Source organism: Lactuca sativa, chromosome 8 (assembly GCF_002870075.4).
Source record: "Lactuca sativa cultivar Salinas chromosome 8, Lsat_Salinas_v11, whole genome shotgun sequence".
NCBI lineage: Eukaryota > Viridiplantae > Streptophyta > Magnoliopsida > Asterales > Asteraceae > Lactuca > Lactuca sativa.
The window spans coordinates 77,676,487-77,736,182 of record NC_056630.2 but is presented as its reverse complement, the minus strand read 5'-3'; the positions used below and the strand labels follow the sequence as shown (position 1 = coordinate 77,736,182).

The window sequence follows — 59,696 nt, the reverse complement described above, 5'->3', positions numbered from 1 at the left end:
TTATCACTAAACCAACCGCCATATGATTGATATGTAGATGAAAGTTTGACAGATGGGAAGAAATTAGAATGACGAAGCTACATGTCAACACTTTCTAGCCAAATAAAAAAGGCAAATAACAAACTAACCGATTATAATGGGTTTGTTACATAAATTAGCGGTAAAACACAAGTTGGTTCCCTTCATATGCAAAATATATAAATAAATAAATAATAAGATGACAAACTTTTTAAAATAAAACGATAAATTGGTTGGGCTAAAGTGACAATGAAACAAACAAGTTGGGAGCACGTTGAAACTTATCCAAAGTGTAATCTAATACTTACAATCTCTTGAAATGATACACGAAATTGTAAATTTAAATACCGATATTATGATTTCGATATATCTAAGTCGGGAATGAGATACACGAACTTGTGGATTTGTTAATAGGAAAAGGGAAAATGTCATCTTATCCTAACGAACTTGTCAAGTTTGTTTTAAAAGGTCACCCAATTAATCTTTTTTGTACATTAAGGGAACGACATATACATTGACCAATTGAAATGGTCCCTTGACCTGTAATAAAAAGTTTCTATGACAAATCAGTAAAAAAAAAACGGTGAGGTGGCTGCCTAGTCACAGCTGATGTGGCAATTGACTCTGGTCCACGGTCAACCCTTGTTCCCCAAGATTGGACACCCCCTTATATAAATAAAGCGATGTCCTAATGAGTTTATCACGCCCACTTTATTACCCTTATCGGTCTCTTCGTTTGTTCTTCCTTTCGTTTCCCACTTTGTGAGTCCATCGAACCACCACTTCGAGATCAGCAAGCATTAAAGAAAACAACCCATAAACGTTTATTAGAATAATTGCTACAATGCACGTGATGAAACTTAATTGTAAAAAAACATATATGAACGGAACAAGAATGGTTTGACTTTGACTGTAGATAGCAACTAAATTACAACATAACCTATATATGGTGTGTATCTAATACCGACTAACAAAGTATGCAAGTACAACGAGGGACACCCTTTATACCAGAAATGTAACTTCTAGCAACCTTAAAACAGATGTGAGATGAAATATAAGTCATAAGATGAAAGATACATAACCTAAAACAATTTCATTAAAACAGAGGGAGTATATAATATTTCTCTTTAAGACTAAACACACTAAGTTGAATCAATGCATGATTTTGGGTCAATTATAAAATTAACGACCATAGCTAAACATGGTGTAGAATATCACCAATCAATGCATGATTTTGGGTCAATTTTTGATTATTTCATCAATAATTGCAAATTATTGAGCATATTATGGTTTACACATGATATATATAGTAACATCAACCTAAAAATCCATTACCCATAAACACCAGAATGGCTGTTTATGTATAATCTAAGTAAAAGATCGAAAGAACATAAAAACTCACAAGGACCTTGAAGTAGATGTAATCATGGGCGTTGAAGCACCTTCATAAAGATGAATATAGTACCAATTATTGATTGAAAAATGGAAATTTTCAAACTTCATGGTTGGATTCACAAAACAACCACCATGCTTTTCTTACAAGAATTAGTATACAATACTTACCTAGTTCTTCATGATGTTGGGTCATAAGGGCCTTGTAATGACCAATTGCTTCTTGTAAAACAACACCCATTTGCTAATTTGTTAGTTATTCCAAAATCAAATGATTTTCGTGAAGAAAAATCACGAATTTATTTCAGAAAGGGAAGAACATAATATTATCCATAATTGAATTTATTACCCACCCAAGTTCAAAGTAAGCTTTTGGACGTTGTACATTGAAATCAAGATCCCATCTTTGCAAAGAGATCAAGGAATTCTCCCAGTGAAGTTGTTTTTGTTGAACCTCAAAACTACCAAATATGTAAGTTTTTTCCCGATACATTTGGGAATATTTCCACCGAGTTTATTGTCACCCAAATCTATGACTTCCAAAACTTGTAGATTCCCTAATTCCCGATGAAGTTTACCGATAAAGCTATTGTTGTTCATAATTTAAGTAATATAATAATGAATTACGAGCAATTGAACATGGAATGCTACTAGAGAGCTGATTTGAGCTTAATCTCATGCAGATTCCAAACACAATTGGTAATTTTCACCTGATACAATAGACAAATTTAATAATTTATTGTTCCATTAAAAATATAAACAAAATTGCCAACAAATTTAATTAAAAGAATGCTCAAAGGCATTTTAATATATATGAACTTACAATATTTTTAGATAAAGGGTAAGATGGTAACTTTACTTGGAACATGACCAAAATTGCTATAAAACATCAAAATAACCACCAAAATTGCAACAAATTCTTTTATTGTTTTGGAACAAAAATGCTTTTTTGAGGATAACTAGTCAAATCTATTCATAAGAAGTCTAATTACTTTCACGGTAGACCTCACATATGAATTTGAAGTCGATAAAGTAGCCCCCAAAGTTCACATATTTGTTCTATTATTATTTTTTCACACTGTATTAAACCTTAAATGTTGGGCTACTTTAACTGAGATTAACCCTAATCTAATCTCATAACTTGCAGACTCATAAGAATATAATCAAACAATCAACCAAGATCACTGCCATTGCAGATTCATACTAGACCATAGTCCTCTCTAAATACGAAATCCAACAAAAAAAACTCCACCTTTCACCCAAACATCCTCTTTCTATACATGAAAAAACTAGAAATTTTACAAATGAAGAAATAAAGAACGAGTCAATTACATGTTTCTTACTTACTTGGACCAATGTAGATGAAAACCGGGGGATACAACAGCATGTTGGGAGTGAGAGCAGCAGCAGAAGGTCGAGAATTAAAAAGAAAAAAAAAATCTACAACTCAAATACATAGTAATCTAAATCTACAACTTGATCATGTATAAATACCAAATCCAAAAGAACTTTTGTAAATTAGCACCTCTAAACAACACTGATATGACAAAGGTCATACAAATACAAAATCCAAATAGTAATACATTAGAATAAGCATATCTCAAAAGCAAAACCATCACTGATAACATGCATTCAAGAACTACTTGCATTCCACATGATCTATGCAGCTATTCTCTTCCTCTCTTGAACTTGGCAACTCTTACCACAACTGCAACGTATATCTTATCCATGGTTTCCTCAGCAAACATGAAAAGTTTGTGTCTCCACTGCTTCTTGAACATCAGAACTCCAATAACACCCCAAAACCCTGTTCCAAAACCACTCATTATATCCACATAAAACAACCATACCTCCATCTTCTCATCAGCTGCTTTGTGTTTCTTCTTGCTTGTTGTTGTTGGATCTTGATGATTTGAGCAACTATTTGGCAGTGGAGGTCCACATAGACCTTTGTTCCCAGCATAAATTGATGGATCATCAATAAGCGTCTGCAGTTGATTTCCTGTTGGAATTTGACCCGACAAATTGTTGTGTGACAGATTCAAATGGCTCAAAAAGTTCAGAGCTGCCATGCTTGAAGGGATCCTTCCGCTCAACTCGTTTTTTGAGAAATCAAGAGAAAATAACTCTCTCATGTTTCCAATGCTCTCTGGAATACCCCCACTCAGATGATTATTAGACAGATTCAGACCCACCAACATGGAAAGTGCAGTTAGCTCGACCGGTATTTCTCCCACAAGTTTATTGCTTGAAAGGTCCATGTTATAAACTATAACCCAAGTTGTTGTATATTCAAGATCAACACCTTTCATGACCTGAATCACATTCATATCATGGTCGATAACTGTATAATCTACATTCATCAAGTGACCCACAACCATGCCATTTAAGTTTCCTACACACGGAGGAATGGTTCCGGTTAAGTTGTTGTATGCAAGATCCAAAATTTGAAGATTTGAACTTTTGCAAAGAGATGGAGGAATTCTACCAGTGAAGTTGTTTTTGTGTAAACTCAAAACTACCAAAGATGTAAGTTTTTTCCCTATCCAATTGGGTATATTTCCATATAATTTATTGTCACCCAAATCTAAGACTCCCAAACCTTGTAGATTCCCTAATTCTGGAGGAACTTCACCAGTAAAGTTATTTTTGTTCAAATTTAACCAAAATAATGATGAAATAAGAGCAATTGAGCTAGGAATGGCACCAGAGAGCTGATTTGAGCTTATACTCATGATAACCAAACCCTGCAGATTCCCCATACAGTTGGGAATTTTCCCACTTAACATGTTTCTTGAAAGATCAAGTCCTTGCAAATCCGTCCTTGTGCACAATGACCTTGGAATCGACCCATTGAAAAGGTTATATTCCAGAAGTAATAGATGTAAAGGCCCATATACATGATCATTTTTCACATTAGAAAGGTTTTTCAAAGATCCGCTGAGTTTGTTGTGAGAGAGATCTAAGAAAATGATGGGCATCTTCCGCAGCCATGTGGGCAGCGGCCCCGAAAGTGTAGCATTGGACAACTCTAACCTTTTAAGTTTCCTCTGATGTCGAAGCCACTGCGGAAATCCATTCCCGATATTGCAAGAGCTGAGACTAAGAGATATCAACTGGAAAGGTATCCACCCACGTGAAACATTGAATGTCAGCTTAGTGTTAGAAGAAGCATACAAGACCTTCAACACTGAAAGATTAGCAAAATGGGCTTCGGTAACCGCTCCTTCTAAAGAATTGTTAGAGATAGAGAGAGTACGGAGTTTGGCAAGTTGCCCAATCGAAACTGGAATAGTCCCGTCTAATAAATTAGAATGTAGATACAATTTTGTTAAAGCTGCTAATTTTCCAAGGGATTCTGGAATTGAACCATTCAATTGGTTATAAGAAAGGATGAGTTGGGTAAGATTCCCAAGGAATTCTGGAATGGGACCAGTCAACTGGTTTTCAGATAGATATAGTACTTGTAAAAATCTTAATCTTCCTAGAGATTCAGGGATTGAACCAGTCAGTCCATTCTGCGATAGATCAAGGTGTCTTAAATTCACCAGTCTTCCAAGTGTTTCTGGAATTCTACCATTTAAACTCCGACTTAATTCCAGAAACTCCAAAGCATATATGGAGCACTCTGATGCATTTTTTGGTGTGTCAATCATTTCCATAGCAAACTCATTATCTGTTACACTTAATTGTTTCAGGTGGCACTGTCTCCAGATTCCAACATCCTCAATCTGCTTAAACTTGTTACCAGAAAGATGAAGCTCTAGAAGTTTAGGCATAATAGGAAGAGATGAATTCAACATGGTATATGAAAGGTCAAGGACTTCTAGGGAGCTCATGTTTGTCAAAAAAGATGGAAATATGCCTCCAAGTGGATTATTGCTAAGATCGAGGTGCTGGATGTTAGAAAGTGTACTGTAATTAAGATGTGGAGAAGATAGATGCGTCTTATCCAGCCCACAACCTGACAAATGAAGCTCTGACAAAGAAGGGATCATGCTTAGTAGGTTTGGAAAGTTCCATGCCAAACTAAGATTAAATCCCGAAAGACGGAGGAATGTTAGGGATGTCATGTTTTGAAGAAGGAAGGGGAGTGGACCTTTGAAAGAATTGTAGCCAAGATCGAGGTGTTTTATATTAGGAAGTATTCTACTGGAATTAAGAAAAGGACCAAGATTAACATTGGAAAGTCTACATCCCCTCAAACTTAACTCTTTTAAGGAGGGAATCATGTGAAGCATCATGTCCCAGTTTTGTGCTCCACTAAGATCCACATAACTCAAGTTGAGAAGCTCGAGTGACGAAAGGCCAAAAGCCCATGCCATATCATCTGCCTTGAGTTCATTATAATTTGAACTAAGATCAAGAACCCTTAAATTAGAAAGATTTCCAATGTGAGGAGGAATAATACCATCAAAATTAGCATCAGAGAGATTCAGGTAACTCAGGTGTTTCAAGGATCCAATAAACTCAGGGATCCGACTTCCTAGGAAATTATTCCCACTCAAGTCGAGGTATTGGAGATGCCTCAACTCTGCCAAAGAAGAACTCACCTTATTAGCAGCTAAGTAATTGTAGGGGTAGGGCAAATCTCCTTTGAGATGAAGGCGTTGAACATTTCCAGTGACACCGTCACACTGGATTCCTTCCCACAGGCAACACTCATTTCCAACCCATGATGACATCATTCCTGAGTCATCTTCGACAATACTGTGTTTGAAGTTGAGAAGAGCAAGTCGCTCTTGCTCAGAGCAAAGGACACTAACATTTCCAACCCCCAAACAGGTATATGTGGCTGCAAACAAAAACACACATATGAAAATGAGATGGATCCCCATTATCAACCTTAACTCAGTTTTAGTTTAGAAGAAAGTTGAAGTAGAAAAGATGGGTTGTGATGAAGAAGTGATGGGTTATTATGATGAAGCAACGAGTACATTTATAAAGCCATAAATGAATATTGGAAGACTTGGAAGTCAAAGGAGAATTTGTATCCACAACCTTATATTCTTATGCTTTTTTTTTTTTATCTGTCAATCAAAAAAAGTGGTTTGTGGGACAAGACTATTCCACACAGCACATGGAATTCTATTTTGCCACAAATTTTTAACGAAATATGAATTGAATAAAACACAGTATTTGACAAACAAGCATCTCCATTTTGATAAATCATAGATACATTATAAATATTTTTAAGTGATGGTTACAATTATAAACTGGGAATTTAAAACCGTGGCTAAATATGAAACTGCTAGATGGGTTGAGCAGGTCAAATGAGTGGAAGTCTAATGCTTAAAAGCTTCTAATCACATTATTTAGAAATCATGTTATTATTTTGATGTTATTATTGAGTTTAAATAAAAACAGTGTTCAAGATTACTAATCAATATGTTCACATTTATGATACACAAGAGGCTCCATTTAGTTTTATTATTATTTTTGACATTACTTGTATCAGAACTTGGCCTCCCTAAATCACATGCAATATTCAGTTTCTTTATTTGTCTTATGTTATTATATGAAAATAATAATTTTAATTTATCACAACAAAATTACAAGTTGCAAACTAAGCAGTATATCATGCACTACTACAGTATTCAAGTGTTTTAAAAAATGTGATGAAACAAGTTTATCCACATGCTTTTGGTCTTTGTCTATATCTACTTTTCCCCAAAATAGGCATGGAAATCAATGTTTAATTTGTATCCACAAAATTGTATTTTTTGGTCATGAGCTAATACTTCCAATCTCTTGAATTTAAAAACTATATTACTGTTTTAATATATTTAAGTTAGAAATGATACATGTACTTGGGAATTTGTTCACAAGAAAATGATACATAAGACTTTGAAGTCAACGGACAATTTGTATCCACAAACTTGTATTCTTTTGGTCCAGTTTCACTTTTAATTTTCTGTTAATCAAAATAAGTGGTTTTGGTTCAAGTTTATTCCCCATAGCACACGTAATTACTTGGTCACAAGTCTTTAACAATTTATGAATTGAAAAAAGCACAATATATATTGACAAACAAGCATTTATGTGTTTGAGAAATCAAAGATAGATTATAAATTTTTGTAAATTATTGTTCTATATTATAAAAATGATTTTTGGTTTCAACGATTTAAAAAACTAGATACAACAGAACAAGTTGTTTTTAGTATTATTTGATGTAACAATGTTAATGTGTCAAGGAAAGGAAACGTATTTTAATTTTTGATTTTTTAGCTTGTTCCTAACAGTATGCTGGAGAAGGGTACAAGACTTGACATTGCATTTTGTGGAGTGTTTATGAAAATAAAATTTTAATTTATAACAGAAAATTTACAAGTTACAAATATGATGACTAAGTTGCCCATGCATGTGATGTGATGAAACAAGTTATTGTGATGGGAGACTTGGAAGTCAATTGAAAATTTGTATCCACAAGACAAGACTGCATGCTTATAGTCTATCTATATTTACTTTTCCATTGACCAAAATAAGACATGGAAGTCAATGTTTGATTTGTATCCACATAATTGTATTGATTTGGTCATGGGCTATTTTTCTTTTTAATTCTCTCAATAAAAGAAGTGATTTTTGGCTAAATCAATTCCCCATGTCACACGTAAATGCATTTGCCCACAAAAACAATATATATGATGGTTTTAAGAGTTATCATAATTAAAGATTATAAACTTGATTTTGAAATTTAATGATTTACAGAAATACCTAATATATATATATTTTTTTTTATTTTAAAACTTATTCAAAGTGTAATCTAATACTTACAATCTCCTGAATCACATTATTTTAAAACTATATTGTTATTTTTATGTATTAAAGTCAGGAATGATACAGGAACTTGTGAATTTAAAAAACTACATTAAATGATACATGAACTTGTGAATATGTTACCTCACATATGATTCTTAAAGTCCACAAAGTAGCCCCCAAAGTTTATGTTATATCTTTGACACTTGGGTTCCCTAAATTACAGGAAACATTCGGTTTGTTTATTTGATTATTTTATTAAAGTGTGGTGTATACAAGACATGGTGTTTTTCAACTATTATAAGGTTCACATAGAAAAAATCACCCACTCGAGTTAAAAAAAATGACCTGTAACATGGTTTGGAATATAATGATGCATCTTCAATGACCTAAAGAAACAAATCAAAAAAAGTAAAGGGCAAGGTTAGTCGCTTTATACATATATATATATATATATATATATATATATATATATATATATATATATATATATATATATATATATATATATACCCTCAAAACACATAATACAAAAGGGTTGAAGCATGGGAAAACCTAAAATTACAGAAACAAGGAAAGCATCATAACACAAGAGATAATGAATACATAAAAGCTTTTTCACGCTCTGTAGGTTGAACCAACATAAATATAATGATAAAAAAACCCTACAAAATTAGAATGTTTTGGATAGCTAAAATGTGTGTATAACCTACAGTAAAGTAATTAACATGTAGAATTTTCAAAGCCCAGTGGTCGGCATATTTAAAAATTAATAACCATGATATATCTTGCAAGAAATTACCTTCCCAATTAAAATGGATTTTTCATTCTTGAAGCTATCACCAAATCTTTGACATTCGCCAGATGCCTATTTGCAATGTTTTCACCTGATACATGAATTGAAAATTTTAATTTGTTGCTTTGTTTTATAATATAACCTACTTAATTATAACAAAAAGAATGCTCAAAGACATTCCACTAAAGACTAATCCATATCTCAATTCAAGCCCTCCCTTTCTTAAACCAAATTGAAACTTAATGTACGTACTACAGAGGCATTGTCTAGGTATTGAATTCAATCTCATCTCCAGCAAAACATTATAACTATATATAGCATTTCTACTAATTGATGCCATTCTTTTATTCTCTTGTCTTACTTACTAGATATGCTTATATTTTGGTAACTAATAGTGTTATAGGAATGTAACATTGAATGGTTGATTATGTTACTTATATTGACTCAATGCTTTCTTACTTGTTTTTAAAAGTAATTACAATAACCTGTCTAATTGGCTCTAGAAAAAGCATAATTAAGCACTTTCAGTTAGCAGCAGATGGGGGTGGTCCAAACATTGGTATGTTTCTTTAAAAGAAATGAAAGTAGGATGCTATAAAGTATAAACAAATAAATGAAACTAGGTTGCTACTTCTTGCATTTATCCCTTTCGCTTTTGAGCATAACAACATATATAGTGGCACTTTATGGTTCTATATCAACACTTGTTCTGCTACGAAGCTGTTATATTATCTCGGTTTCCAATACTTAAGAGAGGTTAAAATGGTAATTATGAGCAAAAACGATAAAGTTGGTCCAAATGGAAAAGTTTGTAAAATTTGAGGGTGATCCCATTGGTCCAGAGCACATAGTGTGGTGGTGTTTGGTTCGAAGAAAGTGATTGTCAACAAAGCATTACTACATTTATAAAATAAGGAAAGCAAAATAAAGAACATTCACAACCTCAAAGGAAAAAAGTGTAAGCAGGAGATGTTTTCAGGGAAAGTAAAAGAAAGAGTATTTGAAGTGTCTGGGGATCAAAACTGGAATTCAGACTCTGAATCCAATATAATTGAAAAAGAATGGTGTCTTCAAGAAACAATGTTAGAGTGCTTATCTATCAATATAAATGGAGTGGAGAAGGATTTTAAGAGAGCTTGGGTTAGAAATATGGTGCTTAAAAATCAGGTTACTTTTGCTGGGGAAAAAGAAAATGCAGTAGCTGAGGCAACTGAAAGATCTGGTGACCTTGTGTCAATGTGGGACCCCAATCTTTTTGATGTTATCAAATTAAAGGAAGAAATTATATTGTTGCAAGTAACTGAGATATGGAAAACCTGCAACACAATACGTCACCTCATCATTTAGTTGATTCTTTTTTACTTAAGTTGACATCATCCCATAGTTTTAGCATAATATATAATATTCTCAATTTCATTACTTAACATTGCCTAATTCACTCAAATCACCATCACCCATTTTAATCGAGAAAATGACAAAATTAGGTCAGGAAACACAATCTCAACTTAACTTTCTTCTAAGTTAGTTCTATGTCTTGATTTAGCTTACATCCCAACAACTAAACATCTTACAACCATTAATTTAATACAACTTAAGCAAACTTTACAAATGTAATCAACATACCTCGACTAAATCGGCACCCAGTTCAACCCAGAATGATTTCTCCTCAATATTACAAGCCATATGCTTAAAACGACTGTACTATATTTTCAATTCACTGATTTACTTCATGAATTCTCCTTCTTCCGTCTTTCGCTTTACTCGAACTTCCTCGTTTTCATCTGATACGAGATCTGGTCATATTTCCGTTATTTAATATATATATAATTCATTTTAGAGTAAAATACATGTTTGGTCCCTATGGTGTTGCGAAAATAGCGATTTTGGTCCTACTATTCGCTTTTTGTCATGGGTGATCCCTATGGAGGGTTTTGTTACCACTTGTGGTCCCTGCATTGTAAAATCTAACCGTTTAGATGTTATGCTTTTAGCATAGGACTAATTTTCCCTTGTTTTATCTTTTCTTTATTGCTTATTATCTACTACTAATCACTACTGCTAATTAGGTTTGTTGATTGGGTAATTTTCGAGCTTCGGGTAATTCGAGTTTTTTCATAAAATAATATGAACCGAAACCTGAACTATTTACAATTCGGGTCTTATAGTTCGAGTATCCGGGTTGATGATTCGGGTTGGGTATTTTTGGGTATACCAGAAATATACTTTAATGAAATTTATTTATGAATAATTTGGGCATTGTTCCTTGTTGTATGAATAAGATTGAAAAAACATTGTGATAATAGATTTTTTTATAAGCTAGTAATATCATCACCAAATGAATAAAAAACATGTAACAAATAATCATATTACTTTTACCATCTGAAAAGTTATAATAGGTTTCCTTTTAGGATATTATATGACATATTCATGAAATCTTATGTTTTAGGACCATATCAAACGAGGAATGTATCTGGTGACTTTAATCATATTTTTGTCATTGTTAACTTATATAAGATATTGATAGGTTTTACATGTAATAATACGGAAAAATCATTATATTCTTAAGGGTACGTGCAACCTACTTTGATCTATGTCATAACACTATTTAAGCAACATATTATTGAACATCAAATCTTCTAAACCCTAATGGAAAGCAAAATTCACAAAATTGCATACCTTTTATTTGTTATTGTAAGCAAATCTTTGATTCCAACAAAGCAATCTAGAATTATCTTTGAAAAGAAGCTCTATTTGTGTGCGAGCCTCTAATGGTTCACACCCACAACACAAGAACCATAGAAAGATTAGGAGAGAGGCGAGAAAGGAACAATTTTTGGATCTAGTATCTAAAAAAAGAGTACTTGAAAATTCCAAAGTATAAGGTTCTATTTATAATTGAGTAGGAGACATGTAGAAACCATGATTTGAACATAAAATAATATTATTTCAAATAAGACATTTATCTGGTTCATTGATTATTTAAATAGAAGCTACCTGAAACGCTTTTAGGTCAGCCGGTCCGAGCTTGAGTTTCAGGTCGGCGACTTTGTGCTCCTGAAGGTCTCTCCTTGGAAAGGAGTGATTCGATTCAAGAAGAGGGGCAAGTTAGGGCCCCGATATATTGGTCCATTTCGGGTGGTCGCGAGGGTAGGCAGGGTAGCCTATCGGTTGGATTTGCCAGCAGAATTGGGGCAGATTCACGACACTTTCCATGTGTCGCAATTGCGGAAGTGTATAGCCGATGAGTCGGCAGTGGTTCCATTAGAGGATATTCAGGTGGATGCGAGCCTGAATTATGCTGAGAGACCAGTGACAATCAGAGATCGGAAAATCAAGGTTCTGAGGAACAAGGAGGTACCCTTGGTTTTGGTCCAGTGGCAGCATCGGAAGGGGTCCGAGATGACTTGAGAGCCGGAGCGTGAGATGCGCGAGCAGCATCCGGAGTTATTTGCAGAGCGAGACTTCGAGGGTGAAGTCTAGTTCTAGTGGGGGAGAATTGTAATAGCCCGGATTCCCAGGTATTATTCATTCTTATATTTTTTTGGTATTTTGTGAGGAGACTCGGCAAGTTGGAGCTCAAACTCGCCGAGTAGGATCGCGGTTTTGGACGCGGGTTCGCGTCTGGACTCGGCGAGTCCACGCTTTTTAATGAAACCCTAATTCCCCGGGTTTGGAGCCTATTTAAGGGCACTTATAGCCTCCTATTGCGGCTACCAGTCCCTTAAGAGAACCCTAAGAGAGCTAATTCGTTTTGGGAGAGCGGAAGTCACTTTTGGGCCTTTATATTCCTTGTTTAGCAAGAAGAAGGTGGCAAGAGCAAGGAGGAGGTGGGATTCCAGCAGATCCAGAGTCCAGAGGCTTCATTTTGAGGTAATGGTTCGAATCTCCTTCAGTTTTAGGGTTGATCTTTAGAGTTAGGGTTTTATAACCCCTTTGGAGAGTGATTATGTGAAGCAAATGGTCCCTCTTCGAGTGTGTGCCTTGGATCTGGACTCAAAGAGGTCCAAAGACCCTAACCCTTCGAGCTTTTTGGGTTATTATGGAGTCATTGGACCTAGGTGGTTATTTTTGGGACCAAATCTCCTTTTGATGCCTTGTGGGGGTTATACAAGCATCAAGTTTCAAACTTTACGTGACATTCATGCTTGGGAAGGCCATATCTATGGTTTGGGAAAGCAGATCTAACCTCAAAAGGTCAATAGAGTTTGTGCATGGCATGAACTCGCCGAGTTGTTCTTGAGACTCGGCGAGTAGGGTTGGGGTTTCACGTAAAGTGTTCAGCGAGTAGACTCGCCGGGTTGGGGGATGGCCCAGTGAGTCAGGAGAGTCAGTATGGGGCTGAGTCAAGCTGGAACTCGCCGAGTTGTTCTTGAGACTCGGCGAGTTGAGTCGTGGTGGCCCCGCGATTCATGCCAGGTGGAACTCGTCGAGTTAGGGAAGTACTCGACGTGTCAAGAGAGGATCCGAGGGAGTCAGTGAACACGTATAGACTCGCCGAGTCGCTTTGGTGCACTCGCCGAGTCTGGTCAAAGTTGACCGTTGACCAGAGTCGACCAGTGTTGACTTGATAGGGTTAGTCAACCTTAGTTGTGAAAGTGTTAATTAGAGATATATTGTATTATAGGAGGATTATAGCTCGGGGGATCGAGCACGAGTGATTTCAGGCATTTGCGAGTTATCGAGATACGCAAGGTGAGTCTTCTCACTATACTTTACCTTGAGTAGGTAACTAGAGTTATGTGATGCAGTGTTTGTATGCTATATATGTGTTATGTGTTGCACTGCATTATTCTATGTGATTTATGCTGTGCATGTTTACAAAGTTAGAACCTGAGGGTTCACAGAGTTTGGGTGCACGGACCCACAGAGTTATAGCCTCGAGTGGCTAATATGTGTTATATGTGAAATTTTGGGGAACTCACTAAGCTTTGTGCTTACAGTGTATGGTGTTATTTGTTTCAGCTACTAGTGATGACCGTGGGAAGGCGCCGGCTTGATCAGTACACACACACGGGATTTTTATGTTATGAGATCTTGGGATTTTTATATGGCATAAATTGAGTTTCAAACTTTGATGTTTTATGAATATTGAATGAATTATGGTTTTTATAAAATGCGAAAAATTGTTTGAAATTTACGGTGTTACAAGTTGGTATCAGAGCCTTGGTTTTAGGGAGTCGGGTACACCTTCGGGAGTATTTGAACTCAAACTGAGGATTTGGAAAGTATTTTCAAAAGAGAGCCAAATTTTCTAAAAGAAGTAAAAGATTTTTAGAGAAACTCAGAGCAGAAACATGTGTACAATCAGTCAGCGCCCGAACGGTGATTTCCCAAAATACCCTTATATTATATGTTTATGAGATTGATATGATGTATTCTCTTACTAGAGTGGGCTAGGCATTCCTTTTAGGACTAGAGTGCCCTGATTTTTGATGCCTTAGCCTAGGGAGAGGTGAGCTGCTATGAGATGCTTGAGAGTGAATAGTTAGCAGCGAGGAGCTTATGAGAGATCTGTTAGAGAGTGATAGAGTACTTGGAACTTGGGATCCGAAGAGGAGTATTTGGGGTGTATACTGAAACGGTGCGGACAATAGTAATGGGCCCGTACTACTGAAAGCACCGGGGCGGTGTACAGTTCAAATAAGAATCTTCGGAATGCCAAGGATCAAGGCGGGGCTGAATTGTCGAGTGCGAGTATGCTCGAGTGGGTTCTAATTTATCGTATGTTGTATTTCAGAGGTAGATCATGGTGAGGACAAGTCTTATGCCTGAGAGCAGTGCGGCCAGTAATGAGGAGATCCGCCAGATCATCCACGAGGAGGTGGTTGCGGCCATCAGGGCAGAGATACCAGAGATGTTCAGGTCTATTAAGACCACGCTGATTGGGACTTTCGACGAGCGTTATGCTGCTCTTTCTGAGGCTGCTGTTGCGGCGGCCACTGCAGCTGTTGCTGCTGCGAGGCCCCATGGTGGTGATGCGTTGCTGCTCCGAGAGTTCAGCAACACAAAACCGCTAGAATTTGATGCTACCAAGGACCTGGTGGCGGCTATGAGATGGATTTCAGACATAGAGGGGTGTTTCTTCACTTGCTCATCTCCTGAGCATTTGAGAGTTCGGTTCGCGCTGAACCAGCTTCGCTTGGGAGCGAAGGACTGGTGGAAGTTTGTGACAGCGCACTTTTCGCCTGCTGAGCTTGCGGCAGTGACCTGGGAGAGGTTCACTGCCATGTTCCGAGATGAGTACGTTCCCCAGGTGGAGAGGGAGCGTTTGGCCTAGGAGTTTCTGACCCTCAAGCAGCGTACTGAGTCTGTTACGGTGATTACCAGGATGTTCCACGAGAGGGCGATGTTCTGCCCTGAGCATGTGTCCACTGAGCAGGCACGTATGAGCCGATATTTGAGTATCTTGAGGCGAGACATTCGGGAGTTCATGGCGAACTCCTCGTACCGGACATTTGCCGAACTTCAGGCAAATGCCCGGAAGAGGGAGATTGAGCTACAGACTCAGGCCAGAGAGGAGGCGGAGTCTCAGGGTAGGGATCGGCGACCGGCACAGTCCCAGCCGGCAGCCAAGCGGGCCAAGCCCGCTGATCCCAAATCTGGGAGCCAGAAGGGCCGCACTTGTGGAAAGTGCGGCAAGGGTCATGGTGGAGTTTGTAGAGCTGGATCTTGCTACAAGTGTGGCAAGGAGGGGCATATGGCCAAGGACTGCCCCAAGGGGTTTGCAGTGTGTTTTCACTGCAACCAGATCGGACACCGGAAGGCGGAGTGTCTGCAGTTGCGAGGACCAGCTCAGGAGCACCTCAGGGATCTGCCCCTGCCGCCATCAGAGCTATCGAGAGTCAGCCATTGAAGGCCGAGGCGCCGAGGGCACGCGGGAGAGCCTTTCAGTTGACCGCGGAGGAGGTCCGCGCAGCGCCCGATGTCGTGGCTGGTATGTATTCTTTCGTTTATTTATTTTGATGTTGAGATATTATGCTTATATTATGTTATGCGTAGGTACTTTTCTTGTGAATTTTGTACCTGCCTTGGTGTTATTTGACTCGGGTGCGAGTCGGTCTTTTGTATCTTTGGCTTTTAGTCAGCATATCAGTGTTAGTCGCAAGGCGCTGAGTCGGCCTCTGAGAGTTTCCATAGCTGACAAGAGGGTGATATATGCCACGGAGGTGATCCATGGGTGCGTATTCGAGATTTTCGGTGTTGAGTTCCCGATTGATTTGGTTCCTATTGCGATGGGTGATGTCTGTGTCATTGTGGGCATGGACTGGTTGAGTAGATTCGGTGCGGTTATCGACTGCGAGCGACAACTGGTGACCATACGAGACCCTAGTGGGGGAGTTCTTACGGTGTACGGCGAGGGTACACGTTCTGGGTCAGCGTTTTGTTCGGCCGCTAGGGTGAGGCAGTGTCTACAGCAGGGCTGTAAGGGTTTTGTGGCGTATGTGATGGATACGCGGGTTGATTCCGAGAGGCCAAGGTCAGTTGAGGAGGTTCCGATAGTGCGTGAGTTCCCAGATGTATTTCCAGATGAGTTGTCGGGTGTGCCTCCCGTGAGGCAAGTGGATTTCAGTATCGATTTGGTCCCGGGGGCCGCGCCTATCGCCAAGGTGCCTTATCGCCTTGCACCTCCAGAGATGCAAGAGTTGTCCTCGTAGCTTCAGGAGCTGCTGGGAAAGGGTTTTATTCGGCCGAGCAGCTCGCCGTAGGGAGCGCTTATCTTTTTTGTCAAGAAGAAGGATGGTTCACACCGGATGTGCATTGATTACCGGGAGTTGAACAAGCTGACGGTCAAGAACCGTTACCCGTTGCCGAGGATCGACGATTTGTTCGATCAGTTGCAGGGAGCATCTTGGTTCTCCAAGATCGACTTGAGGTCTGGATATCATCAGGTGAGGGTGCGAGATGAGGACATCCAGAAGACAGCGTTCAGGACGTGTTATGGGCATTACGAGTTTGTGGTGATGCCTTTCGGGATCACCAATGCCCCGGCAGTGTTCATGGATCTCATGAAACCGAGTGTGCATGCCGATGCTGGATCGGTCAGTGATTGTATTCATCGATGACATCTTGGTATATTCGAGATCTAGAGAGCAGCATGAGGAGCATTTGAGGGAGATCCTCGGAGTTCTGAGATCAGAGAGGCTTTATGCCAAATTCTCCAAGTATGATTTCTGGTTGCGAGAAGTCCAGTTCCTGGGGCATCTCGTTAACCAGGAAGGGATATTGGTCGACCCGGCCAAAGTTGAGGCGGTGATGAGTTGGGAGGTGCCGAGGTCACCCTCCAAGATCAGGAGTTTCCTAGGGTTGGCCGGTTATTATCAGAGATTTATCAGGGATTTCTCTAAGATTGCAGTGCCACTCACCAGATTGACCCGGAAGGGTGTTGCTTTTTCATGGGGCCCCGAGCAGCATGCCTCCTTTGAGACGCTTCGCCAAAGGTTATGCGAAGCCCTGGTGTTAGACCTCCCAGAGGGGATGGAGGACTTTGTGGTGTATTGTGATGCGTCAATCTTGGGGTTAGGAGCGGTGCTGATGCAGAGAGGGCATGTGATAGCATACACATCGAGGCAGCTGAAGCCGCATTAGACGAGGTATCCCACCCATGACCTAGAGTTGGGGGCAGTGGTGTTCGCCCTCAAGATTTGGCGTCACTATCTGTACGGGGTTCGGTGTACGATATACACGGACCATAAGAGCCTGAAATATTTGATGGATCAGCCCAACCTAAATATGCAGCAAAGGAGGTGGTTGGATGTGGTTAAGGATTATGATTGTGAGATCCTGTACCATCCGGGCAAGGCTAATGTGGTAGCCGACGCCCTGAGTCGTAGGGCGGAGAGCGCCCCGTTGCGAGGTGTATGTTTGCGTTTGACCGTAATGGCTCCGGTGTTGGACACTATTCGTGGAGCACAGGCTGAGGCAGTGAGTTCGGAAAACCAGAAGAAAGAGCGAGTTGTTGGGTTGGTATCGGAGTTCGTTACCGATGGTCGGGTGCTTATGACATTTCAAGGGCGTATTTGGGTACCGTTTGTGGGAGGGACGCATACCATTTTGATGGAAGAGGCTCATCGGTCAAAATTCTCGATCCATCCTGGGGCCACTAAGATGCATTTGGATCTGAGGAGGGAGTATTGGTGGCCCTGTATGAAGAGGGATGTTGCGTGGTTTGTTGAGAGGTGCTTAACCTACCGTAGGGTTAAGGCCGAGCACCAGAGGCCGCATGGTAAGTTGCAGCCGTTGGAGGTTCCCGAATGGAAGTGGGAACAGATTACCATGGATTTTATCACCAAACTGCCAAGGACTACTAGGAGAGTCAATGCAATTTGGGTGATTGTGGACAGGTTGACGAAGAGCGCCCACTTCCTTGCTATTAGTGAGAGCTCCTCCGCAGAGAAGTTAGCAGAGATGTACGTGAGGGAGGTGGTATCTCGGCATGGGGTGCCGATCTCGATTGTCTCAGACCGGGATGTATGCTTCACTTCCAGATTCTGGAAGAAGTTTCATGAGGAGCTGGGTACTAGGCTGCATTTTAGTACCGCATATCACCCCCAGACAGACGGACAGAGTGAGCGGACGATTCAGACGCTCGAGGACATGCTCCGGGCATGTGTGTTGGATTTCGGGAGGAGTTGGGATATGTACTTGCCCTTGGCATAGTTTTCCTACAACAACAGCCATCATTCGAGCATTGGTATGCCGCCCTTTGAGCTGTTGTATGGGAGGAGCTGTCGGACCCCCATTTGCTGGGGAGAGGTCGGACAACGTGTGATGGGCAGTACAGAGATCATGCTTCAGATGACAGAGCAGATCCAGCAGGTCAGACAGAGGTTGTTGACCGCTCAGAGTCGTCAGAAGAGTTATGCGGACAGACGCCGGTCAGAGCTTGAGTTTCAGGTCGGCGACTTTGTGCTCCTGAAGGTCTCTCCTTCGAAAGGAGTGATTCGATTCAGAAAGAGGGGCAAGTTAGGACCCCGATATATTGGTCCATTTCGGGTGGTCGCGAGGGTAGGCAGGGTAGCCTATCGGTTGGATTTGCCATCAGAATTGGGGCAGATTCACGACACTTTCCATGTGTCGCAATTGCGGAAGTGTATAGCCGATGAGTCGGCAGTGGTTCCATTAGAGGATATTCAGGTGGATGCGAGCCTGAATTATGCTGAGAGACCAGTGACAATCAGAGATCGGAAAATCAAGGTTCTGAGGAACAAGGAGGTACCCTTGGTTTTGGTCCAGTGGCAGCATCGGAAGGGGTCCGAGATGACTTGAGAGCCGGAGCGTGAGATGCGCGAGCAACATCCGGAGTTATTTGCAGAGCGAGACTTCGAGGGTGAAGTCTAGTTCTAGTGGGGGAGAATTGTAATAGCCCGGATTCCCAGGTATTATTCATTCTTATATTTTTTTGGTATTTTGTGAGGAGACTCGACGAGTTGGAGCTCAAACTCACCGAGTAGGATCACGGTTTTGGACGCGGGTTCGCGTCTGGACTCGGCAAGTCCACGCTGTTTAATGAAACCCTAATTCCTCGGGTTTGGAGCCTATTTAAGGGCACTTATAGCCTCCCATTGCGGCTACCAGTCCCTTGAGAGAACCCTAAGAGAGCTAATTCGTTTTGGGAGAGAGGAAGTCACTTTTGGGCCTTTTTATTCCTTGTTTAGCAAGAAGAAGGTGGCAAGAGCAAGGAGGAGGTGGGATTCTAGCAGATCCAGAGTCCAGAGGCTTCATTTTGAGGTAATGGTTCGAATCTCCTTCAGTTTTAGGGTTGATCTTTAGAGTTAGGGTTTTATAACCCCTTTGGAGAGTGATTATGTGAAGCAAATGGTCCCTCTTCGAGTTTGTGCCTTGGATCTGGACTCAAAGAGGTCCAGAGACCCTAACCCTTGGAGCTTTTTGGGTTATTATGGAGTCATTGGACCTAGGTGGTTATTTTTGGGACCAAATCTCCTTTTGATGCCTTGTGGCGGTTATACAAGCATCAAGTTTCAAACTTTACGTGACATTCATGCTTGGGAAGGTCAGATCTATGGTTTGGGAAAGCAGATCTAACCTCAAAAGGTCAATAGAGTTTGTGCATGGCATGAACTCGCCGAGTTGTTCTTGAGACTCGGCGAGTAGGGTTGGGGTTTCACGTAAAGTGTTCAGCGAGTAGACTTGCCGGGTTGGGGGATGGCCCAGTGAGTCAGGACAGTCAGTATGGGGCTGAGTCAAGCTGGAACTCGCCGAGTTGTTCTTGAGACTCGGCGAGTTGAGTCGTGGTGGCCCCGCGATTCATGCCAGGTGGAACTCATCGAGTTAGGGAAGTACTCGACGTGTCAAGAGAGGATCCGAGGGAGTCAGTGAACACGTATAGACTCGCCGAGTCGCTTTGGTGCACTCACTGAGTCCGGTCAAAGTTGACCGTTGACCAGAGTCGACCAGTGTTGACTTGATAGGTTAGTCAACCTTAGTTGTGAAAGTGTTAATTAGAGATATATTGTATTATAGGAGGATTATAGCTCGGGGGATCGAGCACGAGTGATTTCAGGGATTTGCGAGTTATCGAGATACGCGAGGTGAGTCTTCTCACTATACTTTACCTTGAGTAGGTAACTAGAGTTATGTGATGCAGTGTTTGTATGCTATATATGTGTTATGTGTTGCACTGCATTATTCTATGTGATTTATGATGTGCATGTTTACAGAGTTAGAACCTGAGGTTTCACAGAGTTTGGGTGCACGGACCCACAAAGTTATAGCCTTGAGTGGCTAATATGTTTTATATGTGGTATTTTGGGGAACTCACTAAGCTTTGTGCTTACAGTGTATGGTGTTATTTGTTTCAGGTACTAGTGTTGACCGTGGGAAGGCGCCGACTTTATCAGTACACACGGGATTTTTATGTTATGAGATCTTGGGATTTTTATATGGCATAAATTGAGTTTCAAACTTTGATGTTATATGAATATTGAATGAATTATGGTTTTTATAAAATGCAAAAAATTGTTTGAAATTTACGGTGTTATAGCTTAAGGGCATTTTAGTCCTTTCATAATGTTAGTAATTAAGCTTCACGGATGGTAATAGTCTCAAAGGTCACCAACGGTGTTTAGTACTGTAAACAAATTGAACAAATACAAATGAGGGTTTGTTCATGGTCATGTTCATTTAAGTTAGCCGAACAAACGAACATGTTTTCTTGTTCATGTTTGTGAACATACTAAACAAACATAACCAAACGAAAACAAACAAACATAATTGAACATATATGAACATAAACAAACATATAATAGAGTAATGTAATAAAAAACAATTGAACATGTATGCACATAAAAGAAACTTAAATGAACGAGCATAAATGAAAATAAACGAACAACACAAATGAACGTTTATGAATATAATTAAACGAACGAGACAATTGTTCATGTTCGTTCGTTTAACTAAACAAACGATAATTTGAACAAAAATTATCGTTTGTTTAGTTAAACGAACGAACATGAACAATGGTATCGTTCGTTTAATTATATTCATAAACGTTCATTTGTGTTGTTCGTTTATTTTCATTTATGCTCGTTCATTTATGTTTCTTTTATGTGCATACATGTTCAATTGTTTTTTTAGGGGCGGAGCTTCAACATTTGATTTGGGGGGACCGAAAGTATAATATGTATAAAAATCGATGAACAAGGGGTGCCATGGCCAAAATTTGTATATTTTTGGGCCTAATATGTACAAAATTAAAGTAGAAGAACTATATATAACAAAAAAATGTGCCCCCCCCCCCCCCATTGCCCCTATAAAGTTCCGCCCTTGTTTGTTCATAAACGAGCTTCATGCCAAACGATTCTTGGAAAAGTTATTGGAACGGCCGTGCTAGTGTTACCAAAAATCCTGAACCATTAATAGCAAAAAAGCCAATACTGGGATCAAAATTTAGAATTTTGGTAAACAAAAGGAACCAAAACTACATTTTACATCAAGCACGATATAAAAAAAATAAAATTTTGATATAAAACAAATTAAGTCTCAACTGATAACTAAAACATAAAATTTTCCTAGTTAAATAAAAAAGGTTCCAAATTATACTGGTTTTTATAAAATTCGGAGCCGGAGTAAATAATGAAATTTGGAGGTGTATATATAAGGATAAATAATTTACAAATTAGCATAATAGATAGGGCAAAACAAAATTCTAAGGATATATTATCAAAATTTAAGGTTCTGGAGGCGAGAACGTTGAATACAGAAATCTAGGGACTAGATATTGAAACTCCATAACTTGAGTAAATACATAAAGGAAATTATAACTACTTTCTCATTAATTTAATCCCCTCGATAACTGATCTAGAGAATTGAGAGAAAGAAGTCAACGCTAGAGGAAAGGTATCGATCCACGCTGAAAGAAACTAGAGGAAGAACGCTATGAAAATTGAAGTACGTATAAGCTTGCCAATAAGTTGACTGCAGAAAAGGAGTCTACTAGGTATTGCTGAGAATTTGAGGTACGTTGCTCAAACTGATAACTTGATGAAGTTTAAGTCATCGATAATGAAATTGAAGTGTTAATGAAATTTATATGAGTTTTTAATTAAACTTTATCAACGAGTTAAAAAAAAAGTCGATCTGGATTGTGAGAAGCGTATTTTGGCCCAAATTAGTCAAACGTTGTGAAGTTTTTAATTCCTATTGTTAGATGATTAAATTAAACAATTTGTGAAGTTAATATGCTGATTTGTATGTTATAAGGGTATGTAATTGGAGGGATTAATCACCAGATAATTGGGGATTATATCATTAGTGCATAACATTGTAATCAGATCGAAGATACTCTTTTTTTGATTGGGATATGATGCAAGTCTTATTTCAAAAACATAAATAATACCTAAACCATAGGCACATGATAGATTGTTGTTAACATATGTTGAATGATACGGTGTTTCAAATTGAAACTCTAGGCATCGTTAGTTGATAATGATATTAAGTTATAGGAAATTGTTTATTATTCACATGATGATGTTCTTTGTTGGAATTGATAGATAACTACAAACATGCTGGATTATGACGCTGGTATATATAGGTAAAGAGTCTGATACAATTTGATTGCAAATTGCAGAAAGAAATTGATAAAAGAATAAGAACGGATAAAAGAAGGAAAATAGTTGTATCTAAAAACTTGTCAACTTTCAAGAGGTTGACTCTCTATCTCCCACCAAAAGTTTCTTACAAAAAAAGTGGTCGTCCCCTCTCTAATCTGTATACACACACACACACATCTCAGCACTCCTAACAAACCCGAAAAAAGCTGAAACTGACACTCACTTTCACTGTTCAGGCCTAAACCAAGTGTCACCACCTCCTCAATTATCATCTATTTGATGTGGTACAAAAGGAAAATAATGAATGCATGATCCATCGATTATATGAATTGGGAACCTATTTATTTAAAGAAGGATAATTGATGCAAAATCTCCAAACCCATCCTTCTTTTTCACTAGCAAAAATGCAAAATCTCCAAACCTATTTATACTTAATCATTCCGCCTCTTACAACTCTGTTACCAGCCTTTCTTTTAATCTTTCTACATCATATTTTTGAAATTAGGATATCAATACGGATGGATATTTAATGGTTCTTTTATGTCCTTCAATACAATTCCATGTTTACGTCCGTGATCGGATGGTAACCCTTTGCGTCTTTGAAATACTTCATCAAATGCGTCCAATACCCCCGATCTCTTAGAACATACTATCGTTTCTTCATAGTGTCCCTCCATAAACTTTTTTATGAGACCAAGGATCTCCTTAACGACGTGCTCTCTCTCAAAGTTACATGTTCACTTCTCCACTCGAACTTCATTCCCTATGTTTTCCATTTTACTTGAATCGAACCTAATGAAGCCAACTATTGAATCACCATGACAATGCAACCCAACGAGCAACGAGGGAAGAAATCGTTTAGCATTTTGATCCCTTTCATCCAAAGTTTTATGGATTTACACACGCCTTCGCCTTCTACCGTCTCGCCACTCCCATTAGAGGGTACTCCAGATTGCTAATCCCTCCTTTTCCACTAAAATTTCATTAAAGTGAAGTTATGGGATGCCCGCTATCAATTAGTACCACCCAAGGTTATAAAAAGCTCACCATGGCTCCGCCATGACTCCAAGGCTTGCATGTGCCGCCAAGCTTTGCCAAAACGCCGCCTTGACCGATATATGTGTATAAAAATGAATAATAGTAGAAAATACATATAAAAATATGAATTATATACAAAATTGCCGCCTTAAGTCACGCCTTACAAACGACATGACTCGCCAAGGCTCGGAAAAGCTTGAGGCTTGACATTGCCGCCAAGTCACGCCTTACGTTATTTAGAACCTTGGTACCACCAACTATTTGTTTCCCCACCATGAATCCTCCTACTAAATTTAAGAACACTTTTATGGCACCGTTTTCCTTGATAGAGAGATAGAGAGGTGGATTTCTTTTACGAGCCAAAAAATTAAAAGTAACCGATTTAGAAGATCATAACGCATGTTTTGGCACTAACATGAAACTTTATTGTCTATTTTGTATTAAAATTAACAATGTTGCATGAGGTCCAAAAAAGTTAAAACATCGTTGCATAAATAAGTATCTAACCCTTTTATTATTAGTCATAATAACAATAATAATGCTAATAACTTTAAGATAATTTGAATTGTAGAACTTTATTCCTCATCATGTTTTGTATACTTAGAAAATGATGTGGAGGATGAAATGACAACAACTTGGGCCAAATATCATCTTATAAGGTTTTAGATTACAAATTGGGTAATTTTGGTGAATAAAATGTAAGTTTTTGCTAATGTGGATAATAAATAAAGTGCCTTGCTTATATTGGCATATCATCAATCTGAAATCAACTTGATTCATCTTTTTTTTTTTAAAGCTTTTGGGAAATTGGAATTCTTTTGGAAACTCAAATCTCTCTCTCTCTCTCTCTCTCTCTCTCTCTCTCCATATGTGTGTGTGTGTGTTTGTATATATTATAGCTATCTCAACAAGTCAACATGTCAAGTGGTGAGATATTTCTTGAGCTTTCATTAATTGGAAATTTCTTGGAAACTCATCTCTCTCTCTTTCTACAGACATAGTTTGTTTCATTGAGGTGCTGGAACTGCATACATTCTCTCACAACAAATCAACATACCAATGGCATCTTCATCATCATCTCCGGCCTTTTCTTCTCAATCATGGAATCATGATGTTTTCCTAAGTTTTAGAGGAGAAGATACTCGCAAGACGTTTGTGGATCATCTCTACACAGCTCTTGTACAAAAAGGGATATACACTTACAAAGATGATGAGACACTTCCTCGGGGCGAATTGATCAATCCATCTCTTATGAAGGCTATAGAAGAGTCACAGATTGGCGTCATCGTATTCTCTGAAAACTATGCCGATTCTTCATGGTGCTTAGATGAACTTGCACATATCATGAAATGCAAAGATACGAGAGGCCAAATAGTTATACCCATATTTTATGGCGTTGATCCATCTGAAGTTCGAAAACAGAAACAAAAATATGGAGAAGCATTTGTTAAGCATGAGTTGGAGAACAAAACAAAGGTTGAATCATGGAGAAAAGCACTTGTGGATGCAAGTAACATTTCTGGATGGGAACCAAAGCACATTGCCAACGGGTAATCTTCTTTCTCTTTCTGCACTGTTTATGCTTAAATCATGTGTGCTCTATCAGCAGCAACCTCAACCAAAACTCCAGCATATCCTGGTCTACCTGAACTGTTATAGACTTAATTGAGTTCTAATTCTAATTTTAATTCTGTATTTAATCCCTTGCTTCAATTTACAACAACAAAGCCATCTTGCTTTAATTTTAACTATTTGATATCATTTGCTTTTCCTAAGGAAATAGTTACAAACTACTTGTGCTATTGACTTTACAACTTCTAAGAAATATAAAGGGTGATTAATACTCCTTTTCTTCATTTTAATGGAGCATGGAGCATAAAGCAAATTTACCTCTATTGTAATGTGAGCATGTTTTAATTATTGTTGTATGTCCAAATTTCAACATGTAGGCATGAATCAAAGGTTTTCATAGAAATTGTTGAAAAAATTTCACAGAGGTTGCAGCTAGTAAGTCCAAGCGCAAATGCCAACCTTATTGGAATAGCATCTCGTGTGCAAAGTTTGAAATTGAAGTTACAAATTGGTTCAGGTGGTGTGCGGATGATTGGAATATGGGGTGTTGGAGGTGGTGGTAAGACTACTCTTGCATCTTCTGTTTATGAGGAAATATCTAGAAAGTTTGATGGTTGTTGCTTTCTAGAAAATATCTGGGAGGAATCAAGTAAGAAAGGGTTAGAAGAATTGCAACAAAAAATTCTTTATGGTGTTTTGAGAGAGAAGATAGTGCAGGTAGAGAGAGTGGAGGAAGGAAAACACATGATAAAACATAGGTTATGCCGTAGAAAGGTGCTGATTGTTCTTGATGATGTCGATCAGCTTGACCAATTAAAAGCTTTAGCTGAATCACATGATTGGTTCGGTGAAGGAAGCCGAATAATAATCACAACAAGAGATGTACATGTAATATCAACTACTGCGCCTAGAGTAGATGAGATACACAATATTAGTTTGTTAAACGATGATGAGGCTATGGAGCTCTTTTGCAAGCATGCACCATGTGGTCACAAACATAAAGAAGATTATGAGCTCCTTTCAAAAAGTGTGGTTTCTTATGCTGGTGGACTCCCATTAGCACTTACAGTTCTTGGTTGTTTTCTATGTGGAAAAGACATTAATGAGTGGAGGAGTGCAATAGCCAGATTGAAAGAAATCCCAGATACAAATATTGTGGAAAAGCTACAGATCAGCTTTGATGGACTTACACCGGTTGAGAAAGAGTTGTTTCTTGATATTGCATGCTTCTTCAGAGGTCAGTATAAAAATGAAGGGATAATGGCAATGCTTGATGCTTGTGGTTTTTACCCTGTTATAGGCATAAAGGTGTTGTTAGAAAAGGCGCTCATAACAATTTCAGATGGAAGGTTTGATATGCATGATCTGTTGCAAGAAATGGGACGCTACATTGTTAGAGGGGAACACCCTGAGAATCCAGAAAAACATAGTAGAGTTTGGAAGAAGGAAGATGTTCTAAAAATTTGTGCTATGGATGCGACGAAGGTAATGATTAAGCTATCTATGCATGTTATATATGTATAGTTTGGAAGAAGGAAGATGTTCTAGAATCCTGATATCATTTTGCATCTATTACAGGAACTTGACATGGTTAAAGCAGTAAGATTTGAATGCAATAGCTATGATCTAGTAGAACTTCCTTCGGTTGCAAACCTGAAAAACCTCCGGTGGATTGATTGGAGAGGTGATCTTGCAAGTCCATTTCCTACTAACTTTCCACCAAAGAACCTTTGTTGTCTGATATTGGATGACATCTCGCAGAAACGACTTTGGAGGGGTTATAAGGTAATTCTTATACTCTATCTAAATAACAAATTAAAACAAAGTGGATGAAGAATTATCGACCTTACTTGCCTAATTCAGAGATGAAATTATAAGTAGTTATACGGCTATGAGCACATAGTTATGTCACTCGTCATTGGTGTCATGAAGCAATAGCACTTTATTTTGGTATGTTTTTAATTTTGGTAAGTAGGGCTTAACATACATATTTTAATCTATGTGGCTGAGGTTGAATATCAATATTTTTATTTTATTTTTAATCTTAATCTAACCCTCCGGCGTACCGGCGCGGTAGGCCTGTTATAACCATAAATGATTATATATCGCCACCCATTCCTTTCTTCTCTGCCACCATCCCCACCAGCACAACCGCCACCACCACTACCACCATCTCTGACACACCCCACCACTGTTACCTCTGTCACTTATACCGCCGCCAACTTCGTTGCAACCACCTCTTCTACCACTGCCATAATCATATATGATTACTCAGTCTGTGAGTCTGTGAATAGATATATATGTATAATCATTTATGATTAGGCATACCCAGCTGCTGTCGGTACACTACATCGTTAGAGCCGCAAATGAGAAATATGTGGTTGAGGTTGAATCTTAAGATCTCTATTTTTTTTAATCTCAAGTGAACCGTCCCGTGTGTGTGTGTGTATATATATATATATATATATATATATATATATATATATATATCCGGTAAGAAATTTTTTTTGGTAGGAAGGTAAAAAAATTTTCTACATATTTTTTTTACGAAAAAAATAAATGAATCACTAGATGATTCATTTATAAGATGATTCACAAGAAAAAAATTCCCAGAAAAACATCTTTATGATAATTTTAGTGAATAACAACAAAATCATTATATAAATGAATCATCGAGATGTTTTTTTGAGAATTTTTTCTTGTGAATCATCTTACAAATGAATCATCTAATGATTCATTTTGTTTGTTCGCGAAAAAAAAATGTAGAAAAAAAACTTCTTACCTTCCTATCAAAAATTTCCTTCTTATTTGATCTTGACTATATATATATATATATATATATATATATATATATATATATATATATATATATATATATATATATATATATATATATGAGATCCGTTGACAACTCATAGCATAGTTACCAGAAACGTCAAAGTAGTGGCGTATCACGTACCGAAACGCCCTGTACCCAAACGACTAAAAATCGGTCCGATACGTGATATGTGTACGTACCTCGAAATTGAAACTGGCGACCCCAATCGCAATCCAAATCGTACCTGATAGCGATCCCAATCGAACCAATTTACGTTCTTGGAGTCTAAATCGATCGTACCCGGAGTCAAAATCGGACGTCCCTGAAGTCAACATAGAGTGTACGTGAAGTCGATTTGTTGCTGTCGATCCGGTTTTATGCATCGCTGAATGGCGATTTGGGTGGGAGTTTGGCCGCGTTTCACAGAGCCTCTTCAATTTCTACTATCGTTGACTCGGCCAGATACTATGGATCGATCATTGATGCCTAGCCTTTTCAATTTTAATTTCACACTGTAAAAGTGTTAATTGCAAATCTTTGAGATTAGTATATATAGACCTTGTAATCTTGTATCGGACATTCAATTTCAAACTCAATTTCCATTTCAGCTTTGTGTCTTCAATTTCCACTTTCCACTATAAATTGTGTATCCCATTGTGAAGAATGGCATTTGGAAGAAAAAAAAATTCAGAGTCTCAGCCAACTCATTCCGACAGTGAAATAGAAGGCACTCATATTAGTGAGACCCAAGATCAAACAACAATCCATGTTGATGATGAGGTTCAACAAACAACCCCAAAAAACAGTGTTGAGAAAGATCCAAGAAAACCACTCCATGAAGAAGTTACATATGAAGAAGTTATAGGAAACAACAAGAATAGTGGAGGTTCTAAACGTTGGACTTGTAACCACTGTAAAGGCAAATATACCAGCTCTTATACTAGAATCCATGTTCATTTTTTTGGACCTCCTGCAGGGAAAACAGCTGAGATCAAAAGGTGTCCGGTTCTTGTTAAAAGTAACCCGTATTATGACGTTCTATATAATAGGGTGAAAGAAGCGGAAAAGAATGGTGTTGCTACCAAATCATTGAAGAATTCGTTGCTCTCACAAAACTCAGCTCCAAAAAGAAGGATTGAAGATGCATTTAAGAAGCTCGAGAGAGAGGAGGTTGACATGAAGATACTTCGAGGCTTGTGTGCTAATGGGATTCCCTTTAATGTGTTACGGAACCCACAATTCATTGAAATGATTCAAGCTATTAAGAAAGCACCGGAAGGTTACAAGCCACCTTCATATGAAAAAGTTAGAACTTCGTTGCTTGATCAATGTGTGAGAGATGTGGGCAAAGAACTTGATCCGGTCAAAGACACGTGGTTAACGCAAGGAGTATCCGTTATCTCGGATGGTTGGTCTAATATAAAAAATGAACCGCTTATAAATGTTATTGCACAAAATTCACGTGGTGCAACTTTTATGTATGCGGAGGCCTTTTCGGGGATTGAGAAGACGGGGGTGGAGATTGCTAAGTTTCTTCGACAAGCTATTGAGGAGATTGGTCCAAGTAGTGTTATTCAAGTTGTAACCGATAACGCGGCGAATTGCAAGGCGGCTGGACGAGAAGTAGAAAAGGTATACAAACATATTTTCTGGTCCCCTTGTTGTGTACATTCATTAAATTTGATTTTTAAAGACATGGCGAAGCAATTTGACTGGCTGACCGATACATATAATAGAGGAAAGGGTATTGTCACGTTTTTTTTAAACCACACACACGCCTTAGCTTTCTTTAGAGACAACTCGAAATTGCAATTGTTGAAGGTTGCACAAACACGATTTGCATCACATTACATATTGTTGAAAAGACTAACCGAGTGTAGGGAAGCACTTGCTACTACTATTGTCGTAAACTCGTGGCGGGAATGGGTCAACAAGGCGGATGAGCACACTCGACTACTTGCTAATAAAGTGGCGGATACAATTAAAGATGAAGATTTTTGGGATGATATTGTTCACATTTTGGCCGTCACAAAACCTATCTTTTACATGGTAAAGTTTTGTGATGATGAAGGTCCGAAAATGGCAGAAATATATGAACGGATGGACAATATGATGGGTCAAATCAAAGAGGCTATGACTATGAGGGACAATAAATTCTCAATGTATTACAATAAAGTTGAAGAAATTGTGCTCGAAAGGTGGGACAAGATGACTATCTCCCTCCATTGTTTAGGATTTGCTTTAAATCCTAAATATTATGACAAGCATTACCTTGCAAAGTTGGCACCAGGAGGCATGAAAAGAAATCCTCGCAACGAAGACAGAGAAGTAATTGTTGGTGTTTTGAAAGCATTTGAAAAAATTTCGGAGAGTGAAGAAGAAGAGAAACAGTTGAGAGAGCAATTTGCAACCTTTCACATGAAGAAAGGAATTTATTCATTGGCCGGGACACAAGCCGATGCGGTGACTATGGATGCGATTGACTGGTGGGCAACATATGGAGCGGAGACTCCGGATTTGGCGGACGTGGCAAAACGAATCCTCTCGCAACCGATTAGTAGCTCTTCAGCTGAGAGGAATTGGAGTACATACTCTCATATACAGAGCATCAAAAGGAATCGTTTAAATGGCCCAAGAGCGGATAAACTTGTGTATATTCACTCTAATATTAGACTTTTGTCCCGATTTTCAGAATCTTACAAAGTCGGACCCAACAAAAAATGGGACATCAATCCGGAAAGTGATCACATTGAATGTTCAAGTGCTCGTCTAGAAGAAATGGTGTGGGAGAACCTTGATGATGAAGGCGTGGAGAATGAAAGAGGAAAAAGGCAGCGGATAAACTAGTTTATGCCTTTATGATATTTTAATATTTTTGTTATTAAGTATTACGATGAAGTAATTGTGGTATTTCTTTTGTTCCTGTTTTGATAATTAGTACTTTTGTTATTAAGTATTTCATGTTATAACTTTGAAGTGTTAAATTGTTAAGTAATAGAAATATAGAATACATAATTACATATATTTTATGAAATGTCTTAGAACTAGGCACACTGTACCGGACTATACAATACATTGTACCGGTTCGTACCGAAATGAGCCTACCCCCCCGTACCCGATACGGTCAATGTCTCGAACCTCGTACCGTACCGTACCTCGTTCCCCGTACCGTGCCGCGTTTCTGGTAACTATGACTCATAGTTTCCCGAGAACCTGACAATTAAAAGTGGAGCGTTAGATCAAAGTAAACTCATTAAGGGTGTGATCGTCATCTAAACAATCTCATTTAGTGTTCAATTTTTTGTGTTATTGGAAATATTATTAAAAGTCTTAAAATTAACATAATAAATACGAAATTTCATATTTTTTTTAAATAAAAATTTTAGATTTTTTAAAAAATATAGATTTTTTAATTTTTTTTGAAAAACTTTAAATTTTTAAAAAATTGAAAAAATATTATTTTCTAAAAACTGCTTGGACCTTTTAAAAACAGTAAATTTTGAAAAATCAATAAATTAAAAAAAAAAAACTGCAATATTTGTAAAAAAAACTATAATTTTTTAACCAAAAAAATCAAAGTTTTAGGTGCATATATGCATATTTTTCAATTACATATATGCATCTTTCTTATACTATAATATTCATAAGTAATCATATATAAAAATCCATTTTTTTTAATAATCTATAAGCACAATAATACAAGTATTTTATTCGATACAAAATAAAATATCAAAAAACAAAAAATACTACAAAATTTCAAAATGTTTTTATGTCTTCGTGTCAAGATTTCCATATTTTCTTTAATTCATCACTTTTCACCTCTTCAATATTTTCCAGAAATTCTTCCAAATCTACAAGAAAATGAAAAAAAAAATTGATTAATGCAAGAAAACTCACAAAAAATACATATGTGCATATAGACGTAATTCATATGTTATTCACTTGTGATTTGTATGTGAGTCACATGTAATTCATATGAGATTTACGTGTTAATTACATATGAATCACATGTAATTCATATGTGAATCACTTGTGAATTACTTGTGAATTACATGTGATTCATATGTAAATTACATATGAATCACATGTAACTCATATGGGATTCACTTGTGATTTATATGTGATTTACATGTGAATCACATGTAATTCATATGTAAATCACTTGTGATTTACTTGTGAATTATATGTGATTCATATGTAAATTACATATGAATCACATGTAACTCATATGTGATTTACTTGTGATTTGCATGTGATTTACATGTGAATCACATGTAATCCATATGTGAATCACTTGTGATTTACTTGTGAATTACATGTGATTCATATGTAAATTACATATGAATAACATGTAACTCATATGTGATTCAATTGTGATTTACATATAATTCATACATGATTCCATGTGATTTACATGTGAATTTAAAGGTGGTAAATATGTAAATTAAAGAGTGGAAAGTTGTTATGATTGGAATACTACAAATGTGGATATGTAAATTCAAGATTGGAATTAGAATTGAAATCAGAATGTGAAATTTTGGTTGGCTGGAATGGAATTCAATAATAAAAATGAAATCTTTATTTATATTTAAATATTTTTTGTTTATTATAAATGCATAAAACTAAGCTTTCTATTTTTATTTATTTCAGTATATGTAATGGGAGCATTTTGGTCTTTTATTAAAAAAGAAAAAATAAAAATATTGAGTACCTTTGATGGAAGCAATCATGGCAATGAAAGTTTGTTCCACATTGGTGAAATCTTTTGAACTGGTTTCAAAAAAAGAATTCCAAGTTCAATTCACTGGAAACAAAGGACAAAAAAATGAATTTATAAACTACTTTTTCTTTATGTTTTTTCTATAACGAAGATGATGAATAATTAAATTAAAAAAGATTTTTAATCTTATAAAGATAGTTATTCCCATATCATGATACATGTTATGATCTAATTAATTATAAGCCACTTTTAATTAGAAGAAAGAGTACCTCATCATCAAAGAGTATGTTCATTGCATCATAATTGATTTTGAACTTAGTTTCTGCACAAATATGCAAAAAGATATACAGTCATAATAAGCAACATAGCAACAATTTTTATATGTTGATATTTCCAAAATTACCCTCACACATATCCATATAAAAAGAACAAACCTTGTTGGTGAAAAGTTGACTAGCAGCTTCTGCAACAGATTGGGCTGGCTTAGCATTCTTAGCTTCCAATGGTTGTCCTTTTTTTTTTTTTTGTCTTTCTTGTTTCATATAAAATAATAATTCATGGATATTACTTGAAAAGTTAATTGATCTTTATTTTTTTTTTACCATTTATAAAAAAAATATGAAAAAAAAGAAAAAAAAGTTACCTCGTTTTTGCTTGCAACAGTTTCAGCTGCAGCAGCAACAAGTGCTTGTGCTTCCTGAATTTCCCATCAGAAAAATCATTTTGAATAGATTGCTTACTTGCAAAGATCACTAGTTTTAATTTTAATCTAAAATCTAAATGGAAAATATGGAAATTAGTAATTATTTAAGAAACACAAATACGATATACAATTAATCATAAATGTAGCATAACTCACCCATGTTATGCAACAATATGTAATCCCCTTTTTGCAACCTGCAATAAGGTTCCAAAAGAAAACTCAGTTATGAAAAAAAGAAAGTTATGGCAATTTTAATGGTGAAAATGAAAATATAATGTAATCAATGCCACTAATCTCTTAGCTTTGTGCAAAAACAGTAACCCATATGTTTCTTCCTAATGTCATTAGAGTAATCGGAGGCATTGCCTAAATAGAAAAATCAAAGAAAAAACAGATGAGTTATAGTTCGTTTTCATCAAGGATTTAGAAACAAAAACACAAGCCATGGTAGCCAACTTGGTGCCTAAATATCAACATATATTTCTATTTGTGTGCAATTGAATTCATATTGTGAATGTTTTAAAATCTTAAAAAGCTATACAACCAATAGGATAATTACACTAAATTAAGGGAATCAACCTTATTCAAGTTCCATAACGATGGGGAAACTTTACTAGTACATGTATCAACTAATTTTGATGTAAATAATTATAAAGGAAATTAAATTTGCTCAAATTACTTTTTCCTTCTTATCCATTTTAGATTTCTTTCCAAATTAAACTGTGTTTTTAGGATGTGTTTTTCATTTGGTCACTTTAAATCCAAAGTAAAAAGAGACAGAGGAGCAATATTTTATTTTGATTCCTAGTCTTTTTTTTCTTATGCACCTACTGTTGGTCTTTCACAAGGGTATGAGTGTCCTTTGCAGAAAGTAACACAACAGGGGACAAAAGACTGGTTTTATCAAGGAAGGGTAAATCTGGTATATATTGAAGTTATTGACCTCAACAGGGAACCAATAAAGATAATAGGGACAAAAACAATACACAGGAACAGAAATGCTTCACTTTTCTTATTCAAAAACTGGGAAGAGAAAAGAGGATACAAAACTCCTCGTACATACCTCACTATTTAAGAGAAAAATTAGCATAAAAATAGCAACTACTCTACTGCTAGCTAAAGACCAGGGGACGCTATCCACATGGCCTTGACTTATTCTTTTCTACTTTTGAAATAAAAACAAATAAGGAAACGTGCATTAAACTAAATATAACTCTGAACTATTTTAATATTTTCCCCCTTAGTTCAGAGTTGGTGACCTGCTTTACTCCAATTAGATTTCGCATCTCCTCGTGTTTCACCCTCGCCATTGTTTTTGTCAGTATATCTACCTTCTGAATTTTACTGCAAACATAAGCCACTGTTATCTTCCCATCTTCTACGCATTCTCTTATGAAATGGAACCTAATATCGATATGTTTGCTTCGACCATGAAATACAGGATTCCTCATGAGATCAAGGGCTGACTGGTTATCAACATACAGAGTTGCAGGGGGTATGTTTTCACCAGTGATTTCCACAAGAAGGCGATGTAACCAAATTCCTTGACAAGCTGCCACAGTTGCAGCCATAAATTCTGCCTCACATGAAGACAGGGCTACACACCGTTGTTTTTGGGACGTCCATGACACCAGGTTGTCATTCAAGTAGAAAGCCATCCCACCTGTGCTTCTCCTGTCAACCTCATCATTCCCCATATCACTGTCTGAGTATCCAGTGATGGTGATTTTCTTTTCTCCTTTTTTGTACACCAAGCCATAATCCAAGGTGCCCTTTACGTATCTTAGAATACCTTTTACAGCTTGAAGATGTTTCATGGTTGGTCTTTCCATGAAACGACTAACAACTCCAACTGCAAATGATATATCAGGGCGAGTGTGAGTTAAATACCTGAGTCCTCCTACTATGCTCCTGTATTCAGTAGGATTTACGAGCTCTCCTCCTTCATCTTTAGTTAGCTTCAACTTATGCTCCATTGGAGTTTTAGTGGGATTGCATTCTAACATTCGGGTCTTAGCAAGGATAGTTTTGGCATATGCTTCTTGCTTCAGAGTTATTCCAGCTTCACTTTGATTCACTTCAATTCCCAGATAATAAGTGAGCAAGCCAAGGTCACTCATCTCAAACTTGTTGTTCATCTCCAGTTTAAACTTTTCCACACCTTTTTGATTGCTTCCTGTTACTAGAAGATCATCCACATACACACCAATGATCAAGATGTGTCCTCCTTTCTTTCTTGTATAAACAGAGTGTTCTTGCTGGCATCTAAGACATCCCAAACTTCTCAAGTACTTATCCAAACAAGCATTCCAGGCTCTGGGTGCTTGTTTCAACCCATAGAGAGCCTTTGTGAGTTTGTACACCATTCCTTCTTTCCCCTTTTTCTCGAAACCCTCAGGTTGGGTTACGTATACTTCTTCATCTAAATTCCCATTCAGGAATGCTGACTTCACGTCAAGATGGTGCACTTCCCATCCGTTGGAGCCTGCAAGAGCTAGAATAGAGCGTACCGTCTCAATTCGTGCAACGGGAGCAAAGACTTCCTCGTAGTCGATTCCCTGTTTTTGGACGTAGCCCTTTGCTACGATTCTAGCCTTGTGCTTCACTATCTCCCCTGTTGGATCTCGTTTCACCTTAAATACCCATTTTAGACCAATTGGTTTTCGCCCGTTTGGCAGATTCACAAGGCTCCACGTATTGTTCTTCTCAATCGATGACAGCTTTGCCTTCATGGCATTCACCCACTTGACACTTTTCTTGGCTTCTAGAAACGTGGTTGGTTCTTCATCTTCACAGACCATCAGTATTTGTTCTGTGGCGTCGTACAGGTCTGTGAGTAACCTGTAACGTTTGGGAGCACCGCCACCAGTTGAGCTTGAATTTGTACCTGAGGAGTCTGGGGTAGATGCAATCGAATTTGTTGAAGTCGGAGAATTTGGCGTTGACGGGGAATTTGACGCAAGTGATGAGTTCAGTGGACTCTCATTCTCATCCGATTGGGGGCCCAGTTGGCGATTAGTGGGCTGTGAGTCGGTGCCAGCCCAACCCATATCATATGATGGATCTTGTCCATCGGGTGTACCCGGAATTTCCCCATCTCCTTCAATAGTCTCGCTTTCAACGACTAATTGATCATCATCGAAATAAAAACCTTCAACTGTGAAAGTCAAACCTGGTATTGCTCGTACCTTTGTCGTCTTTTCCCACATCCATGTTCGATCTTCATGAAATACCACATTCCTGCTTATGTGGATCGATCCAGTGTCTGGGTCTAGTAACCTGTATGCTTTCGTTCCCCTCTCAATTCCCAAATGTACCACATACTTGCTTCTTTCTTCTAATTTCTTTAAATGGCTCTTAGTAATCATCATGTGCGCCAGGCACCCAAAAACCTTGAGGTGCCCAATTTGTGGTTTACGACCGGTCTACATCTCGTATGGCGTTGATTCATTGAGAGCTTTGGTACTGATTCTGTTCAAAATGTGAACAACATAGCTCACTGCTTCACCCCACAGTACATCTGGCATGCTCATCGTCTTTAGGTTGCATCTAACCATCTCCAGAATGGTTCTATTGCGTCTCTCTACCACGCCGTTTTGCTGTGGTGAAAGCGGTGATGTGTAGTGACGTTCAAGCCCCGTTTCCTCACAATACTTTGTGAACTGGATCGAGAGAAACTCACCTCCACGGTCTGTTCTTAGTGTCTTTATCTTCTCACCCGTTTCTATCTCCACTTTTACCCTGAAGTTTTTGAAGAATTGAAAAGCCTCATCTTTCGACTTTAGCAAGTACATCCACATGACTCTGCTGTAGTCATCTACCAATAGCAAGAAATATCGGTTCCCTGCTGGTGTCGGAGGTGATATTGGTCCACATAAGTCCCCATGGATAAGCTCCAACCTCCTTTGTGCTCTGTAACTTGTGTGAGATGGGTATGGATTTCTTGACTGTTTCCCAACCAAACAGCCATCACACCGATGTGAGGGGATGTCTATCTTCGGCATTCCTTCAACCATCTTCTTATCAGACATTAATTTGAGTGCATCGAAGTTTACATGCCCCAACCTTGCATGCCACAACCACGTCGGATTGCTCAACTTCGCAATTAAGCAATTTGTTTTTATTTCTTCTAACTCAATCTTGTAGAGGCGATTCAGGGATTGTCGAACTTTCATCAATAGTCGCCCGGTTACATCATGAACCCATAGAAATGGTTCCTTGATTTTGATTTCGTCTCCTCCTTCAGATAGTTGACCCAAGCTTATGATGTTATTACAGAGATCAGGTATATAATACACCTCCTGTAGCTTCCTTTGTTCTCCGTTTTTGCACTGGAAAACTATACTCCCTTTCCCTTCGATTCTAACTCTGGATTCATTCCCAAATCTTACATAGCCTTGAATTGCTGTGTTAAGATCACGAAATTTCCTTTTATCACCTGTCATGTGATTGCTAGCCCCTGTGTCTAAGTACCACAGGTTTGTTTGACTTGATTCATCTCCTTTTGTTTTCAGTTGAGGGTTTACTTTTTCTTCATTCAGGAAGACTTCACACATCTCTTCTCCTGTTTCAAAAGATGCCAACATAAGTGCAGGTTCATCATCTCGTATTAGATTGTTTTCTTGAATTCTTTCACGTCTTGGATTTTTACATTCAGCAGCATAGTGACCAAATTCTTGACAGTTGTAGCACTGCACACCACTTTTGTCTTGATTACTGGATGAGGCATGACTCCCATCCTTTTGATTGTGTGGACCACTCCTTCCACGACCACCTCGACCTGTCTGATTATGGCCTCTGCCCCGTCCTCTTCCTCTTCCACGTGAACTCCCAGAGCTTCCTCTATCTCCTCTATTTCCTTTAGATTTTGAGTCTTCTCCACCTCTCTTCTTGTTTCTTTCAGTCCACTCCTGATGGGTTAACAAAAGTTTTTTTTCTTCTGTTTCACTATGGCCTTTCATCCTCTCTTCATGAGCCTTTAATCTGCCTATCACTTCTTCAGTAGACATTTCATCTAGATTACCAAATTGCTCTAGGGCTGAAGCAATTTGTAGGAACTTGGATGGCACGGCTCTCAATACCTTCTTTACTACATATGACTCTTCCACTGTGTCCCCCAATGCTCGTAAAGTGCTCACAACATTGCTCACCTTCACGGCAAACTCATCCACACTTTCAGATTCTTTCATGTTCAGGGCTTCAAACTCTGCCTTCAAGGTCTGAATCTTCGCCACTTTCACTCGGTCGGCTCCCATGAACATTATCTTGAGGGCATCCCATGCTTCTTTAGCCGTCTTCCTTTCAGCCAGTTGCAGTAGTAGGTCTTCAGGTATTCCTTGGTAGATTGCTGCCAAGGCCATCTTGTCCTTCTTCGTTTCCACAAGGGTGTTGGTGGTTCTTGGCTCAACAGCCTCCCATACGCCATGGGCCTGCATGAAGACCTTCATTTTAATGGCCCATGCTGCATAGTTGCTCCTAGAAAGCATTGGGTAATGCAACGTTATCTGACCATCCTTCTCACCATTTCCTGACATTTCTTCGGGTCGTGGTTGATACTTGGGCATGCACCAGATTCGCTCTGATACCAAGTGCTGGTCTTTCACAAGGGTATGAGTGTCCTTTTGCAGAAAGTAACACAACAGGGGACAAAAGACTGGTTTTATCAAGGAAGGGTAAATCTGGTATATATTGAAGTTATTGACCTCAACAGGGAACCAATAAAGATAATAGGGACAAAAACAATACACAGGAACAGAAATGCTTCACTTTTCTTATTCAAAAACTGGGAAGAGAAAAGAGGATACAAAACTCCTCGTACATACCTCACTATTTAAGAGAAAAATTAGCATAAAAATAGCAACTAATCTACTGCTAGCTAAAGACCAGGGGACGCTATCCACATGGCCTTGACTTATTCTTTTCTACTTTTGAAATAAAAACAAATAAGGAAACGTGCATTAAACTAAATATAACTCTGAACTATTTTAATACCTACTGTGTCTCTTTATTTTAGTCAGAGCAAAACAACCTTTGCAAGTTTTGTTGATTCATCAACCATTCCAGATATATGCTTATCAGGTATTCTTGGAGCCAGCAACAAAATCATCATAATGGATTAGAAAACTAGCTTTTTTTAGCATCACATTCACCTATTAAACAATTAAATTAAGTGTAATGAGTTCGATTGAAAAGCAGAGTAAGATCAAACTTAGGTTAAAAGTCAAAACCACTTCCATGAACTATAAAAATTTGGTTCAGAGCTCGATAGGAACTCTGCTGCTATTCATCAATGGTAGTACAACATATGAAATTCAAGGAGACGAGAGAAGATTAAAAGGCCAGAAAAAAGGATTCCGCTAAGCGAGATTAGAACATAAAAGATCGAATCTTATGAGAGATAAGCAAACCTTACAAATAGAGCAAGGCTCAACAATCGAAGCTTATAGCAGAGATGCGAATCAACAATCAAAGACGAGACGAAGATTTATTGCCGGTGAGGATGAGAAAATGTGAGGCGGAGATGGAGGATTTAGCGTTGATTTTCTCAAGGCTAAACAACAGGAAGAAAAAGAGAGATCTCTGGCGGAGCTGCTATCGGAAGGTGAATGAGTGGCATGAGTATCTAGATCCGGCGAAGCATCAATCGTCTCCGGCGAAGGAGAAGGAGGAGCAGGCATCGTTGCTGGAGAGGGAAAGGAGGTGGCGACAGGTATGGATGGTGATGATAAATTAGTAGTTTTGATTTTAGGAATTCAGAAAATCTATACACCTAATTTACCCCTATAATTTTTTGTTAAAAAACCACATATACCATTGAAGCTATGTTTATTTACCATATTGCCATCTTTGATCTTGACTGTTCAGTTTTTTGATCTAGTGGTCCACTTTTAATTCTCGGGTTCTCGGGAAACTATAGGTTTTCAAATGATCCTTCCTCTCTCTCTCTCTCTCTCTCTCTCTATATATATATATATATATATATATATATATATATATATATATATATATATATATATATATATATATATATATATGGGTAAAGTGAATATACCTAACAATCTTATATAAGCTTAAGCAATGTTTTGAAAACCGGACCGGACATTGAACCGCTCGTCTTACCGGTTCGATGGTTCAACTGGTTTGACTGGTCGAACCGGTCCTAAAAACCGGATGAACACGATATATATATATATATATATATATATATATATATATATATATATATATATATATATATATATATATATATATATATATATATATATATATATCATGATTTTTGAACATTTAAAATGAAACGGCACATTCCGATTTCAACTTCAAATAATTTATAAGCTTACTCCTTAAAATCATTTATAAACTTACTCCTTAAACTCTTGTAAAAAAGGTAATGCCAAAAGAAAAAAAAAAATTTATTGAATGTAGAAAAGAATCCTCAAAGTCACTGTTCAAGTCTATCCCACATCGCCCAAAAAACTAAAATGGAGGCTTTGGAAAGGTGTATAAAACGAATGGAGTGAGTGGGTTTTTAAAGACCAAGGAACGGATCTCCCATATTACAGCGAGGGTCCCTTTAACTTCTTTTTAGTATAAAATTTATAATATTTTATTGGGTTTCCGGTTTTGTCCGGTTTGACCAGTCCGGTTTTTTCCGGTTTTTGGTTGAACCGCTGGTTCGTTACCGGTTTGTTTACAAGCGGTTTTCAGACTTAAGAGAACCGGTAGACTTACCGGTTCCCGGTTAAACCGGTTGAACAGGCCGGTCCGGTCCGGTTTTCAAAACAATGAGCTTAAGTACCTAACCTCATCAAACTACGTTATTTTGCATTAAATTTTCATTGCAATCATCCAAGGTTCTTAAAGTTCATCCCTAAACTTGATTTACTTCAAAATTTTTTGGAAATTCATCATTATATTTCTCCTATATCTTTTCATTTGTAGCGGTAGTATATGAAGCCCATCAGGTGGTATTCGATAGAAAAAACGTGATGTAAAAGAAAGATATATTCTTGAAAGTCCAAAGATTTTGGAGGTAATCAAGTTATGGGTTTGTATCATATATATATATATATATATATATATATATATATATATATATATGTAAATATGATACAAACCGATGTAGTATTATGGAGTTAGGTACCTAAGCTTATAAAAGGTTGTTAGGTATATTCACTTTACCCATATATATATATATATATATATATATATATATATATATATATATATATATATATAACCCTCTTTATTTGGGCGCTGATAAACATGACCGAAACGACCAGTTGTATCATAGTTCCGTCATTAGATGGTCGGAAGCGTTCCAACAATCGATTCTTCAATTCCGTCATACTTATAATGTTTGTCGAACCCTACTTACCAAAATTAAATTGATAACTATTAAGGAAATACTAATCTTAATTAAATATAAAAGATAACCCTCTTCATTTGTGGTGGTGATAAACACGACCAAAACATATCAAAGGCTTGTTAAAAAAGATCCACATTATGTAAGGTAGGAATCTCCCTTCGTCAAGTTAGAAGTGTTCATGATTCAGGTCAACTATAACCTGTCCAGTTCATTTGTTAAACTGGTTATTTGGATTGTGTTGTTCATTGATTTTCGGGTGAAACCAAATAAATAGCTTGTCGGATGTTTTAGTCCCAGTTTTATATATTTTTAATGGGAAGTGATTCGCACCCAACAATTTTTCTCCATACACAACAATTTATGTTTTATGGAGTTGTCGAATGTTTTTGTATGGAAATTTTTTGTTGTGTATGAATCAGTACCCATTTTTAACAGGGGCCGGCCGAAGCCCAAACTTTTGCAAATAGTATAATTTTTTTAGTATATATTTCATATGTTTTGGCTTGTTTCACGTGTATATATTTTTTAATTTACTTTAAGCTCTTATTACCTTGATATACTTTGACTTGTTTGCACTTGTATGGAACAGCATCTTCCAAATCTGAAGATCTTGGAACTTGTTAGATTGAATAACCTAATCATGACACCAGATTTTGATAGAATTCCAAATCTTGAAAGACTCATTCTTCGTGGATGCCAGCGTTTAAAAAAGATTCATCCATCGATTGGAAACTTGGAAAGGCTCATTTTCCTATCTATAGAGTTTTGTTCTGGTCTTAAGATATTTCCACCGATTAAGCGACTAAAGAAACTCGAGACCCTTTCATTATCAGATTGCCCCAAACTTTTTAAGCTCTTGGGGATCCAACAGAAAATGAACGGTCTACTGCATCTTCATTCAAATATTAGTGGGAAAGAAGTTGCATCCTACAAAAAGTATTCTTCAAACTTTGTCGTTACTTGTTGGACGTGTGGTGACACAAAAATTAGAAACCCAGCAGAGGACCTGATTGATGTAGAAGAATGTTGTTTAGAGGAGCCTTATTTACCTCGCAACAACAATACAGTGTTACGGTTTTTTCCCAGAGGCTTAAGAAAGTTAACTCTCCGGTACTGCAGTCTGGGAGATAAAGACATTGACTCTGCTGTTTGGGAGTTTCCCAACTTGGAAGAACTCAATCTAAAAGGAAATAAGTTTTCAAGATTAAATTTTAGTCGATGGCGACTTCCTCAGCTCAAATGGCTGGACGTGTCATGGTGCCAATTACTTGTAGAATTGTGGGATCTGCCATCAAGTATAGCTGTTGTTATAGCGGATAATTGTTGGTCACTTGAAAGCTTTGGAGATATTTCAAACTGTAAGTGGTTGTGGAAAGTCTCATTGTGTGGGTACAACAAACTTGGTCCACTTGTTGGTGACATATTACTAGACTCCATGCTCCAGGTTTACTTTACCTTTATGTTTGGAATTTCACTCTTTATATAAAACCCAAAAAGCAGAATAATTGAACGTGTTTTCCATGGCAGGGAAATGCTCTTGAAGATCACTTTATCAGTGTCAATCTTGGATATCAGATGATTCCAAGGGGGTATTTTAGTAGGCTGTTTAAGGGAACAAAATTTACATTGCGTCTTCCATATGATTGGTACAATGACTTTTCTGGGCTCTTAATATGCATTGTTACCAAAGCAAGACATCCGCGAATAAATATAATCATCAGGCAGGATGTGGATGAAGATATTCTCTCCGTGCGTTGGCAAGAGTCTAGTGAAGCACCAGCAGATCCTAAATATGATGGAAGTGGGTCAATCATAGGATATGTTTCCTTTAGTTCACTGAGGCACACAACATTATTGAATTCTTCATACAATATGATATCATTTTCCATAGACGGAGGGCATCTGAGTGGTTTAGCAGCTAACAGTTATGTTGGAGGTGAGCTCATTCCTTGGGGAAGTAAAGGGGATGAGGTGAAAACAACAAATTGCTCAGAATTTTGGGACAAGGAAAATGAAGATGGTTCAAACACATTTAAAATCCGACAACATGATTCAAAGTCTTCTGTTGAGATCTTATGGCGGCCTTACTACACACAGGTCTGTGGACTTAACTCACTTTCTGAAACTTCTTCTTTTGCATGTTCTCATTTGATAGTCAGTGGTAACGTGTGTTTTTGAAAACCAAAGTCGATCTACAAAATAATATTTCCGTCTGTCTCCAACTTTCAAATCCAACCAACCAACCAAACACATTATAGATTCAAATCTTACCAACTGTCGGTTTTTCCAAACAAATATGTTTTTTTTTTCTTGGACACCCACTAAAGTCCATTCATTTGAATCTGGTTTGTAAATCTTTCAAAGGATTTGACATGTATATATGGTAAATGACAAAATTGCTCTTCTTTCGTAATTATCTTATCTGTTTCACTAATCATTTTAGATAATTATAAAAATTGTTAAATTACTTTCCTGAAAATTGATTTTTTTTTACACAAACTGCATAAATACTTCAAAAAAATAAAAGAAATGATTCTTGTCACATATCATTCCAACATATAATACTTTTGTGAATTAATTCTCTACATATTCAATGGGATATTTCATAAAAAAGATTGTTGGCTCGTGGAATCATATACCTGTGGTCCAAAAAATGAAGTAAGAAATTAGGAAAGGTAAAATAAAATTGCTGCTGAACCTAGCTAGCTATTACAGATGAGAACATGGATATGTTGTCTATATCTGCAGAAGAAAGCCTAAAACCATGCTGCAAAAATAAAACCAAACTTACTCTTTTTAGCCTCGTTTAAATTAATTCTGGAGATTAACTTTCATAGTTGGTTGTTATTACTTTGTATTCAATTGCAGAAAGTGGTTGTCAAAGTGAATGTACACGATGATAAAGGAAAGCGGAAGGTTTTGAAGGCAGTTTCCACCCTTTCAGGTTAATAATATATTGTGTTTGTTTTTGTTTTCCTTCTATTTTCACGTGAAACCATATGTTTGACTAAAGCTCGTTTTGAAATATATACATACAGGGGTCGAGTCCATAGCTTTCAGCATGAAAGAGAAGACACTGACTGTCACTGGGGACGTTGATCCAGTTTTTATCGTCGGAAAACTGAAAAAGTATTGCCACACAGAGATAGTGACCATTGGAACAGCCAAAGGTTGGTAGAAGCTTTCAGCAGGACCTTCAATCCTGAAATCGTACAAGAGTATCACAATGATTGTGTTATATCTGAGCTCTTAGACTTGAGGGAGTGATGTCAGCAATACCCACTACAAAAAATATGTCAATTAGTGACCAAAACGAAATGGTCACTAACAATAGAATGAGTCGTCACTAAATGATTTAGTGACCAAAATTTCGGTCGTCACTTTTCGTCACTATAGGTCCGTCACAAAACCGATTTAGTGACCAGATATAAATGTGGTCACTAAACAGTGACTAAAATATAGTCGTCACTAAATCTGTGACGACCCGCTTCGTCACTAAATGTTGTCACTAATCAATGAAAGTCGTCACTATTTTATCTACTTAGTGTCCAATAAAAGTCGTCACTGTTTTATCTGATTAGTGACCATAGAAAGTGGTCACTGGTTTATCTAATTAGTGACTATAACTGGTCGTCACTGATTTAGCCTTTTAGACAAAAAAGGGTCAATAATTAAGAAATTTTGAAATATTAAATGTCATTTTTAAAACGAAATATAATAATATCCAATTAGACAAAAGAAAAGGCAAATGCTATAAATGTTTATAATACAACAATAACCAAATAAATCTTCATATAAGAACGGATGATTTCCCACCTAAATTATACATGAAATTATAGAGCTACTAACACTACAAAAGCAAAATAGAAGTAATCAAATGAAAAGTTCCATTTGTTGGGCATCCTTATGGAATACTTTTCAGACTCCTGCAAAATACAATGATAAAATGGTCATTTACCAAATAGAATGGTCAAATAGTCATTCATTAAATAGAAGGGTAAAATGGTCATGTAGTCAAAGGAGAGTAGGATATTGTTTCTTTTGTTGGTAAGCATTGTTTCTAAATAGATGGGTAAAATGATTATTTTCTCAAACAAGAGTAAGATACTATTTCTTTTGTGAGTAATCATTGTTTCTAAATAGAAGGGTTAAACGATCATTTAATCTAACAAAATTAAGATACTGTTTCCTTGTTAGCAAGCATTGTTTTTAAATAGAAAGGTAAAATAATCATTGGCCAAAGAGAAGGGTAAAATGACCATTTACTCAAGAAAGAGTTAGACACTACTTCTTTGTTAACAAGAATCATTTCTAATTAGATGGGTAAAATGGTCATTTACTCGGATTCAGATAGTTTATTCTAGTACTGGATACCCATACACGACTTCATGGGAAAAAATCTAGTAAGCTATCTATATATGTGTCTCTTTTCTACTTAATACAAAAAGTCAAGGAAAAGAAAAGGGTAAAATGATCATATTATATGGTAGTAGGAATAGAGGGTTGTTACCTTCATATAAGGTAATGCATTATAGATCATAGCAATTTCACTGAGATGCTATACCTACACTCACACAACCAAAAGTTACAATTTTTATAAAAGAGAGTAGAAAAATAATGAGAAACAAAATCTTGAACCTAGTTGACCAAAGAATGAAGGTCAAACCTGAGCCATAAAAGCCAGTATGGAGTAGAACCAAATGTCTCCTTTGTCCCAAAGAAAGAGTATCTAATAATCTAATTATCAACACCATAAATAATATATGGTTACAAAGTAATGAAATCATTTATTTTTTTCTTCCATTTCTTCAAGCTCAAATATTTTTTTACCTCAATAGGATATAAGCCAAAGAGCTAACAATAGGATGTGTTTGAACCTGTCACAATCAAGGTTTTTTTTTTTTTTTTTTTATCTCAGTAAAATTGTAATAAAACTAAAAATTTATTAACTAAAAGGAAGAAAGCTCTAACCTCAGGAAAACTATAAAGGATTCCCCACTACATACAATCTTGAACTTATTTGAGGCAATGTTGCTGAAATTGGGAGTGGACACAAATTTTGTGATTCTTCTGAGAGGGAGGTATTTTTTCCGATATTGTAGTTAGGCACCTAAAACCACAAAATAAATAATAATAATAATAGTAATAATAATAATAATAATAATAATAATAATAATAATAATAATAATAATAATAATCAGTAATTGTTCTTTAATGTTGTTATTATATCTTGATTTACCTTTTCTTGTAGAGTTCTACATATGTGTTCTCTTGCAGAAAGACGGAGTTGCACAGACTGAAGATTATCCTGCAACTTTTTGGTTTCTTTCTCATCATGTTTTGCTTTCTCAGTCTATTTTTTAAGAAAATAAACAACAAATAATTAATTTAATTATATAAGAAAACAATATAATAAATAAATGAAAGTATTTTGCTAATTAATTACCAGTTGTTTGTACTTGAATAGCTCAGTGACATCAGGTTGTTTTCTAGCTGGTCATATTCAACACCTCTCACTCTGCATGCAAAATTCAGGGAACAAATTATTTCTCCCAAATCCGATGAAAATCAATGTCATACAATCACCTCCTGCAAGAAAATATCAATCTACTTTTACTAATTTATTTATTGTAGTATTGTAATTTTATCACAACATTATGTACAAAGAAAGCTCACCTAGAGAGCTCTGAAGATTATGGGTAAGCTTTGAGTTCCTGATTTGGTCAAAAAGAAGATTGAAATAAGAAGTAAATAAATAAATAAATAATCTAAGATGGGGTAGATGAGAGACATACCTGTAAGGAATGTGAGAAGTCTTTGATGCAAGAGCTGAAATCACATCTCCTAAAGCTGAAAGTGATTTATTTATGAATTCGGATTCCTTCAATCTTCTCCACATGTTCACTTCCCACCAAATTAAATAACCACGAACTGTCCATTCACCAAATTCTCCCCACGAACTGTCACTCTCAATAAGCTACACAACAATATTTTCCATAAAGATTCCACCTTGATTTTATATTCACAACTACAATGCTATAACTGAATACACACACACACACTTACCAGTGAGATTGGCTACTTAGCTCATTGGCATTGGTAGATCCAACAGATCTGACACGACTCCCGCTTTTGAGCAGTTCCCATACTTCATGTCTTGTACACAGGGACCTCTGAGAGTCCAGGAACTTTTTGCGTTCCTTCAGCTGATTGCTTAATTTCCAACCTGGATTTGTATGTTTATGAATAGATGTAGAAAACTAAGTAAGATGGTGTATGTCAAGATTCAAGAAAGCTTACATTTGTTTCCTTCTTCCATATTCAAAATCATTAGGAAACAAGAATATTTTTAACACATTTATCCCTTAATCCCTGCCCTGCATACATGAAAACTTCATTAAGACATTAACTTCCAATTTCCTTTATGATACTTGTAAATTGTTGATTCTGATGATTTATTCCATAAACAAACACTCTACGGAGCCAAGTCTAGGGTTTTGATATCACAATAGAAAAGTATACCCTATTTGACCTCCTCAGAAAAGCAATCAAAGAATTAAATAATAGCAAATGCAGGAGAATATAATTGAGCTAATTAATTACCATTGAGTGTACATATCCAGAACAACGATCTTATCACCGACGACATTAACGATTGGCCAAAATGTATCCTTATCAACCTCGGTAATCTAACCTACAACGACCGTTGGACCGGACATCTCTAAGCGAGATCTCACCTTCACCGAAGACCTCAAGTATTTTTTGGTTTTACTATCGACCGACTTGGTTGAAGCAACGGATCGCTGAACGTCTCTGCCGATGGTAAACTGTTTAGTCAGCCGTAATGACTGTGATCCAGTTGATGGCGGCGACGGAATCGGCCGGCAAACATGATGAATTTGTAACGCCATTGTAGCGATGGAGGGCGCTTTATCTCGGAGTATCTGAATGCTTGGAGAGAGATGTGATGGAGCGACGATGGACTGGCGGCGACGGACAGGCGGCGATGGACCGGCGACAATGGTCCAACAATGATAGGTCGGCGCGATGTTGTCAAACTGGAGATTATTGTGTATCAATTTAGGGCAAAAGAGATGTGTTGAGTCGATTTAGGGCATAGTAATCTTTATTGGTAGTCAAAATTAGTCAACCTTGTTTATCCCCCTTACTAAACCAATTAATCCTATTTATAAAAATTATCTGTGTAATTATAATTTGGTCAAAATTAGTCAAGTGTCCTTATTTACCGCTTTATTGTCACTAATTGTTTTTTTCTTATAATCCATCATTGACCACTATTGGGTGGTCACTAATTGTTTTTCCCGATTTTAAAGAGTAAACGTGTAGTTTTAAATAAGAATAGGTAGTGACCATTATTTTTGGTCACTAAACCTCCAATGCAGTGACCAATTTTTTTGTCACTAAATTTCTAACATATTGACCATTATTTTTAGTCGCTATATAGTTAACATAGTGACAATTATTTTTAGTCACGAAATAGTTGTTATGATATGAAACAAAAGCAGTTTAATTTTTTCGCGTTTTAGTGACCGAGTTAGTGACCATCACATATAATTCGTCATTAAATTTGTAGGATTACCAAAATTAAGTGACCACTTAATTTCTAGTGACTTAAAGATGCTTTTAGTGACCAAATTTCAGGTCGTCACTAAAAATTAGTCACTAATAAGGTATTTTCTTGTAGTGACCACACTCTACCTCATTTTGCCATAAATTAAAATTCAAACAAAAAAAGTTGCAACAGATTAATTGCTCAGAATACAACTTATTCAGGGGTTTCGTCATACATCATTATAAACATTAAATGACATTTCCGTATGCACATCTCCCACTTTCACCCTCATCTTGTAATTAAAACTACGGGTCGATTTTTTTTCCTCAAGATAATATTACAACATTCATGTTTCTTTATATATTAATCATGTTTTTATATTTACTTCAATACTTGTATGCTTATTCCATTTACTATTGGGGAATTTCGAAAATTTGGGTTATAAGAAATCTGGATCACAAACAGGAATCGTGTTATACACTTTCCTTGTTTGATATTTCGACCCTAATTGCCTTGGGTATCACAAAATCCAAACTAGGATAATTCCTGAAAAACGGTTCTGATTTTAGGCACAAAACACAGAATCAATTTTGAGAGAGAATGAAGAAGAAATCGATTTCCGTTTTTCTATGTTTCAATGAAGTCGTTGTGTTTCCCGGACTTATCCACACAACGGATAAAACGAGAACAGTTTTCAACTTTCAGACTTGACACAGTAGATCAGGGTTCGGTACTAACAATATTTAGTAAATACAAGTGTGCACTCCCACACCTCCTAACTTGTATTATAACTAAAACACTTTTCTTAAAACACTTGTTAAATCCATTACACTAAAATATATTTGGTGATTAAATCACCAACATTTACGAAAAAAAAGCTACAAATTTCTTTATTTGTGTAAATGAAAAATTTGACAAATAGGTTGGTTCCCTCGATAATAAATTAATAAAAAGATAATATAAAATGTTATCTTAAGCTATATTATAAACATAGAAAGTACAGTTAGCTCAACCAATATTTCTCCCACAAGTTTATTGCTTGAAAGGTCCATGTTCAAACTATATGCCAACTTCTTCCATTTTCTTGATCAACACTTTTCATGATATTAATTCTTGAAAACTAGTTGTGAGCATAGCATTAAGATCTTTACCGGACAATTCAAATTTGCTACTATTGAAGAAGCAATTGTCTTTGTAAAATTTTGAACAGAAACTGTTTACAAGGAAGGACGGTTAAAGGGGTAGCACTCAAAAGTAACTCACTTCATGCCTCAAAAGATGATAAATATGCATCATACGTGACGAGAAAATTGAGTAAAATGATGAGATGGTTCAAAAGAAACAAGGAAGCAAGATAGTAGAGATGAACAACAACTTTATCAAACAAAAGACTATGCATGCTTCAATGACTCATTACTTACATCTAAAAGAAGTCAACAAAAAGGATACCAAGCCTGTGTACATTGACAAACTAAATGTCCATTCTCTTAAAAGAAGTTTTCAATCAAATATTCATTATATCATTGACATGGACTCATGAGTCATGTCAATCTATGCACATTGACAAACTAAAAAGGAACATCAAGAAATTGCTCAAATACACATCAAGGGCTTGAACACCCGATGAAATGGTAATAACACAACTATCTTAGTCAAATCAAAAAAAATATAGGAGGTGAAAAAAAAAACTCAAGCAATATGTTCAGGTTTATTTTCACTGCACAAACAGGTTAAATTCAGAGGAAAAGTACAAGGATATTTGCGGAAATATATTTGACTAAATGTTATAAAATCTACCTCTTCTTGTGTAAGAATCGTTCATGCACAAACTCCTACCTATTCGTATCAATCATGCAGGACAAAAACAAGAGGTGAAATATTACAAAGATGTTAAAAATCAGAAATTACAGATAGATGGAAAATTTATAAGGAAAAAGAGCTAGATACATACAAACAAAAAAAGGATGACATTTTACATACTGATTAACCTTTCATCGAATCTCATAACTTTCATGCAAACTCATGAGAGCAGTAGAGCCAAACAATCAACCAAGACCACTACCATTGCATATTCATACAAGCAGACCTTAATCTTTTATAAATACCAAATCCAACAAAAATTTCCACCTTTCACCCACACATCCTTCTTCACTAGAAAAACTAGAAAATTTACAAATGAAGAAATAAATAATGAGTAGATTACTTGGTTCTTACTTATCTGGACCAATGTAGATGAAAGCTGATGGCTGCAACAGCATGTCGGGGGCGAGAGCAGCAACAGAAGGTCGGAAGCAAGATAGCAGAATTAAAAAGAAAAAAAAATCTTACAACTCAAATCCATAGTAGTCTAATCTACAACTTGATCATGTATAAATACCCAATACAGTATAAATTTTGTAAATTGGCACTTCTAAAAGGCATACAAATTAAAAATATATAATAATAAGCACAATAGCATTTCTAAAAAGAAAAACAATCATTGATAACATATACTGGAGACCTACTTGCATTCCAGAGGATCTATGCAGCTTCTCTTCCTCTCTTGATTTTGGAAACTCTTAGCATGACTGCAACATATATCTTGTCTACCATTACCTCAGCAAACATGAAAAGCTTCTGTCTCCACTGCTTCTTGAACAACACAACTCCAATAACACCCCAAAACCCTGTTACAAAACCACTCATTATGTCCCCATAAAACAACCATACCTTCATCCACTCATCAGTTGCTTTGTGTTTCTTCTTGCTTCTTGTTGTTGTTGGATCTTGATGATTTGAGCAAGTGTTTGGCAATGGAGGCCCACATAGATGTTTGTTCCCAGCATATATTGAAGGATCATTAAGCGTTTGCAGTTGATTTCCTGTTGGAATTTGACCCGACAAGTTGTTGTATGACAAATTCAAATGGCTCAAAAAGTGCAAAGCTGCCATGCTTGAAGAGAAAATAACTCTGTCATCTTTCCAATGTTGTGTGGAATCTCCCCACTGAGATGATTATTAGACAAATTGAGACCCACTAACTTAGAAAGTGCAGTTAGCTCGACCGGTATTTCTCCCACAAGCTTATTGCTTGAAACATCCATGTTATAAACCATACCCCAAATTGTTGTATATTCAAGATCAACACCTTTCATGCCCTGAATCACATTCTTATCATAATCGGAAGCGGAATGATACAAAGGTATTGAGTGACTCTCAACCATGCCATTTAACTTTCCTACACAACGGGGGATGGTCCCTGTTAAGTTGTTGTATGCAAGATCCAAAATTTGAAGACTTGAAATTTTGCACAGAGATCGAGGAATTCTACCGGTGAAGTTGTTTTTGTGTAACCTCAAAATTACCAAATCTATAAGTTTTTCTCCAATCCATTTTGGTATATTTCCAGAGAACTTATTATCACCCACATCTAAGACTTGCAAACGTTGTAGATTCGCCAATTCTCGTGGAAGTTCACCAATAAAGTTATTGTCATTCAAACTTAACCAAAATAATGATGAATTAAGAGCTATTGAACTTGGAATAACACCGGAGAGCCGATTTGAGCTTAATATCATGTTAGTCAAATCCTTCAGATTCCCCAAACAGTTGGGAATTTTCCCACTTAACATATTTTTGGAAAGATCAAGTCCTACTAAATATGTTCTTCTGCACAATGACCTTGGAATCGACCCATTGAAAAGGTTATATTCCAGAAGTAATGCGGGCTCAGGAGAATATGTATACACTTTATCATTTCCACCATTGGGAAGGTTTGTCAGAGGTCCACTGAATTTGTTGTGAGAGAGATCTAAGACAGGAATGATGGGCATCTTCCGCAACCATGTGGGCAGAGGTCCTGAAAGTGTAGCATTTGACAACACTAAGATTTGAAGCTTCCGTTGTTTTCGAAGCCACTGCAGGAATCCATTACTGATATTGTAAGAACTGAGATTAAGAGATTTTAATTGGAATGGAGGTATCCACCCACGTGAAACATTGAATGTCAACTTAGTGTTAGAAGAAGCATCCAAGTCCTTCAACATGGAAAGGTTGGCAAAATAGGCTTCGGTAACTACTCCTTCTAAAGAATTGTTGGAGAGAACGGAGTTTGGCAAGTTTCCCTATTGAAAGAGGAATAGACCCATTTAACAAATTAGAACTTAGATTCAAATCTGTTAAAGCTGCTAATGTTCCAAGGGACTTTGGAATTGAACCAGTCAATTGGTTAGAAGAAAGGTCAAGTTTGGTAAGGTTACCAGGGAACTCTGGAACAGGACCAGTCAAGTGATTTTGAGATAGATCTAGCGCTTCTAAAAATCTTAATCTGCTCACAGATTCAGGGATTGAACCAACCAGTCTGTTGTACGATAGATCAAGAACTCTTAAATTCGCCAAAGAATCGTGGGAGCATTCTGATGCGTTTTTTGGTGAGTCAATCATTTCCATACCAATTTCATTATTTGTCACTCTCAACTGTTGCAGGTGGCACTGTCTCCAGATTCCAACATGCTCAATCTGCTTAAACTTGTTATAAGAAAGATGTCAAGATGAAGCTCTAGAAGTTTAGGCATAATAGGAAGGGATGAATTCAACATGGTATCCGAAAGGTCAAGGACTCTTAGGGAGCTCATGTTAGTCAAAAAGGACAGAAATATGCCTCCAAGTGGATTATAGCTAAGATCGAGGTGTTGGATGTTAGAAAGTGTACTGAAATTAAGACGAGGGGAAGATAGATGTGTCCTATCAAGCCCACAATCAAACATCTGCCTTCAGAAAGTTTTCATAATAGTTTGAACTGAGATCAAGAACCTTTAAATTAGAAAGATTTCCAATTTGAGGAGGAATAATACCTTCAAAACCAGCATCAAATAGATTGAGGTAGGTCAGCTGTTTAAAGGATCCAATGAACTCAGGGATCTGACTTCCTAGAAAAAAACCATTCCCACTCAAGTCGAGGTATTTGAGATGCCTCAACTCTGCCAAAGAAGAGCTCACCTTATTACGAGTAAAGAAGTCGTAGTAGGAATCTGCATTAAGTTTAAGGCGTTGAACATTTCCAGTGACACCATCACACTGGATTCCTTCCCACATGCAACACTCATTTCCAACCCATGATGACAACATTTCAAAAGGATCTTGGATACTGTGTTTGAAGTTGAGAAGAGCAAGTCGCTCGTGCTCAGAGCAGATGACACTAACATTTCCAATCCCCAAACAAGTATATGTGGTTGCAAACAAAAAAACACATACGAAAATGAGACGGAGCCCCAAACCCCTCCGATTTTCCATTATGAACGCTAACTCAATTTTAGTTTAGAAGAAAGTTTAAACTGAAAGATGAGTTGTGATGATGTAAGAATGGATTATTATGATCAAGTAACGAGTACATTTATAAAGACATAAATGAAGAATAACTTGTTGCAATATTGGAAGACTGAGTCAATGGAAAATTTGTATCCACAACTCAGATGAAAATTTGGCCGGCCAACTCTTTTTAAAATAAAGGATAAATTACAGAAATCGTCCCTGCAGTTATATGAAAATTTTGGATTAGGTCCCTAAAAGATTTTTAGTGCTGATTTCATTCCTAGGTTTTCAATTCATTTTGAGTTAAGTCACCTATTATTAACACCGTTTAGTTCATAAATGTTAAAAGTATGTGAATTTACTTATATAGCCTTACCTCTCCTCCACATCTTCATATCCACCGGATGAATGCAAATCGATCCCAAGCATTGGACCTGCAAATCAATTCCAAATGAAAAGCTCAATAATATCCCTTATAAAATATGCAAATTGATACCAATTGCCAAGCATCAGACCTACATATTAGCCTTTCAAAAACCTGCACATTCATGACAACCTTCAAATCGATTCTATAAACCAAATATTAACCCCATTACTCCGCTACCCAACCCACCCGGGAAACCACCCACAAGACCACAACTTCATCTTCTCCAGGAAATCCATCAATATTCATCTTACACTTACTCTTCGTCTTCGTGTTCCACCTTTCTTGAACCTAGACTTCGTCTTCCCGTTCCACCATTTTTGAACCCTTCAAATCCATCAATATTCATCTTACATGCAGTCCATAAATCTTCAAAAGGTTCCGGCGTCACTCTTTTTGTGTTACTTTCTAATACAAACCATTAACAAAAGACCCATATGCATTTCATGAACAAAAATTCCAAATAAATGAATACCCTTGTTTTTTGTTATGGGTGTGAGAAACCGACGACAAGAGATCTAAAAGGGCTGGTGGGCAGACATGGGTTTGTGAATAATACATCAAGGGTGAAATAGTAATTTAAAAGTATTTAACGGAAGAAAATAAACAATGTTAATGATTGGGACTTGATTCAAAATAATTAAAACCCTAGAGATCAAATCATCAATAAAAATCTTTCAAGGACCCAATCCAAAATTATTGTATAACCACATGTACTATTTCTGTAATTTACCCTAAAATAAAAAATAAAAAGAATAATTTAGAAAAAAAAAATAATAATATGTTAGGGGCAATTTAATCATTTAATATTTGTTAGGGAGCATAGCCTAACCAAAACCAAATCAAATCATAACGGCGGTGGGTTACAATTGAAAACACGGTAGTTGATTAAAAAATTGTTCAAGATATTTAACCAAGATGTTCAACGTAGACGTCACATTTGAGACATCAGTCTCTCCAAATCACATGCAACATTCACTTCGTTTATTTGTCTCATTTGGTTATTTTATTTGTCTTATTTTATAATATGAAAACAATAATTTTAATTTATCACACTAAAGTTACAAGTTACAAACTAATGAGTACATCAATCAAACATTGTGATGGGAGACTTGAAAGTCAATGGGAATTTTGTATCCATATGCATTTGGCCTTTATCTATATTTATTTTTCCAATGACAAACGTAATATACATGGAAGTTGACGTTTGATTTGTATCCACAAAAAAAAAAAAAAAAAAAAAAAAAAATTGGCCATAGGCTATTTTTCTTTTCATGTGGATGAAAAAACTATATCGTAATCTAATACTTGCAATAATCTCTTGAATCACATTATTTAAAAACTATAGTATTATTTTTATATATTGAAATGCATAAACTTGTATGAATTTAGAAAAGATATATTATTATTTTAATAGATTTAAGTCGGAAATGATACACAGAACTCGTGAATTTGTTCACAGGAAAATGATACATAAGAGATCCAAGTAGTTTCTTTGTATGCCCCGCATGACTTTAAAGTCAACATGGAAGTCAATGGACAATTTGTATCAACGTTCGTGTATTCTTTTGGTCTTGGTTCCTTTTTAATTTTCTCTTAATCAAAATAAATATCTATATCTATATCATATTATATCATACTATCATAGTATATTTATAAATGAGATATTTTTCTTATTATCTCATTCATTTGAAACCTCCCACACAAAAAATCCAAACATCACATGCATTTGAAACCCTCATATATTTTCACCTTCAAAGTAATTAATCACACATCATAAAAGGTTTTATAATTTATATAATATGTTTAATAAGAAATTAATTGATAGTCTACTATAAAAATGTCATTATATTTGAGTAGACATACAAATACAAATCACATACACAATTTACAAAGAAAATAAATTTAAAAGTTTTGAGTTGGTTTGAGGGCTTTGAACCATTTTTCGAGCCATGTTATTATTTTAAAGTTTTTAATTTGTAAGTTTGTTATATACTAATTTTTATTTTATATTTTTCTTGTTTTAAGTATTTTTTAAGACAATCATTGTATATTGTGGTTGAAACTTTAATGTAAATTAGAGTAAATTCATGTTATCGATCATATGTTATGGAAAGTTATATAGATAATATTTAATTAAATATTATATATATATATATATATATATATATATATATATATATATATATATATATATATATATGTTTATGTCGCTTCAAAGTAATAATTAATTAAAAATCGTGGATATGCAATATTATTTATAGTATCCATGTATGTCTCTTTTAAAATGCAAATTGTCTATCTTATTACTTTATATTTTAGTACATGTTAAACATTTTAATTATAATAATAAGTGTCTTTTAAAAATTTTCTTTAATTTATTAATAATAATAAGTGGTTTTAAAACTAATAAACAATAATTATAAATAATAAAATCATATTATAAAAATCATGGATATGTCATATTACCACCATCTTGACTTTCTGAATTTTGCTCTTTATGAGCACCAAAAGTCAGATCCCTAGGTCTTTGAATCGATGAAAACCGCATCTCATCAAAAATTGCATCTTGTGATTCGATAACAGTGTTAACCGAAACCAAATCATTAGGTTCTATTACATAAAACCTATATGCCTTAGAATGTTCAGCATATCCAATGAATATACAATCAATTCCACGTTCTCCCAAATTCTTCTTTTTGGGCTCGGTGAGTTTTACAACTTCCCAACATCCCCAAACCCAAAAATAACTTAGATTCGGATTTTTCTTGAACCAAAGTTCATATGGGACTGTTTTGTTCCTTTTGTTTGGAACCCTATTTAATAAATAGCAGGCCATTAACATGGCCTCTCCCCATAATCCTTCACTCAATCTCGAGTAAGACAACATCGAGTTTATCATTTCCTTTAAAACTCGGTTTTTACGTTCAACAATACCATTCTGTTGGGCCGTGTAAGGTGTCGTAGTCTCATGAATGATACCCACTGATTGGAAGTATATGGGATCCATATATTCACCTCCCCTATCAGTCCTGAGAGGCGGAGACATTTAACCGGAATGTCCAACTGCAATTCAACCTCGGTTTTGTATATTTTGAATTTATCTAAGTCTTCATACTTGGAATGTAACAAATACACATAGCAAAAATGAGTGTAGTCATCAATAAAAGTGACTACATACTTTTTATTTCCCAAAGAAGGAGTGGAGTGAAAATCACACAGGTCATTGTGTATAAGTTCCAAAATAGCTGGATTTCTAGTGACACTAGGAAAGGGATGTTTTGTCACTTTTGTAAGCATGCATGTTTTACATTTATTAGATGCCATATCAAAGGCTAGAATTAATCCATCTTTTGACATCTCATGCATCCTTCTAAAGTTGACATAACCTAATCTTACATGCCAAAACATAGATTTATCAACATTAGAAACAAAAGATACAAAAATGCAAAATTTTGAACAGGTAATGATTTGTCAACAAGATTTAAACGAAACATTATATTATTTAAATATCCAAAGCAAATAAACATTCCACCCTTAGACAAAACAAACTTATCCGACTCAATAACTTGTTTAAAATCAGCAGAATTCAAACAACTAGAACTAACAAGATTCATGTGAATCTTGGGAACAAACAAAACATCAAATAACTTAATTGTATTTCCAGACGTAAATTCAAGACACACGACATCTAAACCACAAATAGGAATAAAAGAATCGTCTCCCATTTTCAACACCAACCCATCTTCAAGCGGAGTTGATGATTCAAACATCCGTTTATCCTTGCATACATGGTTCTTTGCTCCGGAGTCGATCCACCAAGCAACATCATCATCCTGCACATAGAATGATTCAGGGATAAATGAAAACATAATAAACATAATTTTGATTAGAATTATCAAAGTTAGTCAAAAACTGACCTCCTTTAACTTTGGCCGAAGACCCGTTCACTTTCCCATTAACTCCACTGTTTCCAGCACCATTGTTGCCCAAATTCACACGACAGCCATGCTTGCAATGCCCAGCCTGATTGCACCTCCAACAAAGCAGATCCTTTCTCTTTTTGTTGGAGTTGCTTGGAACATGTTCCTCCTTACGTATGTCATGTCCTTTGTGGTTCTGGTTCCTTGGTTTGTTTTCAACCATATGAACCGAGGGTT

The 59,696-nt window shown here is 36.6% G+C and overlaps 2 protein-coding genes and 1 long non-coding RNA gene across 4 annotated transcripts; 1 reads left to right on the top strand and 2 right to left on the bottom strand.

Annotated features, from left to right (window-relative positions):
- Positions 1 to 3,077: 3,077 nt before the first annotated feature.
- LOC111909099 (receptor-like protein EIX2) lies at positions 3,078 to 6,248 on the bottom strand. Its single transcript, XM_023904886.2, has one exon. It carries the CDS (start codon positions 6,246 to 6,248, stop codon positions 3,078 to 3,080), a length of 3,171 nt encoding a protein of 1,056 aa, XP_023760654.2.
- A 16,030-nt stretch (positions 6,249 to 22,278) lies between these two features.
- On the top strand, positions 22,279 to 45,824 carry LOC128128117 (disease resistance protein Roq1-like). The gene is made up of 8 exons (XM_052766937.1): positions 22,279 to 22,437; positions 25,065 to 25,619; positions 26,019 to 27,126; positions 27,220 to 27,426; positions 42,840 to 43,694; positions 43,778 to 44,347; positions 45,119 to 45,194; positions 45,289 to 45,824. Exons 2-8 carry the CDS (start codon positions 25,129 to 25,131, stop codon positions 45,426 to 45,428), a joined length of 3,447 nt encoding a protein of 1,148 aa, XP_052622897.1. The 5' UTR covers positions 22,279 to 22,437; positions 25,065 to 25,128; the 3' UTR covers positions 45,429 to 45,824.
- A 113-nt stretch (positions 45,825 to 45,937) lies between these two features.
- On the bottom strand, positions 45,938 to 48,462 carry LOC111919597 (uncharacterized). 2 transcript variants are annotated; one of them, XR_008225752.1, is made up of 10 exons: positions 48,317 to 48,462; positions 48,046 to 48,227; positions 47,927 to 47,964; positions 47,697 to 47,839; positions 47,490 to 47,603; positions 47,222 to 47,360; positions 47,081 to 47,127; positions 46,917 to 46,987; positions 46,761 to 46,814; positions 45,938 to 46,176 (listed from the first exon to the last, which is right to left on the bottom strand). It is a non-coding gene; the product is annotated as an uncharacterized LOC111919597 (long non-coding RNA). The 2 variants fall into 2 exon arrangements; XR_008225753.1 differs by having other exon boundaries at positions 47,697 to 47,768.
- Positions 48,463 to 59,696: the final 11,234 nt, after the last annotated feature.

Coding starts and splice junctions, on each gene's coding strand:
- LOC111909099 (XM_023904886.2), bottom strand. CDS start 6,248: ATGGGGATCCATCTCATTTTCATATGTGTGTTTTTGTTTGCAGCCACA.
- LOC128128117 (XM_052766937.1), top strand. CDS start 25,129: ATGGCATCTTCATCATCATCTCCGGCCTTTTCTTCTCAATCATGGAAT. Junction 27,127..27,219: donor GTGCTATGGATGCGACGAAG/GTAATGATTAAG, acceptor CATCTATTACAG/GAACTTGACATGGTTAAAGC. Junction 44,348..45,118: donor GGCGGCCTTACTACACACAG/GTCTGTGGACTT, acceptor ATTCAATTGCAG/AAAGTGGTTGTCAAAGTGAA.